At 34.4% G+C, this 66,283-nt stretch overlaps 6 protein-coding genes and 1 long non-coding RNA gene across 18 annotated transcripts; 2 read left to right on the top strand and 5 right to left on the bottom strand.

Annotated features, from left to right (window-relative positions):
* The first annotated feature begins 9,723 nt into the window (after positions 1-9,723).
* Positions 9,724-10,874, top strand: LOC106347498 (classical arabinogalactan protein 9). The gene has a single exon (XM_013787044.3). The coding sequence runs from the start codon at positions 10,141-10,143 to the stop codon at positions 10,651-10,653; it is 513 nt and encodes a 170-aa protein (XP_013642498.2). The 5' UTR covers positions 9,724-10,140; the 3' UTR covers positions 10,654-10,874.
* Positions 10,875-12,041: 1,167 nt separating this feature from the next.
* LOC125575737 lies at positions 12,042-17,667 on the bottom strand. 10 transcript variants are annotated; one of them, XR_007314301.1, is made up of 6 exons: positions 13,592-13,883; positions 13,220-13,477; positions 13,019-13,132; positions 12,837-12,945; positions 12,531-12,732; positions 12,042-12,453 (listed from the first exon to the last, which is right to left on the bottom strand). XR_007314301.1 is itself a non-coding variant. In XM_048734792.1 (6 exons), the coding sequence occupies exons 1-5, from the start codon at positions 13,674-13,676 to the stop codon at positions 12,902-12,904; spliced, it is 402 nt and encodes a 133-aa protein (XP_048590749.1). In that variant the 5' UTR covers positions 13,677-17,667; the 3' UTR covers positions 12,042-12,453; positions 12,531-12,901. The 10 variants fall into 10 exon arrangements, 2 of the variants coding, with proteins under 2 accessions (XP_048590749.1, XP_048590750.1); XR_007314299.1 differs by having other exon boundaries at positions 12,837-13,132; positions 13,213-13,316; positions 13,404-13,477; positions 13,592-13,877; XR_007314297.1 differs by having other exon boundaries at positions 12,876-12,945; positions 13,213-13,477; positions 13,592-13,876.
* Positions 17,668-24,728: 7,061 nt separating this feature from the next.
* On the bottom strand, positions 24,729-26,937 carry LOC106347500 (zinc finger protein BALDIBIS). Of its 3 annotated transcripts, none has more exons than XM_013787055.3 (4): positions 26,588-26,937; positions 26,041-26,440; positions 25,083-25,882; positions 24,729-25,006 (listed from the first exon to the last, which is right to left on the bottom strand). In XM_013787055.3, the coding sequence occupies exons 1-4, from the start codon at positions 26,721-26,723 to the stop codon at positions 24,999-25,001; spliced, it is 1,344 nt and encodes a 447-aa protein (XP_013642509.2). In that variant the 5' UTR covers positions 26,724-26,937; the 3' UTR covers positions 24,729-24,998. The 3 variants fall into 3 exon arrangements, with proteins under 3 accessions (XP_013642509.2, XP_013642507.2, XP_048590748.1); XM_013787053.3 differs by having other exon boundaries at positions 26,579-26,928; XM_048734791.1 differs by lacking the exon at positions 24,729-25,006 and having other exon boundaries at positions 25,069-25,882; positions 26,579-26,934.
* A 10,684-nt stretch (positions 26,938-37,621) lies between these two features.
* Positions 37,622-39,767, bottom strand: LOC106350164 (syntaxin-72). The gene is made up of 9 exons (XM_022688230.2): positions 39,488-39,767; positions 39,236-39,361; positions 38,895-39,054; positions 38,712-38,797; positions 38,566-38,634; positions 38,444-38,488; positions 38,283-38,345; positions 38,105-38,181; positions 37,622-38,013 (listed from the first exon to the last, which is right to left on the bottom strand). Exons 1-9 carry the CDS (start codon positions 39,641-39,643, stop codon positions 38,001-38,003), a joined length of 795 nt encoding a protein of 264 aa, XP_022543951.1. The 5' UTR covers positions 39,644-39,767; the 3' UTR covers positions 37,622-38,000.
* A 1,173-nt stretch (positions 39,768-40,940) lies between these two features.
* Positions 40,941-43,244, top strand: LOC125575736. Its single transcript, XR_007314293.1, has 2 exons — positions 40,941-42,603; positions 42,692-43,244. It is a non-coding gene; the product is annotated as an uncharacterized LOC125575736 (long non-coding RNA).
* Positions 43,245-44,443: 1,199 nt separating this feature from the next.
* On the bottom strand, positions 44,444-47,368 carry LOC106347503 (isovaleryl-CoA dehydrogenase, mitochondrial). The gene is made up of 15 exons (XM_013787057.3): positions 47,129-47,368; positions 46,950-47,033; positions 46,810-46,867; positions 46,611-46,735; positions 46,474-46,518; positions 46,324-46,372; positions 46,117-46,226; positions 45,927-46,003; positions 45,723-45,773; positions 45,556-45,620; positions 45,231-45,385; positions 45,097-45,137; positions 44,973-45,027; positions 44,832-44,888; positions 44,444-44,717 (listed from the first exon to the last, which is right to left on the bottom strand). The coding sequence occupies exons 1-15, from the start codon at positions 47,240-47,242 to the stop codon at positions 44,574-44,576; spliced, it is 1,230 nt and encodes a 409-aa protein (XP_013642511.2). The 5' UTR covers positions 47,243-47,368; the 3' UTR covers positions 44,444-44,573.
* Positions 47,369-47,575: 207 nt separating this feature from the next.
* LOC106347501 (E3 SUMO-protein ligase SIZ1-like) lies at positions 47,576-53,851 on the bottom strand. The gene is made up of 18 exons (XM_048734790.1): positions 53,460-53,851; positions 52,933-53,013; positions 52,651-52,693; positions 52,454-52,526; positions 52,200-52,362; positions 51,942-52,072; positions 51,645-51,713; positions 51,228-51,315; positions 51,067-51,142; positions 50,762-50,835; positions 50,536-50,643; positions 50,145-50,306; positions 49,952-50,056; positions 49,789-49,869; positions 48,520-49,714; positions 48,189-48,360; positions 48,013-48,101; positions 47,576-47,922 (listed from the first exon to the last, which is right to left on the bottom strand). The coding sequence occupies exons 1-16, from the start codon at positions 53,481-53,483 to the stop codon at positions 48,221-48,223; spliced, it is 2,613 nt and encodes an 870-aa protein (XP_048590747.1). The 5' UTR covers positions 53,484-53,851; the 3' UTR covers positions 47,576-47,922; positions 48,013-48,101; positions 48,189-48,220.
* Positions 53,852-66,283: the final 12,432 nt, after the last annotated feature.

Raw genomic sequence — 66,283 nt, 5'->3', positions numbered from 1 at the left:
GTTCCACGCGAATACATTCCTTTCCAAGCGGTTGGACAATTCTTCCACTCCCAATGCATACAGTCGATGCTTCCAACCATTCCGGGAAACCCACGTTGTTCTCCAATATATAATAGTCTTTCCAGATCCTCCGGTGTGGGACGTCTTAGATATTCCTCGCCAAACAATTGGATTATTCCCGCGGCAAAATGGTGCAAACATTTTCGAGCTGTTGTTTCACCAAGCCGGACATATTCGTCAACGGTATCAGACCCACCACCATACGCCAATTGTCTAATTGCTGCGGTACATTTTTGGAGGGGAGAAAGACTAGCCCGTCCGGTGGCATCTTCTCTTGGTTGAAAGTATTCTATTTCATTAGACATACGATGCATAATACGCAAGAACAAAGTCTTGTTCATTCGAAACCGTCTTCGGAATATGTTGTGCGGGTATGTTGGAGTTTCACAAAAGTAATCGTTCCAGAGCTTCGTGTGGCCTTCTTCCCGGTTTCTCTCGATATGTATACGTGGTTTTCTCTTTTTTGGTTCGGGAATGAAATTAGGATTTTCAAATATATCTTCAAACATAGAATCAAATTCATCATCATCATCTTTGTGATAATGATAATGTGAAGAAGAAGCCATTCAAAATTTATAAAAGAGATTGAAATTTCTAAAAGATAATTAAAAGAGAATGTGTTATGAGGAGGAGAAGTAATGCATTGTATGTGAGAAGTATGATCTATATATGCTACATTGTCGGGTATGAAAGCATGACACTTTGATCACGAGCATTACTATGTGCTCACGAGCAGTTCAGTGTGCTCACGGACTCAAGACAGACAAGTGACAGACTCATCATGTCACGAGTTCTTTTGTGTAAGAAAAGTCACGAGATGACTTATAATAAAACTTGAGTTACATGAGATGCCTTATAATAAAACTTGAGTTACATGAGATGACTTATAATAAAACTTAATGTTCCACAGCAAGCAAATACAAATTACAAACAAATAAGCATCTCTAAACTACCACAAGAACCATTGCACCACTCCAACTAAAACTACCACAAGAACCATTACCCCGAGAAAGAACTCAAACCTATAGCTAACCTTAGATTTTTTCTTAGCTAAATCATAGACCATCTTCTCTAGAATGGCTACCTTCTGCTCAGTCTCGTTGTCAGACAAAAGGGCAAGACTGTCGACCTTTTCAGACAGTAGAAGAACTTGTCTATCTCTGTCTCGCAGCTCCTCCATCAATGCATCATCCCACCATTTCCATACGTGACACTCCCCATCATCTACATTCGGACAAGTGTAGTATCGCCTACCTATTTCGTGAGAAGATGTTGCAAGTAGTGGCTGAGCGCCACAGTAGCATCTCTACGGGATGCCGAACTCTACCTCGGGTTCCGGAGGGTACTGCACCGGTGAACCTCTTTGTAAGCGTATCTCCTCTTGGTCACGTCGAATTAAGTCATCCGTCTCGTTGTAGCCACTGTCCACAGAGTTGCAAAATAAGTCCTCCGAGTCCGAAGGTTGACTATAGCTGTAGTCAAGTCCCATGTTCCTCTTATCCTGCAGAAAACGTCAACTGCATATTAGAATCAAGTTTAGCAAGAACATTTGTAGTTGTTTAAAAAGAGACAAAGCAAGCATATTAAAAGAGACGTACTCATTTGATTAAACAAGCATATAAAAAAGACATACATTAAAACAGAGAATCAAAAGGACAAAGAAAAAACTATTAAAAAGACAAATATAAAACATAGAACATGACATCTAATTCTTCAGAAGTACGCAGCTAAGAGCTTATTCTTCACGACTTCTTCTGCCTCAGTTAAGGGCTCCGACTTTTGGAGGAGAGTATCCAGTATAGCCAACTTAGTCAGTCTCTCCTTCATGGCCAAATCCTCCTTCTTCATTTCCCATAGGGTGGTGTACTCAGCAACAGACTTCCCTTGACCAGTGTTCCTTTTCGATTTAGCAGCCTTGATACCTTCAGGCCGGGTCTCATGATCAGCATTCTCGTTGGGTGACGTTTCAGCTGGTGTTTCACCATTTTTCCTCTTTGAGCTCGCTTTTGGAGTGTTGAGGCTGAGCCATTTCTGCTCATACCTCAACACACACCACGCATACTCGAGGTTGAACTTGGTTCTCTGATCAGCGTAGAAGATGTCGTGAGCCCTCTTGAGAACATCAGTGTCACTCTCACCACTGCTAATTTGCCTCTCTGCAGTGGCATAAGCGCCGCAGAACTTGTTAACTTGATCGTTTATCCTAGCCCACCTCTTCTTACAATGAAGATGCTCTCTCTTTTCACCATCCTCTACTCCGTGAGGACTTGCTGTGTAATAGTCAGCAACACGTTGCCAGAAGGTGAGTGACTTCTGCTGATTTCCAACTACGGCATCCTTGGAAGTGTTGAGCCACGCACTGATTAGGACCTCGTCATCAGCCGGGGTCCATCTGCGTCGACCAACACGGTCCACGGGTGTGCCTACTGGTGTGCCTACTGGTGTGCCTACCGGTGTGTCTTCAGATTGGTGAGAACTGAAAGGAGGGTTCTCGGATTCTCCTAAGTGAACATTAGAATGGAAAGGGAAGTAGCTAGAGGACTGCGTATAATGATTTCTTGGATCCATACCGATAAGAAGCGAGAAGAGATTAAGAGGAGGTGGTAGAAGAGATCAACTAGCTACGTATATTTAAGGGGGGCATCAGAAGGGGTTTGATTGGAGGAAGTGAAGAGTAAGTTAGCATTAACTTACCCACTTAATGACTAACCGGCAACAAGATATGTCTTATCTAAAGTTATTACACAAACAAAAAGCTATCAACTATCCTAACAAGATCATTAATATATTGTTGGATTTAGTTTCACACAAACTACCCTTTACAGCCTAACCTATCTAATCAATACGAAGTAACCACGACAATGGCTTTAATAAACACCGAAACATTTACAAAACAAGTGTACCTTCACTAGAAATTTATGGTGTGGTTCATTAAAAATACACAGATTTCAAACTAAAAATACACATTCAAAAATTGCAAATGCAAATCATCTCTAGGAACCGCTTATCAAATCCTATATACGAATATCAAATCATCTATACCAATCGCTTATCAAATCCTCCATACGAATATTAGCTAACCTATATGAATCTATCAATTCATCTCTACGAAACCCTTATCAAATTATCAATCAAATAATCAATACAAGTTTTCCAATTTACATCTATACGAAATCCTAATCCAATTTTCCATCAAATAATAATCTCGAGAAAGAACGGAGATGAAGGACATACCTTTGTATGGTTGGGTCGATTCTCACACGATTGGGGATGCTTGGGAAACTAACCGAACCGACGATTTAGGTCTTCGTCATCGGAGATTTCAGAGTCGCTCTCGCCGTTGGATGTGGATCGCGCTTTCGGTTTCGGAAACAAGTCTTCGCCACCGGAGTCTGATAAATCACCTTCGACGTCGCCTTTTGGAGTCGACTAGAAGAGAAACACGAAGAGAGAAAATGAAAAAAGCGATCCGTCTTCGATATCATCTCCCAATCCGGTGCTGCCACGTACACACGAGGGACGGCACCGGGAAGCCCTTAATCAAGGCCCGTTCGTCTTGTCCTTTGCCTTTTTTATTTTTTTTTAAACCCAAAATTGGTTAAGGGTCGGCCCAAGTCCCTCCGATAACGATGCCCTTAGCTACTTTAGAACACAAGCAATAAGATCAGTTTTGTTGAATGATTCCTATTAAATCACTATAGCAGTTTTATGTTATCAATAATTCATCAAAACCCTAATAAAACCCTAAGTCTAACAGGATGACTATTCATACATAATTAAGCAAGACAAAATCAATGACTGAATAAATTACATAAATAGAATAATGTAGACATAACCATACCATCCAACACACAATTCAACTAATATCGCCTGACATACTCCTCTACTGCCCTCATTTATGCAAATAAACTGTAACCTAAATCTTGAGAATATCGATCACTGAACACATGAACTATTATTTAAGAAAAAATCTGAACACACATGTAGTCTTCTCTGATTTTTTTCCCTCTTTCTTCTCTCTTCTTTCTTCTCTGAATCTTTTTCATTTTCTTTGTTTTTCTCCTATGAAAAATGACCCTGCTACAATGTTCATCAATTTTTCCTTTTTTTATTTTGCATAGTGTAGGTGAATAATGGGGTTAGAGAAAATTTTCATACCTCTCGCTTCCAACAATGTGTGATCATCCCTTTGAATTAGAATAGTGGGGTCAAAGAAAAATTTCCTACTCTTTTGCATCTTAGGAAATCATCTTAATCTTTTTTTTTCTTAGATGCTGAAGAGAGGTGAGAGGGAAACCATAAACACACAATTTTTACCTTCCAGACTTACACGAGAAATCTGATCCAGTGTATACCATGCCCCAAAACAAGCAGTTGTTCTTGATTAAGGTTGGAAGTCAACTTTGGTTCTCTCAGACATTCTCAGCAGTATGGATGTTACTGGCATTTGATCCACTTTAGTGTTTCCATTCAGTACACCATGCAGTCAGTTAATCTAAGCATGATGCTAGAGAATGGTTAGATAATAAGTAAGCTAAAAAGTTTATCATCCCTTTCTTGACTCAATAAAATGATAAAACTAACACTAAAAATAAAAATAAAGCACAATATCAGTAACTACATGTGGATCCTAAGACCCACACTAGATATTTGGTAGTGATTGTTTGTAAAAAGTTAGGAAGAAAATAATGTGGACAACAATATCCTTATAACACAATAATGTAATCAAATTTTCGGTTAAAAAACTGGAATTTATTAATAGAGATTGATCGAATACAATGGTTACAATAAAATGGATTACAATGACTAATAACTAAGATAAGAATGTTGAGAATGAGAGGTCGAGGTCTTGTATGATGTGTATTGTGTTTAGGGTTCCTTTTCTCCCCTCTTTCGAACTTCCTCTCTTTCTTTACATTTACTCTCCTCTGAAGTTGTCTCAACTACCTCCTTTAATCACATGCTCTACATTCACAACGTTAAATTTGCTGTTTACTTCAATGATGGGCTCATTCGTTCTTTGCCATTTTTAGGCCCAACAATTATCTTCAGACCCTTTTGAGTAGAGAATCAAAACAGAAAAGGTGTGATTGCCTCAGCTTTGATTCTTACTCGGCATGCTTCCCTTGATCGTGATTGAGCACATGATCCTCGGCACTTGTCAACATCCGCCCGTTATGACTTAAATTTGCCGCAACTGTCGGGTTTTGATTATGCAGTTTGAGACAACTTTGAAGAGATAATGCTCATTATTATTATTCTCCTAGAGTAGCAGACATGCCGCCTCGGTTGCCTTATACAAATAAATGGCGAGTCTTCATTCTTTTGTTCTCTCATTTTTTACTTCCATTTTTTTATTCTCGGAAACCTTCTGCTTTCTTTCTCTTTTCTTCAGAAATCTGTCCTTGATGGCTATATTCGGCCCTTTTCCCGTCCTTCTCACTGAGAAATCTGACCTGGACAACCTTTATGAGAGCTGTAAGGTCGATTGTGCCGTCAAATTTGAACTCATCTCGCCATTGAGGGTTACTGCGGAGCCTACTCCACTTACTTTGAGGAGTGCAGTTTTTTGTTCCTGATTCCAGAGCCTCTGCTCGAGATTCTAGCGAAGCTGAGTTTGGTGTTTGCCTTGATGTGCCTCAATTTCCTTAGGCACATCTTGATGCTATCGGTTAGGGCTCGCAAAGAGGACTGTTATTCAGTATTGAGGAGCTTCGTAAAATTTTCTTGATAAAACAGAACAATAGGGCTCGAGGGACCTTTCTTATGTCGCCTCCGCCTGGTCGTCAGGTAATAGAGGGGATCCCGTATTGTGATTATAAATGGAGGCAGCACTTCTTAGTCTTCAAAGTCGACCAAGTATTTGTGGGAAATTTGATTTCACAATAATTCCTCGAGATGGAGCGAGGATGTTGGTTATTCCCATCTATCTATCAATTCTTAATTTTCATTTGTTTTGGAAAGAACGATTTTTTTGAAAGTTGCTTATTTTTCTAGTTCTTTCGAGGAGCTCACGTATGACAGAGATCTTTAAGGGCTAAGTGAGGCTCTTCACTGAGGTCAGCCTCATTGACTATCCAGAGTGCGGGCCGCACTGGAATTTCTTCGGGGAGAAGGTTGAGCTCCGACACTTCGAGGTCATGCTAATGCTAGCTCGAGTGGGGCTCAGGTAGCAAGTGAGTCCATTTTTCTTCTGTTTGTTTTGTGGTATATGGTTTTGACTACTTGAAAATTTTCCTTTTCTTTAGAAGTTTGTGCAATCCCGCCAGTCGAGTTGGCTTCCATCGATCGATTGTTCAGAAGGATGTCGAGAATGGTGATGTTTTGAACTACTAATTCAACCCGAGGGACTAACATCACAACAAGCTCATCGTTGGTTACGATCCCTGACTCCCTGGAGGACCAATGGACGGTTTCTTTTGGGAAGAGATCGGCAGTTTCTTTGAACTCGAACTCCAACTCTCCGAGTAGTTTGAATGTGCATAGGCATACTCGAGCTCGAACTGTGAAAGTTACGACATCAGTACCGGTTTTGTTGTTTTTTATGAAGGTGATGGCCCGATATTGGGGATCTGGAGAATCTTGCTCGCCTTGCTTGATGTATGATGCCCCAAGGTTTCCAGCTTCTAGTTTTAAGTGCTTTGATGGAGAAGGATGCTTACATCAAGATGGCAGCTGCAAATGTGAAGGTACTCTTAAATTTGATCGATCATCTTTTCTCCTTTACTTTTGGTTTTCATGGATTGGGATTTGCCGTTATCAGGTTGTGGAGGCTAGCAATGAACTGGTCGCGATGATGGAGGGCCACCTTCTGGATCATCCGAGTAGAGAGGAGGTTGAAGCGGGGAAGATCATAATCAGGGAGCTGAGGTATGAGCTTGAGTCAGCTCATGCTGAGAACAAGAAACTGTCCGGAGAACTAAATGTGGCGAATTAGGATTAAGAGAGCCAGATTTGAGGGTGGTAACGCGGCACATGAGATGGCTGTCCTTGCAGCGAGTAATAAGGGTTTGGAAGCTAGTCGTGATCGGGACATTCGCAAGGCCTCTTGGACTGCTTGCCGCACTCTTCCTGAAAATTACGGAGGCTTTCTGAAGGCTCCAAAGAAGAAGTGGGAGAAGTAAAAGAAGGAGACCCTGCCGGAGTTTCATATTCACGAGGTCGTTGCTAACATCGAGCTGTTGGAGGAGTTCAAAGATGGAGGGCTCGAGCCAAAAGGCGAGCTTGTGAGCTTGAAGGAAATGGGCATGGAGTACGAAGTTATGGTCGAACTTGCTGATGTATCGGACTGGTCCCCCTCTGGTCTCAACCTTCTGCATGTCTCTGAGGATTCCGTCACTCAAGGTCCCATCCCTCCGTCTATGGTTGCCTGGTTGGTGACGAAGCTAGTTCTCGCTTATAAGCCTCTTTTTGTTTCTTTTGTTCGTCGTTGGATCTTGTTGTTTCCTAGGTTTGACATTGTTTTTTTTTGTCAGGATAATTTTCGGAGTACTATATTGTTTATGTTATGAACTCAAGTACTTTAATTTTGCATTGGTTTACTTTTGTTGCTAGACACTTTGTTCATATTGTGAGGCCTCAGATTAATCTAGTTGATACGGATCGACATTATCTTTAACAAGTTTTTGTCGATGCTTTTTTTCGCGTAGAGCGGGATTGACTGTGTCTGAAAGCCTGGCCAGGCCCCAAATTTAACAATAGATCGCGTTTGTTTGACTGTAGACGGCTCTAGTAAAGACTGGAATCATTTTTTTTTGTTACGATTGGCCTTTATTCAGTATAAAAGTATGGAATTGGTCGTAGAAATTGCAAATTTCCTTAAACTTTGGTTTCTTTGATCCTTTCTGGCTACTCGAGAGATCGATGGGAGTGCTCCTCGTAGCTTTTGGTCTTGCTTTTCTTATGTGCATAAATTCAATTCATGAGTAGTTCGTAGAGATTATATGATGATGTAATGTGTGTTACGAGTGTTAAAAAGATTCTCTTTCAAAACTAATTTGGAAAAATCTTATGAATAACATAAAATAATTATCAGAAAACAGCCTACAAAAAAAATTCACAATAGTATTCAATAAACAAAAAAAATCTAATTTATCATAAATTTTAACTTTAATTTCATTTATATATTTTACATAAATTATGTATATACTTTGATAATTGAGAAATTCTCTCAAATAGCCTTTTAAAGTTTTACTAGAAGAGATTCCAAGGAAGAAAATGATCAAAAGATGTTTCATTAACGAGACAAAAAACTCTTATACCCTTGATATATATATAAATATAGTAATTATTTAAATAAATAATAAAACAATAAAAAATATTTTTACATAATTTTTGAATTATATGTTTTCAAATTCTAATTTTTTTTAATTTAATTTTTAAGTTTAAAGTTTTGTTTTCAAACTCTTTCTTTTTTAAATTCGAAAATGCTTTTTGAAACCATTTTTAAACTTTTTATTTTGAAAATTTTATACCACAAATTTACTAAATAAATCTATTAGTTTTACCGTATAACTTTTATCGTAAATTACATCATATTAGACGTCACATTTAGAAGGTTTCATCTCACACAATTTAATTGCTTGATGGTTAAGGTCTAAAAGTTTTTACACCCATGTCAGAGGTTCGAACCTAGACTATGAATTCTTTCAGATTATATGATGGCAAGATAATCGGAAGTTCCAGAGTACTGCATGCAGAGTCGTTCATTGTGGTCATATGTTGTGGAGAGAGTCTATCCATCATGTATGTCACACATGCAATAATTTAGGGAGAACTTCATCGTAAAATTATTATCCGTGGAGATGTTTTATCAATAACGCATATGCTGCGGGTTAATCATCATATGTAATTAAGTTAGAGATTATACGATGATGTAATGTGGTGTCACCAGTGTTAGAAAGTCTCTTTCAAAAGTATTTTGGAAAAATCTTATAAATAACATAAAATAGTATCACAAAACAGCCTAAAAACAAAATTTTCAAAATAGTATTCAATAAACAAAAAAAAATTCTAATTTATCATAAATTTCAAATTTAATTTCATTCCTTAAATAGTAAGCCATAATCACTACATCTTTTAAGACAAATGTAAAAAATAATATAAATTCTGTATATACTTTGATAATTGGCAATTCTCTCAAATATCTATTTTAAAGTTTTTTTCATTACAGCTTCCAAGGACGAAGATGATCAAAATAAGTTTCATTAACGAGGTAAAAGACCCGTGTATCCTTGCTTTATAGATATAAAATATAATGATTATTTAAATAAATAATGAATACTAAAAATTTAAAAAATATTTTTATAGTTTTGGAATTATATATTTTCAAATTCTAACTTTTTATAATTTAAATTTCGAATTTTTTCAGTTTTTTTTGTTTTCAATTTTTTTTTAAAAAAAATCGAAAATACTTTTTGAAACAATTTTCAAAATTTTTATTTTAAAAATTAAATATTTATTTATTTATTTTTTTAAAAAATTAGACTCACTCTCAAAATCTCATCTTCAAATCTAAACCCGAGGAGTAAACGTTTTGGTCAGTTTTATATTTGAAATATATTAATTAATTATATAGTTATAAATGTGTGTAAATTATTTTTTACGCGTTGATAAATGCTATAAATATGTGTATTAGCTTTAGTTAAGAACAATGTAATTCTAGTTTAATTATATAAACTCAACCAAGATAACGTGAGGGTCAGCTATTCACGTGAAACCCACGTGCAGATTTCACGCATCAGGTCTCGCACGGTTCACATGAGAGCCCACCACCGTATTTTCGAATCTAAAGTGGAAAACTAACTAACCATGACAGAATCCAGTGTTTCGCACAGTTCTGTGTTAGTATACATCTCCTACGTGGCGTAATCTAATTAGTTGTAACTTGAAGGAAAACTACCATAACTAGATCCAGTGCTTCACTGCGTTCTCTGTCTACATACGTGGCACGATCTTGTTAGTCGTACGCTTTTCGTAGCCGCAAATCTAGCGATAGTAAGTATTTCTCCAGATCTCGCCTTATTCGTTGGCCTATCGAGATCTTTGAGAGAAACATCGTTGAAACTTGAGATTTTGAAAATGAAGCTCGGAATCATCATTGCGGCTCTTCTAATGCTGCTGGTTCTCGTCTCCGGCGAGATTTCGACTAAATCCTCACCTGCTCCAGCACCGGATCTACCCGCCGACGCTGTAGATTCACCTCCGATTCACGCACCTACTCCGGAACTTGGATCTCCTCCGTCTGTTAACTCGCCTTCACCGGCGGAATCTCCGATTAACTACTCTTCTCCACCGGAACCTGAACACTCTCCGTCAACCTCTCCGCCGATGCCCGATGATCATTCAGCTCCCTCCTCTCCGTCTCCGTCTCCGTCTCCCGAAGCTAGCGATGTAAACCACAGCGACATTACTGGAGTCGAAGAGAAGAAATCATCCGGAGGCGGCGGAATGAGCGGCGGGACGAAGGCTGGGGTGGCGTTTGGGACGATAGCGGCGGTGTGTGTAGTTGGATTAGCAGGATTTGTGTACAAGAAACGGCAGGATAACATCCGCAGATCTCGCTACGGTTACGCTGCCAGAGATATTCTTTAAACTCTGAGGGAAAGATCCAGCAGCCAGGCTTGGCTTGATTTTATTATCTTTCTATCACTTTCGAATTCAAATCATTTATTGATATACTATCTTTGAACAACTACGTATAATCCATCCTTTCAAGTTGATTAGTTAATTGAATTCATTAGTGATATAGCTTCTACATTTATGTTACAGATGTCTACGGTATTAAATAGCAAAGTTTTTAAATTGTTTTATTACTGAAAGTGAGTAATTTATACTACTAGCGTAAACCCGCCCTACAGGCAGGCAAATAATAAAATAATAATATATATTTACTTTTAACCAAAAATCCCAATAAGATTCATAATCTTTTTTTTCAAAAAACTTATCTATGTATTTCAAAATTCATATTGGCAATTATAAGATTGTCTAATTATAATATTTATTAAAAACAGAATTATTTAATTTCTCTTAATTTTTATTTTAGGTTAATGATATCAATAAGACACATAGATTTTTAAATTACTAAACACTATGAAACATTAATATTTTTTTTAAATTTATGTTTATTATTAATTTTTTACTGTATATCATTTTAAATGTTGTTTCTTTTATTTTTCTTATTATGTTTATCGACTGTTATGGTTAAAATTGTTTGATGTTTGATTTTTCGTTACGGTTAATTAAATTTCATAATATAATGTTAAAATTTAATGGGATGTTTTTTTTTTGTCGGTGTAAATATTTTGATATGTTTTGTTTTGAGTATTTAGTTTGATTTCTACTATTATTGTCGTTGTCATATTTCACAATTTTTTTTGTTTATCCTAGGGGTTGACCTACGCAAGGAAATTTTATCTTGGTTAAATTTAATGTTTAACAACTGCTTCTATTTCTATAGCTTTTCCAAAAAAAATACATTTGTTTCTATTTTGATGTGTTTCTTCTATGTTTTGTATCAAAAGATTTGTTGTTTCTATTTTGATGGGTTTCTTCTATTTTGATGTGTTTCTTTTTTGATTAATCACTTACATATTCACCTATTTCAGCAAGTTTTTTTCCACCATAGCTAGAGAAAGAGATGGATGGATCTTGATCCAGGAAAATGTTTTTAATTTAATTGTTACGAAATTTTGACAGTGTTATGAAGCTTGGGTCTATTCTTACGTAACCACTCAATGACTAATGGTATTTCTGATGAAGTTTAATTTGCACTTATAAGAGCAAATGTAGTTGCCTTACAGTGTACGAAAATTATTAAAATATCCAGTAGCACTTATAGGAACCGATATATATATATAAGAGAGTAGAAAAACTGAAATCACATTGACACTTTTAAGAAAAGCACATAGTTTGCCTGGCAACGTACAAAAGTTTTTTTAAAAAATAAAAGCACTTATAAGCACTGAAGTATCAGATATATATGTGTAGAAAATCAGAGATCCCATGGCCATTTCTAAAAAAGAGCAAACGTAGTTGCCGTACAAACGTAGTTGCCTTGCTGTGTACAAAAAATCGAGAAGGAAAAAGAATCAGAAGCAATAATTAGCATGACCGAAAGAGGTAGAATACTTTTGTCTAGAGGATTCTTTTAAAAAGTGGTAGTAGAGCATCAACTAAAGTCCACAACAGTGTTTAAAACTCCTATACTCTTGAAGATTAACCATTACATGGTTTTCACTAACTTATACTATGTAATAATAGCAATAGTACCGATGCCAACGATGTTCAGAGCGACACAACTGTTCACACTTTATGTCTTTACACCATCAGTGGTGTAAGTTTTTTAACAGCTCCAGAACCTGGCATATCATTGCCCGAGTTGTCATTACCTACCTGCGAATGAGTTTGTGTGAAGATCAGTTTGACATGTTAAGAGGAAGAGCACGTCAGTTGTAAGTGAGTACGCTTACCTGTCCATCAAAAGTAGGAATTGGCGTTGGTTCTGATCTAATATCAGGGCTAGGGTGAATGATTTATGGTTTGATGAAAAGTCTGAACTTAGAGAGCTTGGCATGAAAGGTTAAGGTTATTTGGTTTGCCATCCCTGCGTCTTATATGTCAAATAGGTTTAAGTACAAAGGGAATTAGTATCTGCAACCATCGCTTGAGAAACTGCAGCAGTAGAAAGGCTTTGTCAGTTTGTTCATCTCACCATTAATACCCACACACCCAATAACTTGTTATAACGTATGGGAATGAGATTGGCTTTAAATTACTTAGAGAGAGTGAATGGAAATGTGTTCAACATGGACTACCTTACAATCCCAACAGTGTTACATCATTACATGATGCACTGGTGGAAGATGAGAACCTGCGTTGAAACTTCTGGAAGCACTTGGAACATGAGATATAAGACCAGTCATTACATGAGATATTTTAACATGCAAAAGAGATTAACCTTGCTCTGCAGAGAAGGAGGTGTTCATTTCACACGAATCTCCTTCCACTTGTCCAAACACTCTTCCAGTGGGTATACATTTCTTCCATCCCCATGTATAAACTTCATGGCTCTCTATATCCAAACCAAAAAAATCAAGTTAACAAACTTTTACGCAAATGTGGTCAAAGCTAACTAAACATCAAGAAAGTCACCTCTTACCGCCACACAATGATCCCATCCAGCTTCAGCTTTCTGTACACAAACCTCCGGAGGCAGAGGAAACGGCTCGGGAGTCTCCTATGAAAGAGTAACTCGACTAAAACTCATAATCATAGAACAATATCAAATTAGAACACTGTGTTCTGAACACAATCATACGAAGAAAGGTTAGTGAAAAGCTTACACAGTGCTTCCCTGATGTGACATAGATCTGACCTAGATCATCCGTCGAGCCGCATGTGATCAGCTTCCCGGATTCTGATTAACACTCGAGTAAACAAATACAAAACCATCTCACTATGATTCCGATTGAACTATCGATTGTAAATTGATGAATCGTTCTATGAAACCTAGAGAAGAGTTAGGACGAACCTGAGGTAGCCATTGCGAAACCGCAGCCTCCACCGGAGACATCTTTCCAGGAGCTTTCGACTGCCGGCAGAATCTTCACCACCATTCGGAGAAGTGAGATACAAACCTATTTATACATGAAATCGTCGACTGAACAACGCAACTGAAGCTAGCATAGTGGGCGTCTGGTTTAATGAGATTAAAGACACTAAGATTAAAGGCGCAGAAATCACAACGCCCCGTTACGGAACTGGAAGGTCATCGCTATCGATGAGAAAAGCAGAACACAAATGTCCGAGATGATAGAGAAAAGAAGAAACGATGTGTTTCATTAAAGAGGACACGTGTCGCCCTCAAAATTTTCTAATTGATGACGTGTCCGCCTATGTGGATGGCCTAGGAGGGATCCAAAGCTTACTTTATATATATAGATATAAGTCACTTTAATGCACTTTCTTTTCATAAATAAGTACTTTCTCATACTAGAACAATTTTGTACTCATTTCCATAATAGTTGAGTTCACATTGCATATTCCCTTAACAATTCACTAAAGCATTTAGATTTTTTCTAGTCTCCTTATTATATTTTACAAATAATTTTTTATTCTAAAATTCACCATCACCGAAGCCCTCTTTCTTTCTCAACATCACCGAAGCACTTTCGACAATGATTCCGATGAGATACATTGGCTTGCATTTGGACACTGGCTTGTTTCTCCTCAATTTCAAACAATGCTTGTTGATGTTCTTCCATCCGAGGAGAGCAACATTAGGTAATTATAATTCCTGCAAATTGTTTGTTTTTTTTTATTAGGATGGAGATTACAGAAATCAATCGGTTACCGTAGAGGTGAAAGAAATATGAAAAAAAAAGACAAAACGATTGAGTTTTACTGATGACTTTATTTTGGTTGGGAAATTATAAAAGAAAGAAAAAAGTTTGCGTCTGTAACTATGGAGGAAAGAGCTTTAAATGGTAAACTACCATGCGCTTTAGACCTTCCATCTGAACTATGTCGATGAGCCAAGAAAGGTTCGACGAGGTTTGGTTAATGTCTTATGAACATTACATTGCGACTGGACCCTGGCTTGTTTCTCCTCAATTTCAAACAATGCTTGTTGATGTTTTTCCATCTTAGCCACAATGCCGACAATAAAAGCAGAGGAGAGCAACATTAGGTAATTAGAATTTCTGTAATTTTTGTTTTTTTTTAGATTAGGATGGAGATTTCAGAAGCCAATCAGTTACAGTACAGGGGAAGGAAATATGAAAAAGAGACAAAAGGATTGAGTTTTACTGATGATTTTATTTTAGTTGGAAAATTATAAAAGAAAGAAAAAAGTTTGCATTTGTAACTATGGAGGAAAGAGCTTTAAATTGTAAACTTAGTCTATGCGCTTTAGACCTTGCATCTGAACTATGTCGATGAGCCAAGAAAGGTTTGACGAGGTTTGGTTAATGTCTTATGCATATTGCATGCTGGAGCATAGATATATTTTGGGTTCAGGTTATGGATGATTTACAATATGTACAATGTAATATTGGCTAAAATCACCCGAGAATTGAACGAAGATATGTAGAAAAAATTCCGTACATTTCTTCCTCAGAAAAAAGATAAAGAGATTTTTAACTAAACAAGAATTATTCAGAAAAACTTTCTCTGAGGAGGTTTTTACGACAATATCATAATTTTACGAGACAATTTTCCGCAAAACAAACTTCGAAAAGTTTCTAAGGAAAAACATTCGTAAAACACACAAAACAAATTTTATGAAATAATCTTTCGTAAAACAAACTTGGAAAAGTTTATAGATAAAACTTTCATGAAACTAGCAAAACAGTTCCAAACTAAACGAAAACATCAACAGAGAACGGAAGAGACGAGCCAAGGCAAGAGGATGGCCTCATATCCATTAACTATCCCTCATCGCCTCTCTCTCGTCGCCCTCATTTTCTCTCCCTCACTCATCGCCTCTCTCTAGCCTCTCTCCTCTCCCCATCGCCTCTCTTCTCCTCTCTCCTCTCCCTCCATCGTCTCTCTGTCTCCTCCTCATCGCCAACTCTATTTCTCACTCTCCTTCATCGCCCGCTCCTCATAGCCCATTCCTCATCGCCAACTCCTCTCTCGCTCTTTCTCATTGCCCATTCTACGTCCCCCGTAACTCCTCGAGACTCCAAATCGCCCGTTGAACAATGTACATCATCCGTTGAACAAGTGCATATCGCCTTTTGGCTCTCTATCTCTTTCCACATTGCCCATTATGCCTTGTCATCTCCCATTAAATTGTCCATTATGCCTTGTTATCACACATTGGTTTATAGTTAATTACTAAACGTGGTACTCTACATTCCCTTTCAGCTTGGTTAATACGTAAAAGGGCGAATAACTCCACGGGGATTTGAGTGGCCTTATTACGTTTTCATTTAGTAGATATTTTATTTCATTTTTACAATGTTGTAAAAATTCTTTATTCATTTGTATTGGTCGTGTTTTTTTTTAACGTCTGATTAATTATGTTATTACAACGCTGAAAAATATTACAGAGACGATTCTACAGCCGACAATTCTACAACCATATGAGAATACACGTCTGACTGCGTCACTTCGAGCCGCCCTATGAGATCCATATTCGATGATACGTTCTGCACAATGCTGAAGACTTCTTGTAACCTTTTTTCTCCATAATCTGCATAATTTGCGTTTTTCTGAGATTTGAACCCCAAACCTCCTTGTGTAGAAGCATTAATGAACCCTTAGTCAAACCACTGGACTAAGGGAGCTTCCATTATTGGTCGTGCTTTAGTTGGTATATTTTTTTCATTGAATTATTTTATATATAGGAGTTTTTTTTGTCTGGTTAATTATGCTATTATAAATTATGAGAAACATTATATAGATGATATTACAGCAGACAATTCTACCTGCCTTATGAGGATTCACGTCTGACTGCATCACCCAGAATAGCCCTATGAGATCCATTCCTGACGGTACTCCTTGCGCCATGCTGAAGATCTCTTAAAAGCATTTTCTCTAATTTTCTGCATAATTCGCCTTCTCCGGGAAAGGAAACCTAGACCTCTTCCTGTAAAAATTGCGTTGTCTAGGGTTTGAACCCTAGATCTGGATGTAGAAGCCTTTAAACCTTGACCACTAGGCCACAGTGCTTCCACCTATATATAAGAGTTCAACCATATGTTGTTTTCTTTTCCAAAAAGCGTTTGGTAAATCAGAACATACTTGGTTTAATAAATCATTTTCTATAGATTTTACTTTATTTATTATATACTGTGTTTTAAGTTGTTCCTCTATTTTTTATGTGATATCTCATCTTGTAAATATTGAATAATATTTTGCTTTCCTTTTTTATCAAATTGATTGTTTTTTTAATCGTATTTTGCTGTAGATTTAATTTTTTTTTTAGTTTTCATTGGTGATAAGAATCCAAATAATAATTTTGTTCCTACAAATTTAGTGGTTATTCATATTTCTATTATTTTAAATGATGGATATATATGAGTAAAAAATAGAGTTCCTAATAGAGTTAATTGGTGCAATAGCCAATTTTGGAGACAAAATTAAAGATATATCATTGATTTTGACATAATTAGATTTCATAGCTGTTGTTTCTTTTTCTTCCGGTTATATCCTTCTTTTATACAAGTTACCGGTAAATAAATGATGTTGAAGTGTATAAAAGATGACAGTGATTATAAAGGAACGTGTGTGATAAAAGATAGATAAAATGGAACATGCTAATTTGTAATAAACGAAATAACATAATATATATTGTATAAATTTTGAAATGTCTATGATTGCAGGAAAAGATGTAATGCTCACCCCAACGTCAACCCAAATATTCCATAAACTAAACCCAAAACCCTAATTACTAAAGGGAAAGAGGTAATGTTAAGCTCGAAGCATCTTGATCCTTTAAACTCTAAGGTGGAGACAAAGATTGATAGGAGAATTTTGAAGGTAAAAGAATTTCAAGTTTACAAGGTTAACAACTTCAGATCGCCTATGCGGAATGCATTAATCCAATAGCAGTTCTAGAGTCTGAATGGATTTTCCAGCTGAGGTTAAACTTACTAAGGTTTTACCACTAAAGACAAGAAAGAGTGTTGGTCGAACCAATAATGAGAAGGTATGAATCAGTAGAAGACAAGATAAAATCTTCTCAAGGATCAAGAAAGAATAAAAAGCACAAGTGCAGCCGTTGTGGTACCGAAGAACACAAGAAAGGAACATGCAATTTACCCATCTAGTTTGTTCAGTGTGTTCTTATGTCTCTGTTTTTTTTTTCTTATTGCTCTTGAAACAAATTGATCTTCTGTTTAGGAACATATTTGACAATTTGGTATTTGCTAAACTCTTGAGATAAATTGATCTATGTTAGTGAAGACCATCACCAAATAAATTGAGGCATCACATGAACATCATGCATAGGTAAGATACATGAAGACCATCACCAAACAACACACAAACAAAGATTTTATGATCCTCAATTCCCTAATGCATTATGTGATCTTTTCTTCATAATGTGTAATTACATCTTCCATCTCTTCAATTATATTCTCATGGTGTTTCATCATGGCATCACCAGCTCTCTTTGATTTCTGAAACTCGGAATTGTCAACGGGCAGCACGTCAAACATGTCCTAGAAGTCTTCAATTTCTTCAACAACTGACTTATCAATCCATTTGAACAGGTGGATTTTGTCCTTCATCATTAACATCCATTAAACAGTTAGATTGAAACAGGTTTTGTCCTTCATCATTAACATCCAATAAACAGTTAGATTGAAACATGTTTTGTCCTTCATCATTAACATCCAACCAAATGATCTCCTCATATGACACATTTGCAGCTTCCATCCAGTTTGTGTATCTAGGACTGTTCTTAAAACCTTTCTCCGGTTTTTTTTCACAAAGCTTCTCAATCTTTGGTACAACTTCTATTTCCCAAATCTGCAAGGCGTAAGAGAATTCATCTAACACATAACTAGTAGTCTTATCCTTCAGTTTGTCACGATTTTTAGCTATTGACTTGCAGAGAAGGTCATAAGCAGCAACTCCCCAAGAATATTTTCGAACTTTCTCAAGATCCATGACCATCGTGATGTATTTGAGGGGGATATTAGCTTTCTCATCTCTCGCTAAAACCACTCAAAGAATGTTGACCAGGTAGATCAGGCGTATGTGATCTGCATTCCTACACTTCTTAACAGCTTCCTTGTCCTTATTCCACATGTTGAAGAGTGTAATTATTCCATCTTTTCTCCTCAACACATTTTTCCACAAACCATCATCATATTTCCAATCTTCGAACTCCTTAAGTGAGATACGAGTATTGCACTCAAACCTGATTACTGCATGGAACTCTTGTAATGAAAATCGAAGTGGTGTCCTCGCAAAAACAAACCAAAGCTCGTGCAATTTGTAAGTCACCAGCTCCCTACACAAGAAGCTGTGTATCACTCTTGCGGAGTACTCAAGACTATTCTCCTGGAGCTTAATAATCTGGGAAAAAACCCAGATCTTTCTTCACAACATCCAACACCTTTGGCAGCCACGTTTCAAACTTTCACATAATGTAGTCGATCCTGCAATTGTTATTGATCTGAGTCACTGGAGGCTCCTCGCCCTTCTTAAAAATCCTCTTTGGTAACTCCTCAAACATATCTAGAAGCCATGAAAAAATTGTTAGTTCAACATGTTAAAGTATCAATATCATCACAAAAATAATGAGAGCAAAATAAAGCAGATTTTACATTTACATTCTACCTATCCTATAATATGTATTCCGCCTAGTTCTAATTTCAAAAAGAACAACAATTTGTTCAATCGATCAATCAACAACAATCATGTCTAGAATCAAAGAAAAAAGCAATTGGAGCGAGAGAAAAAACTATGAAAGTACATATTTTAGAACACATGTTCCAATCGGACAACAACTACTCTAAGAGCATAAACACAATTGAAGAACAACTAGCCTACATTACAATCGGACAAAATCTACTCTACATGAAAACATACACAATCGGACAACAACTAGTATAAGATTTTAAGAACCAAATTTTCTCCCTTTCCAAAAGCCTTAATCGATATTCTTCAAATACAAATATGAAACATTTAACATGCAAAGACTTAATCGTGATGTATAAGATGTTTAACCGACCCGTGAAACGAATTTACTTTAAGAAACATGACAAATTGTTTTTTTAAAAATCTAATGGAAGAACACTTCGATTTCGTTTTAGATGAGAATTAATAGAAGTAATCGCATACCTTGTGTGAAGAAATGTGAGATTTTGACGAAATTGATGGAAGAACACTTCGTAATTTGATTTGACCTGTCCGATGAAGAGGAAGAACACTTGGATTTCGTTGTATCTTCAATGAGATCGAAGAGGAGGAGGTCGAAGACGATATTAGAGACTACATGCAGATGAAACACCGACGAATAACAAGGCTTCTCTCCGTTGAACCCTAAATCACCATGGAAGAGCCACAACTCTAGGCGGAGAAGAGAAGAAGAAAAATAAATTAGGGTATCGGGATGGCCGCATCTCCCTTTTTGTTTATTTTAAATTTTTGTTATTTTTTAATTTTTTAATATTTTAACATTTAAAATCAATCACGAAAATTATAATTTATAATAATAATTCAACTTAATTGATAAATTAAGGGTAGTATGGTATTTACATGAATTAAAATCATATTTTCCTAAAACATGTTCTACAAATCCTATTATGACAAATCAAAGTTTAAAGTCTCTTTTTCCCAATTTTTCCCTAAGATAACCCACGTACACACTTGCCTTCTCTTTTTTGAGTCTATCAAAATTAAAATCACGACATTGACAAAAAAAAGGAGTTTTTCAAAACCAACCCATCTTTTCAAGTCAAACCCAAAACCAACCTCTTTTTTTTTGTCATTACTATTCATCAATAAATCTTCTATATTATCCCCTATGTTTTTGAATTATTTACAAAATTGCCATTATTATTTAATTTTTTTTATTAATTTCGCAATTCACAAAAAAAGAAATACACCCACATCCTTTCTTCTTATTTACAATAATGTCATTATCATCAATATTACCAACTATCATGAACCACCATTTTTTAGCTCTTAAAGCTCTAGAATTCAGTTTTCAACCACTTTATTTCTCATTCGAAACCAACAAATCTTCATTTCCTATCATTTCTTCTACCTTTCCATCTAAAAAACTCTCATAACATTCATTTTCATAAACACAAACTTCATATTTTTGAGTTTTTTCATTAGTGAATCGTTAAAGGCGGTTCTTTTTGTTCATATTTGGAGTTTGGACGGTTGAGAAGGTTGGAAACGAACTTTACACCAGAAAAAGATTACTATTTACATGGTTTTCATCATTTTTCAGATCTGTGTCAAGATAGTAGACTGTTTTGTATGTCTACGCATATATGCAGACTTACGATACAGTCTACTTGCCAACGCACATGTTAGTTTTACATTTGATTAAACGAATTTTTTTTGTACCGCAGACTTCCCCGGCAGTCTTCGCCTTTATATTTGACAACAAAAACAAAAATTTAGGTAGACTTACTAAGACGTCTATTTAGACTTCAACGGAAGTCACGAAGTGTAGACTGCCTGAGAAGTTTGCAAAATGTCAGTTTTGTATTTGACCAAAACTTTGACTTTCTTGAATATGTTAGTTTTGTGTTTGACTAAAAAGTTTAAAAATTTAATTAAAATTTTATTAAACCATAGACTTCATATGCAGTCTTCTTAACTTAGAAAAAAAAAGTAGACTACATGTGAAGTCTACTATTTTATTTTGGTCAAATGCAAAACTAACCCGTCGATTTTTAGAGTAGACTTCAAACGAAGTATAAAAATATGTAGATGTTCGTTTCCATTTACTCGTAGAAAGTCAAATTTGGTCAATTGTAAAACTAACCTCTTTATAAAAAAATCAAAAATGTAGACCGCAAATGAAGTCTACTTCCGAAAGTCAAATTATGGGTGAATTTTGGTCATTTGAAAAAAAACTAACTATTTTGAAGTGTAGATTGAAATGAAAGTCTACATGTATAAAATCACAACTTTTTTTCAAATATAGAAATTAACCCGTAAAATTTTCAATTTCAAAAACTAACCCAAAGAGTAGACCTATTTGATAGTCTACACTAGTAAACTATAAAGAACGTCTACATCTTCGTAGATTGAATATGGAATCTACATAAAAAATTATATTAATAGTGAATTTTTATATTATTCATTAAGTTTTTAAGGATTTTTTCTGTTTGACAGTGTGTATTAGTTAATCATAATGGGTTCGAGTGATTTTGAAAAGAAAATCTGTTATAATTATCAAAGTATAATACTTTTGATTTGACTATGTTGTTAGCTAATAATTGTAGATGTATTTGTAAGTCTACCTATATAGTTCTATGAAACATAAAATATTTCTCTGCTAATTATGTAAACTGTATTTTTTTCTGAAAATGGCTATGTTACCTGTTGTATACGGAGAATGGGTGGTGAAAGACTCTTTGTGGGAGTTTGTGATCAATAATCGGAAATGATGAAGAATGTTCCTTGTGCATGATAGTTGTACACATGGTGAACTTCTTGAAATAGCACAAGAATATTATGATCTGGACAAGAAAATCGAGAAGATGGTGCTAACATATTCCTTACTTGACATCATTTTACAACAAATGACTTCAAATAGGCAAATACTCCTCTTATGCATGTAACAAAATATCAACAAGTACGGAACTTGATCGAGTTATCTAAGACACACTTTGTATGCCTTTGTGTCTCAAGCCAGCTCCAAGTACACTAGAAATTTTTGGATTGACTATATGTTAGATAATAAGTGTAGACGTCTTTGTAAATCTACAAATGTAGACTGCAGCTGAAGTCTACGTCTTAAATTCTATTAAAAGTGCATTTGTGTATTATTCATCATATTTTTTCATGATTTAATTATTTTACAATGTATGTTAGTAAACTTTTAGTGGTCTTGGATAAATTTCAAAAGTTAATGTGTTAATAACTATATACTTGAAACTTATTGCAAAATTTTTTGATTAGTTTTACTCTTGAAACTTTTTGAAAAAATTTTGTATAGATTTTCTTCTTCTCACATGTGTGTTAGTTATTATTTTAGCTTATGGTGGTTTTACTTGTTTGGTTGGTTAGATCTTGTGAAAAAAATTGATATCTAACAAAAAATTAATAATATCATACAAGTGAAACACAACTAAAAATGAATACAATGTTTATACATTATGCATTAAAAAATTATTTAAAATTAATATATTATTATGAAAATTATTACAGAGCAATATATTAAAAAGTATTCTTGAGTATGTTTGATTTTTCATAATCTTGATGACTCAAATAAAGTATTGAAAAAAATACCTGCAAAATAAGATAGAGTTATGAGAAAAACATAAGATAAAAAAATAAATCATATTTTAGTAGACTTTTTATTAACTCTACGTAAAGTTATTGTTTAGTAGACTTTAGTTGAAGTCTACACTATTGGAAAGTTTTCATATCTAAAAGTGTACATTTAGAAAATTTGAAAATACTTTGTTCTGGAAAATATTTCAAAACTAGTTTTTCATCATCCTTGTAACAAAGCAAAAAGATAAAGTATGAATCTATAAATTTAGTTCATTATAAACACAAAATATCTTATAATGAACATATGTAAAGCTTACATTTTGGGAAGATGATTTGAAAACTTTGGAAGAGAATACCTGCAAAATAAAATAAAACTATGAAAAATAAGATAAAAATTAAAATCATATGTGAGTAAACTTCTAATGAAATATGCTTAAAAGTCAAGGCTAGTATACTTCACTTGAAGTCTACCATCCCTAACTTTTAAGTACTCTATCAAAAAAAATTAGATCTGAAAAATATATACATTAAAAATATGAAATAAGTTTAAATCTATAAAAAATTTAAAAATATAATTTAATAGACAAAATAGTAATAAATTAAAGATATAGAATTTTAATATGTAACTTTATTTAAATATAAATACTAGAGCACATATTTAAAATCTATAGATGTAAACCTTACATTTTTGGGAGGAGAAGAGAACAACTATGGAAGAGAGAGAGTTTTAAAAACTTGTGCAGCCACTTTAGAGAGAGACTGTATAAATTTTGTTTATATAGGGAGACAAAAATGTAACTAGGTTAAAATTTATGACATTGTAGACTTCTTTTAGAGTCTACTAAAATTATAATTTTAGAGTAGATTTACTGTAACATAGTTGACCTTTTTGGAAGTCTACTATAATAATTTTATTATTGTTGTTTTTTCTTTATTATTTTAATAATTTTAATGTATGATTTATTTAAAAAAATTATTTTTTAATAGTTATAGTATATGATTTCACTTTTTTATTCTCAAGAAACTTAACTTAGTTTAAATATAATGATTTTTTGTAAAACAAATTGAAAAATATAGACTGAAAAATACGTCTTCAGATAAATAGACTTTATTGTAGGTCTACGAAACCCTAAATCACAAATCTCAAACCCTAAATGTTTTGCTTGATAATCAAAAAGTCTCAATTATACAAAATACAAACTACTAAACATTAATATGCAGATTTAAGTTAATAAAACAAAAAAAAACAAAATCTAAAATCTAACCCTATGAAATCAACCACTAAAAGACATAACATGTTAGAACATTTTGTTTCTAAACTATGAACATTGTCTAACACACGATAACCAAATTAGTATATATTCTTCAAAATTGTTCAATTGTATGAAATTTTAATTTATTTATTTCATATTATCTATTATATTGATGATTAGTTAAAAAAATATCACAATAATTATTTTTTTACATTTTCAAAGTTAAATTATTAGATCAAATTAGAGTGTAGACTACAAAATAAGTCTATAAGGTAGACTTCGTAGGAAGTCTATATATATGTAGACTTCTTTAATTACATGTAGACTTTCGAAGGATACAAACGTAAAATATATTTATGTATTTTTGTTTGGTCATAAGGATTAAGTAATACTTTCACTACTCCATTAGGTTGGTTTTGCATTTGACTGAAAATGGAGTACACTTTTAGGTTTGACTTTTTAAGTTGGTTTTAGCTAATGTCCCAAAAAAAAAAGGGAAGAATAATAAAAGAAATAGCGTGTGTTCAAAAATGAAAGAAAGGACATAGTGTATGGTTTGTTGGGCATGCAGGGTCAGAGGTTTCGCCATGCATGCAGGCGGGGACCCAATTAGCTATCTTTCTCAAGCGAGAGGACCCAGTGTTCAGGACCGAGTTGACTCAGAGATTCTCTCCGAGTTCCGAGTCAGAATAGCATCTTTCACAATTTTCTTCATTATGTGCTGCCAGGCTTAATGTATCCACTCGTCACGTTGATTATAGTTTATGTTTCTGCATTTAAAAAATATACTTAACCAGAGGATTCTTGCCTTTTCTTTTTATTTATAAAGAAATTAATATAACATACTGTGATTCATGTAGGTGGTTGGTGTGCCGTCGTTTGTGGTTGGAAGATTATGGTTGACCATCAATATTGGCCGATGACGGTTTTGACTTCCCACACCAAGAAAGTCTCTTGTGAAGCCTCTTTCATCGAATTCCTTTGTTTTGATTTTATTCTCCATTTCTTTATTGTTGAAGATGGAGGAAGTCACTAGACCAAAAGCCATGCCATTGTTGGAGCTTGATGACGATCTCTTTGAGCCTATTTGAACCGCCATCTGCAGCAATGTCGTGGCTGACATCGAGGCTATTTCCTGTCCACCGTTTTGGTTGTAACTGGTGCGTGCTTCCGAAGAAAACGAAGAACCATTAATTACTAGTTCCCTTCTTATAGTGTCATGATCTTCTTGATTATTGGGCATTCCACTTTGTATAATATTGTTATTGTTTTTGTTGAGTAGCCACTGCTGATATGATTGTCCTTGTAATTGCCATAGATTTTGAAGCAAAGCAGATGCACTATGAGGTGATGGCGATGATGAAGATGCGAAAACATTGGCTGCTAAAGGAAGCTGGTTGGTGGAGGATTGTCCCATGAAGCCATTTATGTTGTTGCGATTGACATTGAAACCATGTCGATCCAGTTGAGAAGATGTAAGATCAAGTAGTCGTTGTTGATGATTTGGTTTGCTGTTTCCAAGATTGACTTCTGCATCCGAGGAATTGTTCAAATATGCAGCTGCGGCTGGTGGAACTGAGGCAAATCGAGCACTTTCTTCGGCTAAAGCGTCACAAAATGCTCTATGTGTGATGAAACTATCTTTTCTGTTCCATTTTATTCATCAAAGAAACTATATCAATAATGTTATACATGTGACAAGAGATCCTGATCAGTCGAAACTAAAATTAATCATTAGGTATGTATATAGTTATTAGTGAGGCGGCCAGAGTTTGATACTTCGAAAAACGTGTTCCAAAATTACCTGGAAAAGAGGGTACCGCAGTCACATTTGTACTCTCTGGTGCCACAAATCTTGCTATGAGCTTTCCAATCCGACACGACAGCATATTTTTTGGAACATTTGTCGCATTTCCACTTCTTCTCTCCATGTTTTCTGCTGAAATGCTTCTTGATTCCAGTTAAGTCCCCGAGGGCTCGACCCGGGTCGTGGTGTACACAGGTCTTCTCAGGGCAGATGTACACTTTCTTCTTCACTTGCTCCTTGTCCGTCCTTTGCTTTAGCTTCCATGGAAGATTATGGCCTCTCCGGTGAAGCTGAAGGTTTTGGTCTCTCTTAAATCCTTTGTTGCAGATCTCGCATATGAATCTGTTCGTCGTCATGAGCGAGTTTGGCGATAGAGCGATGACTTCTGCATCTGGATCTGTTTTTTGTTTTTGTTTTTGTATGTTTAAAATACCAAATTAATACTAGAAATGAAAAAGAGGAAATAATTATACTGTTCAAGAAACCGCATATATTGGAATATGCAAAGTCCAAGATTTGAATTGACTGTACATGCCTGGATTACCCGGGAGATTTCTTTTCCTTTTGTTTGAGTTTGAGGCGGTAGGATTAGGGTTAGGGTTAGGATTCGGGGTGATGTGTTCTTGGTGAAGGACGTAGCTGGGGAATGAGAGGTGATGATGATCATCTGGTATTATCATGTTGGTTTAGCTGAGAGAGAAAGAGGTAAAGAGAGTTTCGAAGTAAGAAGGCAAAACAGTTGGACAGAGAAATATACGGAAACACGAACTCGTCTCACAGTTCTCTACTAAATCAAGTAAAAAAATCTGAAAGCAAGATGACGGAGAGAGTTACCAAAAAAAATAAAAACTCTGATGAATAACCAAATTCACAAAAATATATAATAAATATCTTAATTTGTAGCTTGAAAAAATAAATGTATAATTTTGCAAGCAGATGAATATATATATATATATATATATATATTTGTAGCTTATACAATAAGCATATAAGAAATATGTTCTTCATATAATAGTAATTCCTTTGTTTATATCTAGAAACGTTATTTCAAAATGACGAACGTTTTACACTAGTTTTATTAATATAAACCCCACAAGACTTTACGCAAAAATACAAGAAGATATTTCATTTGTTTGATGGACTGAAAAATGGGATGTCCATTTTTTTCCAAGAAAGATTCAAAAAGGTTTTTGCTAAATAAATAAATGTCAAAAAGGTTTTGTTATACATAAAAAAAAGGTTTTTTTTTGGGGGAGGGGTTGGCTGTCGGTACAGTTTAATAGATGAAATTTGTTCTTATTATTTTGGTAGTAAGCTTTTGGGCTGTTGCAAAGAGACCGATAGGATAAGACCAAAAAGAAAGCTGGCGACAAGGGAATCTCTCTCTTCTTACTTCGAAACTCTCTTTTGAGACTATATAATCTGTTATATATATAACAGATATCGGATTAGATAATGGTTTTTTAAAATATTAGTTATTGTGATTTGTTTCGTAAAATCACAAATATCCGGATTTTTATCGGATTAAATTTTACGGATACTTTTATTCCTACTTGTCGTGTACGCATGGATGTGTATCTTTATATTTCATAAAAAAAATTGTTTGTTGTAGTAAAACAATGTGAAAGTAACCTGTGTGCATTAGCAAATCTGTTTCATAGATTTTACTTTCCATGTGAGTTGATTAATCTAGCATTAGGATTAGACCTGCGCCTTGCACATAACAAATTAATATGAAAATTATTTAAAAAATATCGTATATAAAAATAAAACTTATGTTCTTGATCGAAGATGAGCTGATCCTATTTTAAAAATAATTTAGGTCAGAAAATCATTTATCGCCTAAGAACCTAACGTTTAGGCCGAAGAATCTCAAGCCTACTATTTGGTTACAATGAAAATATGAGAGCTTGGTTTTACATCATGATTTAGCAATTTAAAAATTAATTATGGTTATGAGAAGTTTACGTTCACGTGCCAATCCTAAATATCTTCAATATTTTTCTCATTTTTGTGTCGCTTTTTTCATTTTGGTTATTGCTCGATATAAATATTGATTTTTGAGTTTATTCTCATTTTGTTATTTTGTTTTGGCTTGATATTTAGAAAATGTTTAAGATTTAAAAGTATTAAAGAGATATATACTTAGGTTAAAATCTGTGCCTTGAACAGAATAAATATTTTATATTTATTACTTATTTTATGTTTTTCTGCATATTATGAAATAATAAAATAATGATTATATATTAAATAACTAAGAAATCAGTTACCATTATATAATAAATTGGCGTGCGCATATAAATCAAACGACCGCTCTTGTTTATTCGCAATCATTTTAGGGTAAATAAATCAAAACAATCAATCTTATCTATCGTATATTATATATAATTAAATTTAAATGATATTAACATAGATATATAGTATACTTTTAATATGGATATTTATTAAATGAGGGTTGTACTCATATGATTTTATGATTATTTGCATATTTGTGTAACACAATTTTACACCAACGATTTTTTTTAATGTGAAATGTTTAGTGGTTTTAATAATTTATAATTATTTTAGAAAACAATGAAGATTTCAAAACCAAAATATTAACTTTTCAATATATGTTCAACGGAGATATCAAAATAATATAAGTATGTGTATTCATATGAGGTATATAGTTTAATTTAAACTATATGAAATATATATATATATATATTAACATAATACCTATTAAAATAAAATTATTTATTCATATGATTTTAAAATCATTGTATCTTATTATAGAAAAAAATTTAAACCTTGATCGTAAAAGTTTATGTGAGACTTTTAACAGTTTTAGTAATCTATACTCGTTTTGAAAAATTCAAAATACAACATATACAAAAAAATCTAAATTTTTAATATATGATTAATGTAATTATGTAATTTATTTTAATAATAAATAATTTAAAAAAAATTGATAGAAAGTATACAGATTGTTAGCAAATCTTTAGTATTTAAAATCATTAATTGTCATATATATATTAATCACATTATGTAATTCCGTAGATTTTATTTAAGGAAAGAATTCAATTTGATAAATGAATGGTCCATAATGAATATAATATATAATATAACATTCCCTAGTAATTTAATTTTAGACTAACAAAATTCTCAATTGATTCTCAAACCGTCATGTAATCAAAATTAGCATTCTAATTACGTGACAACTCAGCATGATATTTTTTTAAATAATACAAACTACAGATTATAACTTTTTAAATATTTTCTTTCAATATATAGGGGATATATAGGGGATTTAACATGAGATGGCAAATTCTTGGATCCTCTAATATTGAATGTTTTTATTAGGCCTAAGACTTTTATCTGAGATCCGGATTCGATCCGAGATTCGATTCGGATCCGATCCAAAAATCCGGAGGGGTCCAATCCGGATCTGTATAATAAAATGTTAGATCCTGATATCATAATTTTTTAATCCGGATATCCGGATCCATCCAAAAATTTTATTAATAATTATTTCAAAAATAGTAATATCTATATATAAAAATTAATTTTATTTTATAATATTTTCATTTTTTATAATAGTATATACAAATTTTATGTAAATTTTGTAATATTATACATAGAGATAATTAAAAACATTTTATTTATTTTTTATTTTTAAATTATTTTTAATATTTTACATATATTAATATTATTTTTTATTTATATTAAAGATCCAAATCTGGATTTGGATATCCGCCGGATATTACAATTTTTACAAGGATATCTGATATCGGGATATCTGAGAACTCCGGATCCGGATAAAGATAATAAAATTATGGTCCACCGGATCCGGATACCTTAAAATTGTCCGGATACCCAATCCGTCCCAGGCCTAGTTTTTATGCCTCCTAGTTGGTTTGATTCCCGCTTGGGAGGAAGACATTTTTTTCGGTTTGATCCAAAATTCTTCGCTTGATTTTATTTTAAAAAGAATATCGCAGGGCATATCTGATTCTATGTAAAAGCTGTTTGGATATTTTTTTTAATCGCACTTTATCCAGTGAATTCATCTATATAAACCAGTGTCCACTTAATTAATGGTCTATTTCAACTTCAAAAATGTAGTGCGTATATAAACAATTTACTTGAAAATATTAACATAAACCAAAATTAATAATGATAAATGTTGTTAAACTGCATATAATAGGGTGTTAGTGAGAGTAAGATTTATATAGAATTTGTTGATTTTAAACGTTGATAGATTTGTTAAATTTAGAAAGAGTTAGAGAAAATTTGTATATTGTATAAATTCAAGAAAATAAATCAGTATAATGATTTTAAGAATCTAATGGATATATGTAGTATTTTCAAAAAAAATTTTACAAGTTAAATGGTCAAGAGTAAAATTTTCAATAACACTAACTTTAATAGATATAAAAATCATTAAAATTTATATTTTTTGAATAACAAAATATTTTATATAGAATTATAAAATCACCATACCAATAACACTAGATTTTAGTGTGAATACGAAAATCTATAAACAAATAACATTAAACTCTTTAAATTATTACAATCATCATAAATATAACTCCCACTAACAACTCCAATATATATAGCTTTTTTTTTATTTAGGTGCCATTTTTCTAGTTTATGATGAATCAGCTATTACATATCATTTTTTTTTCTGTTATAATCTAATAGAATAATATTTAATTTAGTTTTTATTGTATTTTTATTTTTAATATACTACGATAACAATTTATAAATATATACCTTCCTAAATAATCTTATAAATATTTATCCACTATTTTCTTCAAAAGCAAATGAAATGTTATATATATACATATATGTATGTATATATATATGTATATATATATATATATATATTGTACATATCATTTTCCTAGTTTTATTCTTTAATGTTAAAATTATATTCAATCAATACAATTTTCACGTATAAATCATCATTTTTATGAAATGTTAACTTTATTGATCAAGTTGTAAAAAAATTATATGTACAAAGAATGTCAATGTGTTCGTATAGAGATGCTGCTAAAAAGAAACTGGAAAGAAACTTAAACCATCAGTGGACGCTAAACCATCTACGCATCAGACCTTGGGGTTTTGGCTTCAAATTATACTTTAAATATGTGATTTTGTTCTTCACCGTCTTATCAATCACCCAAGCAAGCTGATCTACTGACTTTTCTCTACCATTTTGTCTCTGATCATTGCGTTCCCGCCATATAGAATAAATAGTGATCTGTAAGACCAGTCTCAGAAAAATTAATGTAAGTGTGTCAAAAGTTCCAGTCATCAAGCGCATGAGAGTTGTGTCCATGTCCGGATCGGGGTCAATGCCACATAGATTGCCCACCACTCGTAGCCAAAGCGTGAAGGTAAAAGGACAAGCAAGGAAAAGGTAATCTCGCGTCTAATCCAGTTCACCACAGTGCGTCTGACCCCATTGTCGAGTACGATGACCTTTTGCAAGTCTGTCTCTTACCGCCAGCCACGTAATGAAAGCATAACGAGGTAAGATCAGAGAAAACCAGACTAACTTATGCCATTGAACCTCGTCCTTATGCTCTCAGATCTGATGCCATGTTTGAGCTGCCACAAACCTGTCACAATATTCCTCTTCTCCACACGTCTAAGACAACCCGTCAGCTTCAGCCACAGCCAGAGAAAGGGGGAACCGAACAATATCATGAATCACACCTTTGATTTGTTGGTCATGATAGTTGCGAAACCTCCACTCACCATCAATTAAGACATCACACACCCTTGCATCTCTCCCTATACCGAGTTTCTGCATTCTAATTTCACCAGTGAGCTCAATCAATTTGCCTTTTGGGTGCCACACATCCATGTAGAATCTCACGGTACAACTGTCTCTGATATCATCCTTATAGACTACTTAGCTAATAGTATAAGCCTTAGTAACTTTTTCCAAACCTAAGAGCCGTGTTATGTATCCTTTGCATCCCAAAAAGTCTCACCCCGAAATAAATATTGTCGCGCCCACTCACCTCACAGAGATGTAGAGTAAGAAAACAAGGCGGCAAATGAGCTTCAACATAAACATTGTACTCACCTCTTTCACACGCCGAATGCCTAGCCCACCTTCCAGAAACGGGTAACACTGCACACATTCTCTCACACAAAATTAGCCTTGGAAGCGTCATTCGGATTCCATAAGAACGCAGAGCACATGTTCTCAATCTCATCAATACATGATTGTGGAATGCAAAACACGGGACAATAGAAATTTATTATACTTGCAATGACTGACTTTATGAGTAGTAAGCGTCCTGCATAGGAGAGAGCCTTACTCAAACAAGAGAAAAAACGGTTCCTAGTTTTTGAAACCAAAGGCTCATAGTCACTCATCGACATTATCTTCGAAGTAAGAGGCAAACCAAGATATTTAATGGACAGTACAGAAATGGACAGGCCAGCTACTGCTGCTTTATTTTCAAGTAAATCTTTCCCTCTCCCCCCAGAAAAGACCATAGATTTTACAATATTGATTCTGAGGCCTGACATGTATACAGATTCCTCAAACACAAATCAAAGTATTATGTAGTGACACTGGAGTCACATTAGTGAAGATAACGATGTCATAGGCAAAGCTCGGGTGAGAGGGACTTACCTCCTTACATTGAGGATGATATCCAATAAGCCCATTAATATCTGTCTTACTGAGTAGTTTACATAGGACATTACTTATTATGACATATATACTTAGAGGCATAAATCCATATATAAATAAGGACTGCACAGTGTAACAAAGTTCTTCTCAATCATCGACCAAGCATCCTTGTAAAAAACCATAGTGAATCCATAAGGTCCCGGTGCTTTATTACATGGCAAAGAGAAAATAACCTCCTTGATCTCAGCAGCCTGCACGGGCCTCATAAACTGCATCTTCGCTGGAGCATTGGTGGTCAATAAGCTCAGAAAGCACCTCCTGAGAAATATGTGGGACACTATGTTGAGATCCATTCGGGAAAGTCTCAAAATGAGTAGCTGCCTCTCGCTTGATGTCAGTGAGAGAGGTGAGGATCCTGCCATCTGACATAACAACTCTCCAAATAGTATTACTCACATTCATGCTTTAAGTGACCCAGTGAAAGAACCTCGAGTTTCTGTTTCCAAGTCCCAACCACTGGACCCTTGAATTGTGGTAGTAAAACTGCTCCTCAACCCCAGAGATATATTGCCAATGTTCTCAGGCATTTGAAGCAGCTTCAAAAGAAAAAGTCTGCGGATTCTGCATTGCTTTGGTTTGATTTGTACACATGTCCTCATAAGCTGCTTTATCACGCCCTGGAAAGTCACCAAACATATCACCATTATGACTTCTCATTTCAGATTTGAGGGACTTCAACTTCTCATGGAATCTTCTAAGTGCTGATCGTGAATGAAACAGAGGTTCAATGTCATTCCAAACCCGAGACACAACTTCCAGGAACCGAAGATGTGAGGCAACATGGTTGAAAAACTTAAAAGACTTTATATTACCATGAGGGACTTCTCGAAGCTGTGTGTGCATAAGCATGTGGTCCGATACACCACCAGATTCAAACGTTGTATACGAGTGTGGAGAAGCATTTATCCAACATATATTAACCATAACCCGGTCAATCTTTTTACTTATCAGATTGTCATCTTGACAGTTTTTCCAGGTGAAGGAAGGTCCAACACTAGCTAAATCCATCATATCACACTTCTGAACTTCTGAAACTCCTGGATTGCAATGTGATCATAACTTGAAATAACCAAACCAGCTTAGAAATTTTAAGAAAAGTTTATTTAATATATTTTAATTATGTCGGTCATCTCTTGTGTCATTAGCTTTTATGTTGCCAATGGATTGTTTGGATGAAATTGAAAGTCTTTGTAATGCTTTTTTGTGGTCTGGCTTGCCGAATGTTCATCATAAGGCAAAGATCTCCTGGAATGATCTCTGTTTAGCTAAGTGTGAAGGCCGGTTAGGGATTCGAAAGCTTAGAGAAACATCAAAGGTTTTGCTTTGGGTCTTATCTGGCAGTTGTTCACTTTGTCAGGATATCTATGGGTTTCTTGGGTTGCAGCTGAACTTTTGGGTGGAGGATCATTTTGGAATACAAAAGACTCAAATAAGGGTTCTTAGCTTTGGCGTAAATTGCTTAAACTCCGACCAGAGGCCTCGAGGTTTATGTGATGTGAAGTTAGAAGTGGCGAGTCGGCCTTCTTTTGGTTTGATGATTGGTTAGGTACTGGAAGTATTATTGAAGCTATACATGAGATTCTTGTTTGAGATACCTTGGGATTCCTCGCCAAGCTCGAGTTGCTGAAGCGTGTACAAATGGGGTTCGGGCGATGAGGAGTCGAGGTCTGAGAGTTTTTGGTGCGGTGTATACTCAGTTGAGAGTGCTTAGAAACCGAATGCAACTATGGAAAGTTTATATGATGGCGACAAAATGAGGAGGATTACAAGGACCACTTTTCAACTGCGAGAACGTGGGATCAGATTAGAATCAGAGGTCATGAGGTCTCATGGCATCAAATCATTTAGCATGCACAAGAAGTTCCACGTCATGCTTTCATTGTGTGGTTGGCATTCAAGGATAGACTGTCCAAATGTGTTCGTATGCAGAATTGGGGGATTACACAAGTTTGTATGTTCTGGAGAGAGAGAGAGAGAGAGAGAGAGAGAGAGAGAGAGAGAGAGAGAGAGAGAGAGAGAGAGAGAGAGAGAGAGAGAGAGAGAGAGAGAGAGACCACCTTTTTCGCTTTTCCTATCACATTTACCATATGGACTACTCTAACGGTTAATCTTATGGGCATTTATGTATCTCCGAACTGGACTACTACTGTGACATCTCTACTACTGTGACATCTCTGCAAGGACTGGACTATTCAGTGTCTTTTCATTAACTTGGAAAACTTACATATTAATTTTTAGAAAAGGAATAGAGACTACATAATTATCGGAAATTTTGGTGTTTTGAAATTAGGAATTTTTTTTTGAATTATTCCTTTAAAACAGTAATTAATTTTTATTTTGATTTCAAATTTTTACTTTATCTCTCTTTTATTTTTGTGATTTTACTTAATTTAGTTTTTTTCCTATAAAAAATTAGTTGTGTTTCTCCAAAACTTATATATTTAAATTAAGAAATGTTTCATAAGATTTCCAGATCATTAGGTTTTAGTAAATTCTAAAATTTTTGGTCAAACAAAAAATATATAAGTAGGTAAAATCATTTTCCAGTCATAACTTTTCAACTATAAAATAAAAAAATTTTCCACCTTTTTCGCTTTTCCTATCACATTTACCATATGGACTACTCTAACGGTAAATCTTATGGGCATTCTATATCTCCGAACTCGACTACTACTGTGACATCTCCACTACTGTGACATCTCTGCAAGGACTGGACTATTCAGTGTCTTTTCATTAACTTGGAAAACTTACATATTAATTTTTAGAAAAGGAATAGAGACTACATAATTATAGGAAATTTTGGTGTTTTGAAATTAGGAATACTTTTTTAATTTTTTCCTTTAAAGCAGTAATTCATTTTTATTTTTATTTCAAATTTTTACTTTATCACTCTTTTATTTCTGTGATTTTACTTAATTTAGTTTTTTTTCCTATAAAAAAATAGTTGTGTTTCTCCAAAACTTATATATTTAAATTAAGAAATGTTTCATAAGATTTCCAGATCATTAGGTTTTAGTAAATTCTAAATTTTTTGGTCAAACAAAAAAGCTATAAGTAGGTAAAATTATTTTCCAGTCATAACTTTTCAACTATAAAAAAGACAACTTTTCCACCTTTTTCGCTTTTCCTATCACATTTACCATATGAACTACTCTAACGGTAAATCTTATGGGCATTTCTATATCTCCGAACTGGACTACTACTGTGACATCTCTGCAAGGACTGGACTATTCAGTGTCTTTTCATTAACTTGGAAAACTTACATATTAATTTTTAGAAAAGGAATAGAGACTACATAACTATCGAAAATTTTGGTGTTTTGAAATTAGGAATTTTTTTTTGAATTATTCCTTTGAAACAGTAATTAATTTTATTTTGATTTCAAATTTTTACTTTATCTCTCTTTTATTTTTGTGATTTTACTTAATTTAGTTTTTTTTCCTATAAAAAATTAGTTGTGTTTCTCCAAAACTTATATATTTAAATTAAGAAATGTTTCATAAGATTGCCAGATCATTAGGTTTTAGTAAATTCTAAAATTTTTGGTCAAACAAAAAAACTATAAGTAGGTAAAATAATTTTCCAGTCAAAACTTTTCAACTATAAAATAAAAAACTTTTCCACCTTTTTCGCTTTTCCTATCACATTTACCATATGGACTATTCTAATGGTAAATCTTATGGGCATTTCTATATCTCCGAACTGGACTACTACTGTGACATCTCTACTATTGTGACATCTCTGCAAGGACTGGACTATTCAGTGTCTTTTCATTAACTTGGAAAACTTACATATTAATTTTTAGAAAATGAATAGAGACTACATAATTATCGGAAATTTTGGTGTTTTGAAATTAAGAATTTTTTTTTTGAATTATTCCTTTAAAACAGTAATTAATTTTTATTTTGATTTCAAATTTTTACTTTATCTCTCTTTTATTTTTGTGATTTTACTTAATTTAGTTTTTTTCCTATAAAAAATTAGTTGTGTTTCTCCAAAACTTATATATTTAAATTAAGAAATGTTTCATAAGATTTCCAGATCATTAGGTTTTAGTAAATTCTAAAATTTTTGGTCAAACAAAAAATATATAAGTAGGTAAAATCATTTTCCAGTCATAACTTTTCAACTATAAAATAAAAAACTTTTCCACCTTTTTCGCTCTTCCTATCACATTTACCATATGGACTACTCTAATGGTAAATCTTATGGGCATTTCTATATCTCCGAACTGGACTACTACTGTGACATCTCTACTACTTTGACATCTCTGCAAAGACTAGACTATTCAGTGTCTTTTCATTAACTTGGAAAACTTACATATTAATTTTTAGAAAAGGAATAGAGACTACATAATTATCGAAAATTTTGGTGTTTTGAAATTAGGAATTTTTTTTTGAATTATTCCTTTAAAACAGTAATTCATTTTTATTTAGATTTCAAATTTTTACTTTATCTCTCTTTTATTTTTGTGCTTTTACTTAATTTAGTTTTTTTTCCTATAAAAAATTAGTTGTGTTTCTCCAAAACTTATATATTTAAATTAAGAAATGTTTCATAAGGTTTCCAGATCATTAGGTTTTAGTAAATTCTAAATTTTTTGGTCAAACAAAAAAGCTATAAGTAGGTAAAATCATTTTCCAGTCATAACTTTTCAACTATAAAAAAAAAACTTTTCCACTATGCAATGTCCACAAATGTATACTTCCATTCTCTTAGACCATCTTCAATGTAATTTGTCATTTTCACCTCTAAATAGAGGAACTCTATAATAGAGGTGAGATATATATACTCCAATGTATTTTCCTAAAATAACAATCTCTAAATATAGAATAAAGAATAGAGTAATGTTATTTATTCCTCTATAAATAGAGGAAAAAATAGAGATCTCTATTATAGATGAAGAAATAGAGGTGGGTTGAAGCAATTTCACATTTAAATGCTATTATAATGGTGTAAATAACAATGAGTTGGAGATGCTCTTACAAATTCATGACACTTGGAAAAGCTAAAACATTCTGATTCAACAAAAATAAATCGCCCAACAAAACAAGCACAATTACAACAGCGAACTTGTGTAAATATATATTTATTTATTTTTTGCCAAGAATAATTCCTTAAAACTGTATACATATGGTAAAAGCTTGTGAAAAAATCTTGTTTGCTTGCTCTCCAAGAAATGACTATTATTACTTTGGTTAAGAAGTTACCAGAGGCTTCACAATGGCAATGAGAATGTCGGTAGATGCCGTCACCAACTTTAGTTCAGAGCACTGCGATGAACAACGTAAATGATCCACTTGTTAGAGAAACAATTTTGGAGGTGAAGAAAAGGTAGAGAGTGGAATTGAAACATTGGCTTACTTATAGATGTAAGAGATGATTCCAAGGACCACACAGAGAAGAATAATGTCGATGCAGAAGTTGCGGCTCGATCTCATCTGAAATTCCCAACCAATTTTAGCAAATGGTTTCTTATGATCAATGACAATACGTTGATTTACTAATTAAACAAATTATTGGTTGGTTTTCTTTTGTTTACCTTTACAAGCTGTTGCTTGAGCCGAACATTGGTGTTCTTCAAATCCGAAGTTGCTCCATCAACCTAAGACAACCATGCATAAATTACATGTCATGCTAGCATTTTCTTCAACTGACTAATGAGGGTCGAAAAATGATGATATATAGGAAAACGAATCTCACCTTTGTTTCCATTTCATCCATCAATGGGACTTGCTTGTCAAGTTCCTGAAACAAAAATAAATGTAAATATCCACCGGATAAAAAAAAACTATATTATTTGGACAGATGAGGAAACAACAAACCTCGTTCATGTCACGTGCTAAGTTCTTCAGTGCGTCCAAACCTTCTGATATAACATCAAGGCCCTCGTCCTGAAGAAAAATCATACGTTAAATCTGTAACCTCATTGTCAAAATAAAAAAAAGTTAGATCGATGTATTTTAGATGCCTGCTTCTTTCTTCTCATTTCATATTCTTGTCGAAACTGGCTGGATTCTTCAGTTTGCTGGAAGAACCCATCATCCATGTCTTCCTCTGATGGTTAACAAGAAGAAATAGAAAAGCAAATCTTATTTATATTTTAGTATTTACAGTATCTTGAGTTAAGGAGAAAACAGGAAAGCCGAAGTACCAGATATATCAAACTTGATGTTCTTGTTGGGGGCAGAAGCACCTCCCCATTCACTATTAGCTTGTCTTTCATGTCCGTCAGGTATCACTTGAATCCTATCGGCTAGCGCGATAACTAGATCACATCGGGACTCTCGTTCCTCTTTTGTAAGCCCTTTCACCTGTATATATATATGTATGCACTCCAAAGTTTGAACACAACCAATTGATATTCATCCGGCTTCACTCATTCAGTGAATTAAAACGGTAATATATATATATATATATATATTTTTTTTCTTTTCGAAACAATTAAAACGGTTAAAAATGAATTAAAACGGTAATATGTAATTAATTTTTAACCTTTTTAACGGCCAGTTTCTGCAGTTTAACAACATCTTCAGCTAAACGCGCTTTCGTCCTTCGAACCTCAGCATTCAAGGCCACAGCTGCAGCTCTATTGGTCTCTGTTGATGCCAACTCCGCTTTCTACATATTACGTTACAAAATATAAAACTCAATAACGTTACGTTACTAGCAAGAATCTATTCTAGGACTTATCAAAAAAAAAAAATCTATAATAGGGTTTCAAAAGAGAGAAGGAGAGAGACGAACATGTACAACCGATTCAATATCGGTATCAATGGAGTTGAAGAGGCGGGAGAAGGCATCGTCGCCGGACGCGCCGAGCTCGCGCTGCTTGTCGACGTCGTACTTGTCGTACTTCTTGCAAATTTCTTCGACTCTGAAGATAATATTAATGACCGTCATCTCTCCGTGATTCGTTTTCTTCTTCTATAATGTCTATGATTATCTTTCCTGTTGTTTGTCACCCTCTCAACCTCTTCTTTCACCATTTTTGGACCCTATTTTCACTCCAGAAATGAGACGTGGAGCGTAAAAGGCGGCATGGAATATTAATAGTTGGAAGTGAATTTTGCTTTTTTGGTACACTTTTTAAAAAATCTAAATATAGTATACATTGTATGTCAATTACTTTTCGCCCCCTAATAACCACTTCTCGTGATTCTGACAGATTGGTTTTTCATCATGTTTGCTCTGAACAGTAGTTCATATAGTCATATTTTCCGTTGTTATTGCCACAATTATATTAAAACCATAAGTGAGTATAGGGGTGAACCAAAAAAAACAGACCTAAACTGAGCCAAGAAACAAAATTTTATAATGAAATCATTCGGTTAAATTTTAGGGATAATTTGCGGAAAACCAATAAAAGATATTGATACTAGGAAAATGCTAAAAACAGTGAAAAATTAGATGTTATTGTGGTGTCAGAACATACAAAATGACCTCCAAAGCCCTCGTGAAGGTTTCTTCTGATTTAAGATTGTAGGTTTGTAGCTAGCATGAAGATCTGTCAAAGATTCTGTGAAGATTTTGTAACGCCCCGACCCGTCCACGGCTAATGGGCCACCCACGCCCGCTCTCTCGGCCCGTGGGCCCCATCCCGTCTGACGGTCGGTCAGTTAATTTTTCAAGAGCTCGAAATCATTGTTTACTGACCCTGCAATCACCACCCGACTTTTTTCCCATGCTTTGGCCTCACTCGCATGCTATCGCGAATCACTTCCCGATAGGTCACCCATCCTTCCACTACTCCAACTCAAGCACGCTTAACTCTGGAGTTCTTTTAGGATGTGCTCCAGAAAAGGTAAGTCAACTTTGGTGACATAGGTAGCCAAATCAATTCTCTTAAGCCTTTTTTCACATATCACAACTCGGGATGTTACAATTCACCCCCTCTCAAAGAACGCAACGTCCTCGTTGCGCCCCCGACAGGTCTCAAGACGCCTCTCAGGTCGGAACTGAGATGGCTAACCAGCTCTGATACCACTTGTAACGCCCAGACCCGTCCACGGCTAATGGGCCACCCACGCCCGCTCTCTCGGCCCGTGGGCCCCATCCCGTCTGACGGTCGGTCCGTTAATTTTTCAAGAACTCGAAATCATTGTTTACTGACCCTGCAATCACCACACGACCTTTTTCCCATGCTTTGGCCTCACTTGCATGCTATCGCGAATCACTTCCCGATAGGTCACCCATCCTTCCACTACTCCAACTCAAGCACGCTTAACTCTGGAGTTCTTTCAGGATGTGCTCCGGAAAAGGTAAGTCAACTTTGGTGACATAGGTAGCCAAATCAATTCTCTTAAGCCTTTTTCACATATCACAACTCGGGATGTTACAGATTTTGTCATAGCAAATTCAGCCATTCGATTTATAAATTTAAGAAAATTTTATATTTCTTTCTCTCTCATTAGCGTTGGTTTCCATCTCCACTTTCTTCTTCTGTTTCTTTTTTACTTTGCCAACGAATCTAAACAAAATCAGGGAAGATATGAGTTCCAAACAAACTCATGAGCTCATAAGTTTTTGTACTTTTTCTCTGTTTCCTTTCTTTACCTAATCACTTGATCATACCCAACCACTCATCACCACAATCCCAAACAACTGACGTAACCACTTTTTACAAGCCAACAAGCTTATAGTCGCCACCACCGCATCAGTACCAACAAAACTCAGCCGACTGCTTGAACATGAACATGGAAATGAGCGGGTGAAAAAGAGAAGAGGTAGATCGAGGAAATACAAACAGAGATCATGTAAAAAACAGTGGCTAATACCAAAACGTTGACAGCTAGTTTTATATTTATACTGCTAACACATTATTTACTTGTTATTGGAAAAATAGACAGCTAATTTCATATTTATATTGCTAACACATATTTACTTGTTATTCTGATTAACTATATGAAATATAAAAGTTGCATATCAATATAAAATTACGTACACGACTTAATATATTACATAATGGTTACATGTTAGTTATATGAAATTTAACCTCCAAATGAGAAATATCATCTGTAGATAATGTAAATAATTATGTATAAATTCATAATCGGCTAAAAAGTACATGTCCTTTTAAATATATTATTATCTTCAACAAAATTAATATATTTATTTTTAAATTTTATTATCCGGTTAAAACTTTCAAAGAACAGTTAAACATAATGTTAGCTATCAAAGAGAAATGTTAGATGTGTACAAATATTATTAGTTGGACAACAATTCTGTTAAACCAGTTACAATTTATAATACTCGGACAATGGTTTTGACAATCTGGTCGTGCATGTAAATAATTACGTTTTTATACATAATTGGCTAAAAAATACATGTCCTTTTAAGAATATATTATCTTCAACAAAACTAAAATATATATATTTTTAAAGTATTATCATCCAGTTAAAACTTTCAAACTCAGCTAAAAGTAATGTTAGCTATCAATGAAAAATGTTAGATATGTAAAATATAATATTAGTTGGACAACAATTTTGTTAAGCCAATTACAAAATATATTAGTTGGACAATAGTTTTAACAATCTGATTGTGCATGTGGTTCTCATTGTTTATCCAACTAAGCAAAATATTGTATTTTTAGTTGCGGATGATGTCCATTTTTGTAGAAGGTTACGAAAACTTTTAGCATGGATTCAAATAGTTTTTGGACTGAGATATTTTTGTAATTGTCGAGTCACTTGTAAATATTTTTTTCTAATTTTTTGGTTCCACTTTATTATTTGGAGTTTTGACTTCGTCAGCGTCGGTGGCACTGAGGATCTGCCTGACTGCGAAAGGTTTGTTGTACGGCATCACTCTAACACCGATAGGCTCATCAACGAGAGAGAAGAAACTCTCCAGGATCAGACAAGGTGAGCTTTCTGAGTTGTTATTCTCCATCTACAGCTCTGTTCTTTAGGTAGACGATTCGATCTCAGAACTGGTCTATGTTCTAAACAGATAAGAACAAAGTGATTTAAGGGAGAGAGAGTTTGGTACCCTCACTCTGATTCGTTCTTCACGAACGGCAAAAATTCTCTCCGGAATGAGAAGTTGTGAAGCTCAGTGTTCATCGTCTTCCATTTGGTCTCAAGTTAAAAAATTTTGGGTTTGTCATAGATTGGAGGTGTTTCTGAGAGGAAAGAGGATGGGGGAGGAGGGATGTTGAGAGATCTTCAGAATTAGTGAAGATACTATGGAAGAAAGAGAAAAATTGCAATATAGAATCATAAACATGTTAAGAGTTGTAATTTTGGACTGACAATTCCTGTGAAAAATCTTGTGATATCTTTTAGATAGTTTTTTCCTAGGTACGCCAGATATGAAGTTATAGGGGTATCAGTGTCCTCCGAAATTGTCATAGTGTCGAAAAGGTGCCCTTTTGGCAGTATGCAAAATAGCGTAGAAATGGTTGGTAAACGTCCTAATTTCTCTAAATTTTATAATTAAATCATTCGGTTTAAAACCGAACCAATAGTCTTGTGTGTTTGTTTAATTAATTATATTGATTACATTAATAATGATAACATATTTCAAACATTTATCAAAAATTCACTATAACTTTGAATTCACATCATTTTGAAACCAAATATTATAATACTAATATAAATATATTAGTTTCATGGTAATTAATTAATAATTATTAACTTAATTAGTTTATATATGACTTATAAATTAATTCTGATTTAATGATATTTTGTTATGATATGATATATAAAATATTGCGATATGACAATGTTCCATTATTCATTGTTTTAAGTTAGCTTGGTTTTAGTAATGATAACAGATTTTTTTTGGTTTTCTAAAAATTGTGTCTAAGTTTTTACTTTTACATTTTTATTACTATGTTTATAGAGAAAATCATTTTCTTTTCTTTATAAGTTGATTTTTAACTAAACTAAAATTAAATTAACTAACATAAATCAAATAAAACATGAACTAAGCTTAGAGATTTATTAGAACCAATACAACCAAATCCAAAATTTAACTGAAGTGCCCACCCCTACCGAGCAACATCTCATTAGGCTCAAATCCAGACACTTCTAAAATAACGATGTTATGTTGTAATTTTTTATGGTTGTGACATTAGAAAATAATCTCTACTTTTTAAAAAAAAAAAAGCAGAGGAAAAAAAATGGAAGTCAAAGACTTGAGATCTTTGAAAAATTATAAACAAAAGTGTGGCTGGTTAAATTATTGACTTAGAAACCTTAAATCAATTTTAAATCCTTAAAGACTTACAAGTTTAATCTCCAATCACAACCTACCTGTCAAAATGCAGAGCTCACTCAAATGTAGCAACGGTCATTTTAAGTGTATCCGAAAGAGAACGAAGGAAAAGACGCTCCTCCAAAACATATAGCAAATGCGTTAAGGTAATGGTGTGGTAGGTTAAGAGTCAACAGGATATGAAACCAAACGCTGGAAACAACGGTGATATCGATTCTGGCAAGAGCAAGATTCATCCAGTAGTTGTTTTTGATTTCAGGTATACACTAATACACACCCACCGATATTACAAGAGATATCATTACAAACAAAACAGGAAGGTGAGAGGGTTAAAGGAAAATGAGGAATAAACTATTGGTACTGAAATGAATGTAGAGTTTTTACCAAAAAAAAAAAAAGAATGGAGAGTTACATTAGAAGTTTAGAGCTTGTGTTATAATATTGATTAGGGAGTGAAAAGCATATGTTGGTATCTAAAAAGAATTGTTTGAAGCCATCTTTTTATTGTGCGGCTACTGAGGACATTGTAAATTATACACTTATACAGAATAACAAAATGTCACGTTGTTACCATCTTTGGCAAAGATGAAAAGAGACTAGTAAGTTATCTCTATTATTCTTTGAAAAGCTCGCGACCAATGACCATCCTTCTGATCTCGCTTGTACCAGCACCGATTTCATATAGCTTTGCATCTCTAAGAAGGCGTCCCGTTGCATATTCGTTGATGTATCCATTTCCGCCTAAACATTGTATCGCCTGCAACCTCAAACCAAATCTCTTAAATAAGTCTTACAAGAAAGGTAAACATATACTTAACGTTCAAGAAGGATGACAGGTAGAAAACAAAGCAAGAGAGTAAGAGTGATTGACCTGCAAAGCAACCTGTGTTGCTCTTTCTGCTGCACAAAGAATAGTTCCGGCACAATCCTAGAAGAATAAAACACAAGTAGGATGTCAGAATACATACTGAGGATTTTTTTTTTAAAGTAGAAAACGAGAAGATCAGTTCACCTTTGGGTCAACTTTCCCATTGTCACACTCCCTCGCAACAGAGTAGACGTATGACCTGAGATGCCAAGGCAAAAGCTAAAGCTTCGGCTCTCTATGGACAAAAATGAAGATACAAGGCATGTACCTTGAAGACTGTAATGCAGTGTACATGTCAGCAACTTTACCCTGATATTATCCAACAGAACTACTTTAAGAATCTTATGACCAAACTTGGAGATATTCACATAAAATGTTTAATATGATAAAGTAAAGATCAACCTGTATAAACTGGAACTCCCCAACTGGACGACCAAACTGTTCTCTCTGGCGAATATAAGGAAGTACGATGTCGAGGCATGCCTGCATGATCCCTAAGGGCCCAGCTGCTAAAACAAGTCTCTCCAAATCAAGACCTGACATCAAAACATACACTCCTGCACGTACAAGACAATATCTACATCAGACCAAGTATAAAGACTAAAAGGCTTTGTAGCCTCCACCACTTAAAGGAACTTACAAAGTGTGTATATATTTTTCGAATCAGATATTAGATCATCACATCACTATAAAAAAAAAAGAGAGATGAAATGGTAGCAATCAAAACCTTTTCCTTCCTTGCCAAGAATGTTTTCTTCTGGAACAAAGCAATTCTCAAAAACAAGCTCACACCTGCTCAGAAGAGACACAGACATATAAGAGAACAAAAAGAGGCAAAGAGAAAAGACTTTAAATTTAAACGGAGGGGATCCTCCTGAGAAAGAGGGGATTTACGTGTCGCTTCCCCGCATTCCCAGCTTGTCCAATTTCTGAGCAGTACTGAATCTGCAAAGCCAGAGAAATAGATTTTCTTTTTTAAAAAAAGAAGAACACTCTCTCAACTCCTTTCTCTTTTCTTTACGAAAGATCACAGAAAGGCGCAGTTTCAACTTTATTAAACAAGACTGAGTTTATAAAAAAAAAAGAAAGAGAACATACCCGGCCATTCCCTTCTCTATAACGAAAGCTGTGATTCCTTTAGAGCCTGCTTTTGTATCAGTTTTGGCGTACACAATCTGATTGAACCAAAAAACAAAAAAAAAAAAAAAAAAAGTAGAAAAATGTAACAGAAATTATGTATGCTATTAAACAAAAAAAAAGGATGAAAAATTCAGAAGTAAAGGAGAACCAGTGTTTGAGCAGAGGGACCATTAGTGCACCACATCTTGTTGCCATTTATTAAAAAGCCACCATCAACTTTATCAGCCTTGCATTTCATGCTGACAACATCCGAACCGGCTGTAACCAAAATCAGAACAAAGCGTTTAGGAATATGGGTGTTTGCGCTCTCTCTAACATCTTCATCCAAAGGATAATATTAGTATATTATTATTACCATTGGGTTCACTCATCGCAAGAGCCCCAACATGCTCTCCACTGATCAGCTATATAACAACAAAAGCATTAGATTAGTTAAATGAGAAACATGGAAAAACAGTTGAGGAATCAAACTATTCAAAGCAGCAGTGACCAGATGAAACCGTACCTTGGGCAAATATTTGTGCTTTTGTGAAGTATTTCCATTCCGCACCTGTACAAGTAGTGAATAAATGTTTGTGAATAAGACCTCAGATTATTATTGCAAAAGTAGTTTAGTTTAGTTTAGGGAGCAAATGTAGAGACCAATTGATTGATGCAAAGGTTGGAATGGGCACCGTAAGAGAGAGCAACTGAGCCCGAGGCCCGACTTATTTCCTCCATTGCTATACAATGATACAAGTAACCGAGACCAAGACCTCCGTATTCCTCTGCAGGATTTTAAAACATGATTGAGCTTAATATGATCAGTGCCAGTGGTGGACAGAGAGTGACATGTTGTTACCTGGCGCTGTGATTCCATGGAGATTGAACTCACCCATTAGCTTCCATAAGTTTACATCCTTTTTTTCACCAAAAATAAAATAAAAAACAGATTAGATTTTGGGAGGTGAAAATGGTAAGAAAGAGGGAATGAAAAAAGACCTTTGGAAATGAATTTGTTTTATCTATTCTTTCGGCATGAGGCGCGATAACATCTTGTGCAAACTTGGACACACTTTCTTTAAACTGCAGTTCACAAAAGGAGAGAGGAGTACAATCACTATTAATTAATAAATTTAAAAAAAAAGAACAATTTTATTCCACCAAACGCAGGAAGGAACCTGAAGCTGAGTTTCGTCGAAGAGGAGAGAAGAAGAGAGAGACGACAAGTGCTGCCTCCTCCGCGTCTTGACGGCGTTACCAAGAACCGATCTCGCTGCGAAAAGCCTCTGCATCTTCGATATTTCTGCGGCTCGGTGAAGAAGAATGAATGATCCAACGTTAAAAAGTTTTTTTTTTTTGTATAATGAATCTCACAATGCTTTACGGCTTTTTTATTACAAGAAGAATGGGGACGCTCCAATTGAAATTAAAATAATGACACACAAGGAGAAGAAATGGTGATAAGGATGGAATTACAAAGAGAAGAGATGTGAGCAATGAGTCATCGTCCATAAGGTTCCGTGATCCCCTTTGTTTCGCTGTCTTTTTTTTGTGGGTTGTTTTCTCTCACTACAGCTTAAATTAACTTGTCAAAGTTGGAACACTGAGCAGAGCAGGCATTACTATTACCATGGGTTAACCACATTACATCTCTTACGACCAACAAATCAAGTTACAAATCACCATCTCGTATTATATATAATCTTTGCCCTTTTCCAAAATGACCAATAGCTTACATTTTTTCCCTATATTAAACAAATAATTTGGAAGCCATACATTTTTACATATACTGTTTCTCATTTTGGCCAATATCATTTTACAACAGCTTTCGCCTAACTGTTAACCCCAAAAAGAAAAAGAAAAAGAAAAAAAAAACGAGAAACCCTTTCGAAAATACATACACCCCATCACAAGTCTCCTTCAAATTTTCACCAACTTATGTAAACCTGTCTTCTCCTTTCCAAATAACAACCTGCAACCACACAGAAACTTCAGATTCTGACAAGCTAATTATTTCACTAGGTTTGGAGATGTCAACAACTTAGATTGGCTTCTTTTCTACCTTGCATGAGAGCCTCAAGGTTCCAAGCACAGAGGAGAGAATTAAGCAAATATTCCCAAACTCTGGCTGTCATGATCCATCTGATTGTTCTGTGCATATGCGTATATCAAAAAGAATCATAGGACACCAAATCATATCCCCAAAAAAAAACAGAAACAAGTCGAGGCTATAGATACAGTGGTACTCTCATCCAAACAGACGAATCACATCACTCTGAGTCTGAGTCAATCGACAGAAACAGCCGAGGTCTTACTGAACGCTTCTGGCGAGGAAATGAAAACGGACTCTCTGATCGTTGTCTACTTGCCTTCTCTTGTTTGTTGTCATTCATCCCCAGAAGCAACGATGCTGCAAGTAAGCAATTAATACAGTCAGTAACAAATACCCATTGATACAATATCTTTCCTATTAATGCAACAGTACAAATTCGGCATAAGCACAACAAGCAGTACTAAGGACGTATAAGAAAAAAAAAAGAGAAAATCAGTTTCTGTCGGGGGAACGAACCAGTCTCTGACAAAGTATCCAAAGCACCTTCTCTCGTTGATACTAGATTGCTTTCGTTAAGCCCATTTGCACCTACCGTCTCACCATGATCACCAAGCCTCAGAGAGATCCAATCATCATTGTTGACTCCGTTTGACATCCCAGCCTCATTTCTAAAATCCGACTGAGCTGATGTCTCTGGTCTTGTTGGCAGAAATATCTGAAGCGAGGGGTCGTCTCTACTAAATGCCATAGGATTCTCGAATAGTCCATCGTTTGCATCTGCTTCGGATCTTCCAACCGACTCTGGAACCATAGGAGTAGACGTACCTGGAGCCATCGAGTAACCACTATTTATTGCAGGGTCACAGTTCAGTGGACCAGGCTGCAAACCGGCTAAGCCATCTGATACATCAGCATCAGATCCAAATAGTTGGAACCCCGGGCCTCCGTGGGCATCTGAAGACAACTGCCATAGGCGCATATCATAATCATCATCATCATCGTTTGTGAAAAGACCCAAGCCGGAATTGCCTGCAGCAGCTACCTGGTGATCTTCATTATAGGAGTTAGTGATACCAACCGGGTGCAATGGGAAACTTACCCCGCAATCAGCCTGATTCTCATTGTAGGCAGGTCCTGCGGTGATTACAACATCATCTTCTTCGTCGGAATCACTTAGAACGATAACGTCGTTATTACTAGCTGGTGGTGGTTGATGATTACTGTCAGGAAATTTATAGCCTGAATCTACATTCATGGAGAGAGAGTCAAGTTCCATCCCGTTGTTTCCAAAATCAAAGCTTCCTACAGCATCCTGGTTTACACTAGGGTCATCACCATCTTTACCACTTCCGGTGGCACTACTGCTCATTGGTATAACATTTAACTCCTGGTACCCAAGCTTCTCTTGCCTATTACTAGAAGATAAACCATTATTATTAGGTTTGCTGACTTCCCAAATGCCATTGCGATTCTTTCTTATTCCAAGTTTGAAAGGGGCTGGCCCATCTGAGTAACCTTCTTGTTTAACTGTTGTTTGCATTTCCATCTTGGGTTTAATCTCATCAACCATGGGGAAGAGGCTACCATCAGGTTTGTGCCATTGTGAGAGTGCCCCTAAATCCCTGCGCTCACTCTCATTTTTGAACTTCCCACGCCAAGAACCATCAGGTTTCATTTCAATCTCAGTCAACTCTTCATCAAGATGTCTCATCTGCCAAGGAAGACGTCTTTATAAATTTGCTAATAATATAAGAATCAAGAATTCTAATATCGATGAAAATGTACCTTTGATGTGATTCGGTTAAAATAAGGGTCCACAATTATATGCTCCAGAGAATAATTCTTCAGACAAATAGGACACTGCCACTGCATTTTCAAACCACATAACAAATAAAATCAGTAAAAAATATGAACAACCTAATTATGTAGACTATGATAAAATACCTGCCTTTCTGGAACGTTGATTCAGCTCCACAAACACCTCAAGGTCAAAACATCCCATGTGTAGACAGGGTTTGAATCTCCCAGCAACTTTCATCCTAGAACCGCTCATCTAATGACAATCAGAAATGAGTTAATAAGGTAAACAACAAACTAAGCGATTACAACAGCCTATTGAAAATGAGCTACAAATTACTTACAGGACACCGAAGATTAACACCAAAGAAATCAGCAACGACCTCAATATCACTATCACTGTCGGCATTATCATTTCCAGCTGCACCTCCAATGCATCTACGTACTCGCGCAAGAGCAACTTCAAAAGGTTCGCCTTTAGCCTCCTCTGGAATCATATTTAGGACCTAAATGAAAAATAAGATAGAATTTAAAGGACAAGCACAAATAGCTAATGTTCTGAGCATTGAGAAACGATAGATATGGTAATGGATAAAAACTTCAGCACATTTTCCTTTGGAAAACAATTCTCTGATTTCTACCAACAAGGTGTCATTTTTGAATTAAGTAATGGCTTTATTTTTTAGTTAATTGGATTTTTTTTTCATTTTATTTATGCAGTAAATATAAGTGTACCTGTTGCAGACTCCTTCGCTTCACAAGTCTTACACCCAAACAAAACCTGCGGGAGTCACATCCACTCAGGGAAATCTTGTTAATTCCATCCCTAATACAAGGTGTAATCTGCGCAAAATAATACGATGTGAGCGTAGTAGATTACGAATAGCAAGAGTCTAATCTTTAAGATAGCATAGTCATATATAAAAATAAAGAAATGTTGCTCATCAGGATGAAAACTTACAATAGGTCCATCATCACGGCCATTGGCCCCAAGAAGCTGTGACCCAGGTCGGTTAATAGCACGAAAAGGTACACCTATAGGATGGCAACGATTTAACATGAACCCATATCAGCTAGCATAGAACATATATACCGAGTTTTACAACACCAGGAAAGTTAATAGATTTTGTAAATAAAATTTATCCCAGTGATTAATATACATGTACGATTGTGTTTGAAACCCATGTTACTCATTTTATTAAGAAGATGCTGATAAGACACAATTAGTTTACATTCAAATCTGAACTGTGAGTTAAACTTGCATACCATTGACTTGCAGATCAGCGTATTGAGGCCATTGCATCCTAAACAGAACTTTGTCATTCAAAAGCATACACCAAGCCTACAAACAAGGCAGAATGCACTGCCAATTAGAAAATACGCATTTATAAAGTTAAAATATCTAACCTACTAGTAAAGCCAATAACCTGAACATCGTACTCCTGTTTCACCAATAAGTCCCTGTCTGTTCTAGTTATTTGAAATGTCCTGTCCACACTCTGCATTGGGTTCGTACTGAAAAAATTGCAGAGTATTAAGAGAAAGAACAAACATCAACATAAAGTTTAAGCAGGGGTTGTGAATTTGTCTAGGAGACAGCTATGATTCATTTTTTTCTAAATATTAGGAAGAAGATAAGTTCATCTCAAAAGCTAAGTAACTAGGTTTCGCCCCATCCCTCAATTGAAATCTAACGCTTGATTCCTAGACAGGAAAAAAAATACGACACATGCAGAAGTTCCTCAGCTTTCCATGCTAAGAAGTGCTACCAATTGTACTTTTAAGAACGGTTGAAAGTACATAATCTATTTAACAAGCATGAATATAAAGTTTGGTATACTTACCCGTCAGTTGGGATGTTCGTAGCAGTCAATCTCACTGGGAACAATGGATGTGCCACCGTGAGCCAAAACCTGCACATTATAGACCATGTAAAACAGACACAAATAAACTAATAAATCATAATCTGGTTAACCTATAGATCACATTCCAATTTTGCAACAAAGTTAGCATTTTCTTCAGTGGTGGACACATGAACAAAGAAAAAGAGGAAAATCTAGCAAGCTGGACAGAATTGTATGTATCAAAGCGATATACAAATAAAGAGTCAGGAGAGAAGGGAATGTTCGGGAGCATCTTACGGGTCAGCTCGGGTAAGTCTGCATATTTCACAGTAAAATGAATCAGGAAGCGGTGGATTTCCTCCCATAGGCTTCTCCGGGATAATAACACACCCAACATGCTCCCAGACATGGCATCTCGGATCCTCGCACTGAAAATTACAAACCATAATTTAATCCACATGGTATCACCAAATTTTTTTTACTGAATCATAAAACACCAAGAGCTACTGCTAACTCAACAAAGAGTTCGACTAAACATTTGTGTCATAGACTTACCTGTATCATTGACTCTGTCTCCAGTGAGCTTCCGCAAATACACCGAACTTTAACATCTGGTTGAAAGGAATCTTCGAGCTCTCCCTTAGCTTTCACATTACTGATGTCTGAACTTACTTGTCCTTTTGATGGCGAGTCACCTTCCCCAGATGCTTGCATTCTCCTGTGGAAACACAACGGTGGAAAGAAAATTCTAAAACTGTGCACAAGGGAAAAATTGCAATAAGAGATCCATGGCTAAAGCAAGCACTCACCTGTATGCATCGTTCACTAGTTTTGCAACTTTTTCCCTTGCCACGGCCTCCTTTTTAGACCCCAACCTGGCGGCTGTCAGTAAACAGTAAGTAATGGAACCAAATGCTTATCAGAAGATGGTGGGCGTGGGCCAGCACTGAACTTTATCTTGGTCACAGTTAGGAATGAACAAATAAACAATGGGCACCCAAAATACCTTTCTCATCGGAAAGAATGGCGAAGATCCTCTCAACAAGGTCCTGCACAAGCCAAATGCCAAACAAATCAGAACAACGACAATCCAAATTAGAACCCCAGTTAAGCTTATGAGGCCATGAAGATAATCCTCTTTTTTACGTAGATGGATACGCTAGGAATTAACTATCAACAACTCTGTCACAATTTATAACACTCAAATTGAGACAAGTATAACTATACACCCAAAACATAGATAATAAATTCCGACCATTGCAAGATTGACAGAAAAGTTTATATATACCTGCTTTTTCCCCTGTTTAGAAAGTCCCAGCTTAGTGAGCACATCCTTGAGCTCTTTTATTCGGAAATAAGCAAGTTTCTCCTGAAAACATATCAGATATATATTAAAAAAAAAAAGACTGAGCTCAACTAAACAAAGATGAAAACAAAACATTGACTGCAAAAGCCATGAACAAGGTTGTCCCTGCAAAGTCATCTAAACAGACTCTGAGATTGACTAAGACACATAGACAGACAAACACTGGATCTTAATCTCCGCATGTTATGCAAACGAGACTGCGCCGATACAATAACCATCAGTGGAATCAGCACTAGCATGTGAACCACCCATCATCAACTCAACTCACCACGGCACCATAAATAAACAAAGAACAAATCATATAACCAAAGTAGAGCTTATAAAAGCAGCAATTTCTACTCAGTATCATGGCAAAATAAATCAATCAATATCCACGCCGATCACACTACTAAAACAAAAGCTCGTTGAAGCCTCTGCTCGAGCAATAAGCAAACATATCGAACCAATACCTTGCAACTAGCAACCAAATCCATATCTTAAAACGAGAAGCAGCAGCTCAGCTCAAATCACACAGCCCGAAAACAAAGAATCAAAGCCGAAGATTTTCACCAGCATAGAGTCTCCATTCCATACAGCAGCCGATCTAAACAACAACATGAAATCATTCAAATCGAAATCGGTTTCCCCTCAGCAAAATACCCAGGGATCGGATACTGCCTTCTATCAAATTTCCATAAATCGATTGGAACCGGACCGACTGCCAATTATCAAATCCGGTTTAGTTTTCTGCAATATGTCCGGGTTAAGTTCCGGTGTGCTCACGTACACGACGACGAACCAAAGACCCCGCCTAACTTCCGTCTTCTCTCCGAGAATCGTATTGTTGTTACTTTCTAGTATCGTCTCGTTTTATTCAGATCTTGCCACGTGAAACTATTTGGATCATCGAGTCGGTTTATATTCATTACCCACTTTACCTGAAATCATTTAAGTATGTCGTCTCCTTTTTCGTGCAAATTTATATGTCTTTTATTAAATCAAAGTAATCAAAACTCAATTTGTTCTTCTCAAACATATACAGTACTTGATGTAGATATTCTTAGCATGTGATTGTATAGACCTTTTAGAGTAAAATTAATAGAGTAAAAGTGTTTTTATTTTTTACATCAAGTAAAAATGTTTTACTCTCATTTACTCTATTTTTAACCAATCAGATTAAAAAAAGAAAAAAAGTTGTTACTCCACTTTACTCCTATTTTTTTTGTCTTTTTATGGTTTGGGAGTAAAACTTTCAACCTTCTTATTTGAAGTTGAACTTGGAGTAAATAATAAAAATAAATAAATGTATTTAATTCTTTCTTGTTGTGAATTAGACGAGATAAAAAAATATTTATGTGTATTTTTATAAGTATTTATATATTAGTATATTATTCTTTGTGTGTTTGGAAAGTAACGAAAGAAATGTGAGATAATGAACACAATGACTTTGATCTCTTACTCTTATTATTATCATCACTTACAACAACAAATGAACTCCTATTTATAGGAGTAGCAAGTCGGTGGACTTAACCGACATAAGAAGAAAACAAATATTTATATAGTAAGCTAATGGATAATCACAATCCAAAATCAACTTTATCTTTTTGGATCATTATCTTTAACACTCCTCCTTGATTATCCATTTTTATATTACATAATGCCTCGTTAAAAACCTAATCATGAAAAAATCCATAGGGACAAAAACCATGACAAAGAAAAAAGAGTACACTGCCGTAGTCTCCTCCTGAGAATAGTGGACCTAGCTTCCTTGTCACATGTCATGCAAATGCCGCATTCCGATACCATAAACGTGTTTTCAGAATGTTATAGTGGGAAGGGCTTTTGTGAACAAGTCAGCCGGATTGTCGCATGACCATACATATTCGATGTCCACTTATTTATTTTTCTCGAGCTCCCTTATGTACGAGGAAAATATTGGAGAGATATGCTTTGTTATGTCGTTTTTGATGTAGCCTTCTTTGAATTGAGCGACACACGCCGAATTTTCTTAAATGTTTTTGTCGGCTCTTTCTCGTTGACTATTCCATTTGCTTCTTGTATCTGTTGACTCATTGATCGAAGCCACACATATTCTCGACATGCTTCGTGAAGCGCAATAGTTTCTGCATGATTTGAAGATATCGCAACCAGAGTTTGTTTTTGGGACCGCCAAGAGATCGCGGTTCCACCAATTGTAAAACCATATCCGATTCACGTTTGACTTTATAAATGGCATGTATCTGCAAAACCATACCAAACTCGGGGTTTTCTAGAATAAATCAACCCTAATTTAAAACATACCTTGGAGAGAACGAATATATTCTCGACGCCGTTCTAATTTCCATAAATAGGAAATGAGCTGTATCTTGTAAAGACATTAGTGTCTAAACTATATTTTATCAAATACAACTTGCAAGACATATAAGCTCACAAATGCTTTATTACCATTAGCATCCCCAAAGTACTTATTTATATAAGATCTTACCTGGATCTTTTAAAATAACATCTCTTTTAACATCGAGAGATCTATTTACCATTGGAGTACTCAAAAGAGTCGCTTTATTCATACAAAAGCGTTTCAATAACCTTTTCGTATGATTTGATTGATGCACAATTATTCTTTCTCGGAGATGCTCTATCTGGAGCCCAAGACAAAACTTTGTCTTGCCGAGATCTTTCATTTCGAACTCCTCTTTCATATGAGTTCGAGCATCATCAACCTCCTTTTGAGTTCTAATTATGTTCAGGTCATCTACATATACAGCAATGATCACAAATCGAGATGACGATTTCTTTATAAAAACGCATGGACATATCGCATTATTAACATATCCTTTTTTCAAGATATATTCACTTAAGCGATTGTACCACATGCGTCCGGATTGCTTTAATCCTTATAGTGATCGCTGTAACTTGACCGAACAAATCTCCCTGGATTTTTCTTTCAATGCCCCTTGCATTTTCAATCCCTCAGGGAGTTTCATATATATCGTTATCCAACGATCTATACAAATATGCAGTCACAACGTCCATGAGATGCATCTCAAGATTTTTAGACGCCGTTAAGCTCATCAAAAATCCAAATGTAATTGCATCCATTTCCTCAAAATCAATTCCCGGTCTCTGAGAAAATCTTTGGGCAACTAATCAGGTTTTTTATCGTGTTACTTTTCTCACGAATACCCACTTATACCCAACAAGATTTATATTCTCAGGCGTTATGACTATAGGTCCAAAGACATTCCTTTTATTTAGGGAGAATAATTCAATTCGAATGGCCTTCTGCCACTCCTCCCAATCATGTCTTTTTAACATTCCAAAATGGACCTTGGATCGGGAACATCATTTTTATGATCGATCTCTTTGGACACAGAAAAGGAGAACATTCCATCAACATCTTTTATCTTATTTCTGATCCATAATTTTTCATCTCGAGCATAGTTGATGGAAATCTCATACTTTTATGTTCCCTTCTCGTCATCTGGATCATCTTTATCTATGCCTTCTTTCAGACATTTTTGAGTATCAGGTTCTTCTGGAACCTTTCTATTTATGTCTTCTTTCAGACATCTTTCAATATCAGGTTCATTTGGAACCTTTCCACTTATGCCTTCTTTCAGACATCTTTCACTATCAGGTTCTCTTTGAACCTTTCAACCAATTTCTTTCGGGTATTTATATCTCTAGAACCCGCTAGTCTCCCCCTCTTTAACGGTCTCTGAGAAATTCTTTGGGCAACTAATCAGGTTTTATATCGTGTTACTTTTCTCACGAATACCCACTTATACCCAACAAGATTTATATTCTCAGGCGTTATGACTATAGGTCCAAAGACATTCCTTTTATTTAGGGAGAATAATTCAATTCGAATGGCCTTCTGCCACTCCTCCCAATCATGTCTTTTTAACATTCCAAAATGGACTTTGGATCGGGATCATCATTTTTATGATCGATCTCTTTGGACACAAAAAAGGAGAATATTCCATCAACATCTTTTATCTTATTTCTGATCCATAATTTTTCATCTCGAGCGTAGTTGATGGAAATCTCATACTTTTATGTTCCCTTCTCGTCATCTGGATCATCTTTATCTATGCCTTCTTTCAGACATCTTTCAGTATCATGTTCATTTGGAACCTTTCCACTTATGCCTTCTTTCAGACATCTTTCACTACCAGGTTCTCTTTGAACCTTTCAACCAATTTCTTTCGGGTATTTATATCTCTAGAATCCGCTAGTCTCCCTCTCTTTAACTGAGCCCTAGGTTCATTTATTTTGTTACCATCACTTTGTTCTTTATGAACATTAACTCTTGATGGAACATTTTCAGCGGGTATTTCATGTCATATCTGTGAATACATTTGGTAACTGGTTTGCCAAATTATGCAAGTGCACAATTTTTTGAAATTCCAGCTCTCTTTGATTTGTAGGGGGACCAAAGTGTAACAACGAATGTGTACACCATGTAATTTATTTAGGAATTTCTCAAATTCCTCCCCCTAACGCTGGAATTCATTCTCATTAAAATGACAATCGGCAAATCGTGCCGTAAACATATTACCAGTTACTGGTTCAAGATACCTTATATACGGCTTGCTCTAACTCTTTTAGAGTTTTATACATTCCCGAGAGCATCTTTAACTCTCCAGGGACTACTAAATATCAAGAGGCAACTCAAGTCGTACTTGTCCTGCCAGACATATCAATATATTGTATCTATTTTAATTTTTTTCCAGTGACCTCGGAACAAGCCATTTTTCATACCTCAAGGTCATCTTTCATTTCATTCTCTGGAGAACTATACCTTGGACTTTTGGTCCAAAATCTCTCGTTTTTCTAACGAGTTTTATATCGAATTGATGGCCAATCAATTCACTTCACCCTCATACATAGAGGTAGATTCATAATCATTATTTATATAGCGCTTTTTTATTTTATTGTCGACAATCTATTTTCTCTTTGGTTCCATCTTTTTATCCGTACTGATATGGTTAATCGAGATCTCTTTATCATCATCGATGATTTACCCAGGTACCTGACTGTTACATTAACCATATCAACGGTCTCATCATGAGATTCATCCTCTATTTATATTTTTGCTCCTTTTCGAGGACTCTTTAGAACCAAAGTGGTCTATCACGTATCCAGCGTGTTATAGACTCATATATCATCTTTTTAGGACACATTTTCTTATTGGAGCATTTTCAGCTGGAATATGAGATATCATTATTTCATCAAAATGTCTGGCAGGCATTTTAGAAATGGATTACCTACTTTTCATTGTAATCCATTTCACATATCTCACTCCATCAGCTTATCATATGCATCTAGCAAACTTGCGAGCATATTTCTTAGTATCCATATACTTTATCCCTTTGGATTGTATATGTCTTTATTACATGCACAACTGCATGTTTACAACCGATCATGGGGATCATCTTACTTGAATTTACTTTATCAAGTTCTTTTTCAAGTGCGAACATAATTTTTCAATGTTCCACTCACTAGGATTCTTTAATTCTCCCCCTCGAGATGATGACACTCCATGTCTAAAATCTCGTATTGAATCCCACTCTAGAACCAATAACATATTCAGTTTTCCTATTTGGGATGAATTATGTTTCAAATCCTTTAGAGTGAGATCTTAATTTGGGATCTGCTTAAAGAAATCACATATTGTGAACTTGTTTGATGATTCATCACCCATGATGGTTTCCTTTATTTTCTTGACATGCTATATGTAAAAAACTTTTGGTTTTTCAACATTTCACAATAATGTCGATAACATTATTGGAGATGACTATATATCAATAAACTCCAGGTTTACCACTCATTTATAATTTTTCCATCCTTTTCTTATGCATGTCTTTTCATCATAAGCTCCTCTAGAACTAATAGTATCTTTTATAGTAATAGATATTATACTTACTTATTTTGAGAGAGGAGAAATATTTGTTACTTTTAATAGTCATGTACGATGACCTAATATCTACCAGATATATCTATCTCCATCATGAATCTCAAAATCGTCTTCAGGAAAAAAATTCTCATATCACATCGATATTTTATTTTCATTTTCTGGACCAACCAGAAAATCTGAATCATCAAGATGAGTATTCAAGCTATGAAATATGGTTCGGGTTAATAAGAGACGAAGTTTAATATACTTCTTTTCTCTTTTTCTTTTTGATTTTCGATATAGATCGGCTAAATATTGGCGTACGACAGCTACGTACCCAATTTTCTTTCTGGTCGTATCTATAGCAAACTTTTTGTTTGCCTTTTATCACCTGACCATTTTATTTTTCGTGGAAGTTTCCATTATTCTCATAGAGACGGAATTTTCTTCCTCGTCCTCTTCCACGACCACGATAGCGATTTCAGCCGCATCCACACCCTCGTCCTTTTCTAATAGGACTGATTTGATGGTTTAGTATCATGATTTCATTTTTTTTTAAGTTTTCAAGGATGATTTACATCAACTCCAACTATTTATTGAATCCTTTTTTTCAAGGATTTAATTATTCAAAGATCTTCTAGATCTTTTCTCATGATACACTTTATCTTATAAACCATCATCAAGAGGGTGTAAAATATCATGGCTTTTCTTTTTCTCATCCGATATAGTTTTCAACTTATCGATGATTTCTCAAAGCTCATTTTCTCTCAGGTGCATCTTTGCACCCATTGCCCAAGTTTTATAATTATTTCTCGTAATAGCCAGGGCATTAATTTCGAGCTTTGTCAAAATTCACATGATAACATTATTCATAGAATAATAATATAATAAAGACGAGAATTTAAACGCAGAAATTAAAGGCATAAAATAAATGCATAAATTAAATTGCATAAATTCAAATAGCAAAAATAAAATCGGGAGGCTCAGCCTACCACATGATCCGAGGAGTCATAGACTACCATATTGATCATTTTTCAAAGTCCGAGGAGACATGGTCTACCATTTTGAATTTTACTTATTTCAAGGTCCGAGGAGACTTAGTCTATCATTTTTGACCTTTTCTTTTTATTTACGGAGGCAAAACCTTCCACGTAACTTTTTTTTTTCAATTCACGGAGGCAAAGCCTACCACGTGTTTCTCTGATCGTGAAGGCATAGCCTACCATAACGATCAGTCGGGAAAGGCAAAGCCTATCATCCCGGAAAATAAACGGAGAAGGCCTAGCCTCTCACTCCAGAGCAATAACAAATTTAGATAAATTAAATATATTGAAATACATAAATTAAAACTTATCTCGACTGGTTTAAGAACTTGCGGATTGATAAACCTCAGTTGGTCAGAGCTTCGTGCTGATAACGTGTTGTGAATTAGACGAGATAAAGAAATACTTATGTGTATTTTTATAAGTGTTTATATATTAGTATATTATTCTTTGTGTGTTTGGAAAGTAACGAAAAAAATGTGAGATAATGAGCACAATGACTTTGATCTCTTACTCTTATTATTATCACTTACATCAACAAATGAACTCCTATTTATAGGAATAGCAAGTCGGTGGACTTAACCGACATATGAAGAAAACAAATATTTATATAGTAAGCTAATGGATAATCACAATCCAAAATCAACCTTATCTTTTTGGATCATTATCTTTAACACTTCTCATTTACTCGACTTTCTATTTTTTATTTTCCTCTCTTTTACTCTATTTGTTTTCCACCTAGTTACTCTAAAGTGTTTCCAATCGCACTCTTAGAATTGTTCGGTATTTTTTCTTGGTTCGTGTTATGTATTAATAGAACATTAGGTTTTAATCCGCAATGTGCGCAGGATTGATTATCTGCATTATTTTGATGCTTTATGTTTTTAACATTTTATGATTAGATGATTTTTTATAAACTTTGATGTATAATTTTATTGTTTTTGAGAAGATTATATTATTTACATGAGTTTTGAACCATTTTTGATAATGTAAAGTTATAATTTTAGAGAATTTGCCAAAACTAACTCCCAACTTGATTTTAACCCTAAATTTATACCCAAACTTGAATCAAATGCAAAACTAACCTAAAAGCCTTGTGAAATTATAGCCCAGCCTCTTGTGACCAAACAAAAAAACAGAAGCTATTTTTACGAATATAGCCCTAGTAAGTCGTCTGAGTCGTCTGAGATGTTGGAAGTCGTCTGGACAACTTTAAAGTAAGTCTTCTGATGTAGCTGATCTTAAAAATAATTTTTAAATTTTTAAAAAAATATTTTGATAAGCGAAAAATTAAAATCATGTAATTATAAACAGTTTTAAGTGATATAAATTAAAATATAACAAAATTGAATTGTTTTCAATATAAATGAGTGTAGGTAGTGAATCATGGTATTCTTTGGTCTAGGGTTTGTCAACATATGTTGTAGTATTGTATGTATTCTTAGGGTTAGATTTTAGAAAGCTTGAATGTTTTTTTGAAAAATTATTTTTTTACCTATACGTGTTTATTTTTGTGTATAGTAAACACTTTTGAAGTTTAATTTGATTTTATGAAGTGTTTAGTTAGTTAATTAAGTTTAGGGGTTATGTTTAGGGTCTAGACGACTTACATTTCAGTCGTCTGGTGAAGAAATTAAAACAGACGACTTACATGTAAGTCGTCCAAATATTTCCGCCTAAATTTTTTTAAAAAAGTTATTTTCCTGCTTAAATAATTTAAACTAGACGACTTACTTGTAAGTCGTCTGGAAAGTCTTCTATTTTAGTTTTCCGCTAAAAATATTTTAATTTCCCGCTAAAAATATTAAACTCTTCTGGACGACTTACAAGTAAGTCGTCTAGGAAGTCGTCTGAATCAAATATATTTAACCTAATTGGATTTTTTGTCTCCCTATATAAAGAAAAATGTACACATTCTCTCTCCTCCTCTCAAATGGCTGCAACAAAAATGTAATGTTCATCATTCTAAAACTCTTCAACCTCTCTCTAATCTCTTTGACTTGAAAACACTAAACTTTATATGAATTTTTCAGTTTTGTCTCATGTCTTTCTTACTAATCTATCTTTTTTTGCAGGTTTTTAATCAGATGGTACTCATCTTCCACTCATTTAAAGGTAGATCTATTAATTTTAGATATGTATTTTTGTGTGTTCTATAAAGGTAGATTTATCTAATCTTCCACTCATTTTTTCTGTTTTTAAGTCATTTGAACGTTTTTGGATATGCATGTTTTTCAGATCTGGATTTAATATGCATGTTTTTCAGATCTGGAAGACTTCTGGGACGACTTACCTGTTAGTCGTCTAAAATATAATGCACTAGACGACTTCCAGGAAGTCTTCCAGACTACTTCCACTTCAGTCGTCTGGACTTCTTGAAAGTCGTCTGGACTTCCTGGAAGTCGTCTGGACTTCCTGGAAGTCGTCTGGACTTCCTGGAAGTCGTCTGGACTTCCTGGAAGTCGTCTGGACTTCCTGGAAGTCGTCTGGACTTCCTAAAAGTCGTCTGGACTTCTTGGAAGTCTTCTGACAAAGTCTTCTTCCATATCAAGTGGAGTCCAAGCTTGTCTTTGTAGAGGAATGATCTATAATAGTTTTGTTTTTGGTCTGTTTTGTGAATTGCATGTCTACTCTTTTAGTTGTGAATTTTTTGTAAAATCAGTAATAATGTTTCCCAAAATGTAATACATGTGCTAACAATGTGTTTACACATTTACAAATCAATGAAATAATAGATTTCAGTAGCCTTTTTCTTATCTTTGGATCTCTTATATGCAATAATAAACTCCAATTGCCTTTTTTCTCATCTTAATAAACAAGAATGTTGGTAGCTTCATATTGATACAACATTTTAAGAAGCATTTTAACCATTCTTCCAACTCATAACAATAATCATCATTATTGTCTATAACAATAATTCTTAAGAGATGGAAACAAACAATAGTAACTAGTCAAAGCATATCATATTTTTTATAAGTTTGCGTTGAAAAACTTAGTCAAATTTAGTAAGACTAAGGGAGAGAACATTTTTTGTAAATATGAGTTTTATATATCTTGAAGTTACTTATCATTCTTAAAAATACAAGTTATTCAAAAACTAACGTAAAAGACTTAAAAACTAGAAGTCTTCTCGGATCAGTTAGAAACTTTAATTAACGTGAATGTTGGTAACCTCATAAATATCACCAAAGAAGTTATAAATTTCATTCAGTAGCCCAAATATTCATTAATAAACATGAATTAACAAGAAAATGTTAAAAGGTCTTTATAGTTTTAGAGAAAATGCAAGTTTATTAAACATTGACGCAGACGACATCCATGGAGGTCATCTAGTAAACTTCCAGAGAGTCTTCCATTTAGGTCGACGCGGACGACTTCAATCTAAGTATTCCGGATGACTAAAATATAAGTCGTCTGGTCAACGCAGAGATTATTTTTGCAATTGATTTTGAAATCTGTTATTTGAGACGACTGAAAAATAAGTCGTTTACTTTTGACTGGTTAAAAAAAAAACTCCAAAAAAGTTAGACGACTTACATTTCAGTCGTCATAGGTTAGTTTTGCATTTGACTGGATTATTTCAGAAGTTTGACTTTCCTGGACGACTTACATTTCAGTCGTCTCGTGAAAATTAAAATATCAATATTTTTTTAAAACTAGACAACTTACAATTAAGTCGTCATAGGTTAGTTTTGCAATTGAAAAAAAAAATTCAACATTTAATTATATATAGACGACTTACAATTCAGTCGTCCGTCAGACGACTTACTTGTAAGTCGTCCAGGATTTACGAGGTTTGACCAGAATCTCTGAATAAAATCATGGACGACTTACATGTAAGTCGTCAGGCGGATGACTGAATTGTAAGTCGCCTGGGTATAATTAAATATTGAATTTTTTTTTTCAATTGCAAAACTAACCTATAACGACTTAATTGTAAGTCGTATAGTGTTAATAAAATATTGATATTTCTATTTTCACCAGACGACTGAAATTTAAGTCATCCGGGAAAGTCAAACTTCTGAAATAATCGAGTCAAATGCAAAACTAACCTATGACCACTGAAATGTAAGTTGTCTAGGTTCTTTGGAGATTTTTTTGTAACCAAACAAAATCAGACGACTTAACTTTCAGTCGTCTCAGAAAACAGATTTCAAAGTCAATTGCAAAAATAACCTCTGCGTTGACCAGACGACTTCCAGGTAGGTCGTCTACTACCAGACGACTTCCCATGTAAGTTGTCTGACGAACAGATCTGTAAAAAAATTCGATTTCATACCTTAAATTGGTGAGATAACTTCCTTAGCACACATAAGGCTTCTCCAAGCACACAGAATCTCAAACGAAAGTGACCCACCCATAATCGTTAGCTTCTATGACTTAATGAACCATAAAAATGTAAAATAAAAATCTTGTGTTTTTTTAGCTCAATGTGGAGAGAAAGTGAGAGATATGTTGTGTTTAGTTCATAAGAATGGAAAAAGAAGAAGGGTAACTCGATTTTGGGAGCATTAAGAGCTTCAAATTGGTTGTTCATGGTGGTTCGGGTATTGATGACAATGGCAATCTTGTAATTACTTGACAACTCTCGGAAAGCTCTTGACAACACTGAGTCCTATCTTCTTCATGGATATCCGGATTGGTGGATTGAACAAAAGAATACAACATCATGAGTGGTTCTTGTTATGGTTCACCTCAACGAGGAAGAGGAGGCCGGTCCTCTAGCTCTAGTAATCGTGGTCGTGGACGTTCAACAACACCACGACATCCAACTCTATGAATGCTGATCCTATTGCCCATATTATTCAACTTCTCCAGCAACTACAGAACACTAAATCAACAATATCAACCGAAAAAATCTTTGGTAAACCAACTATTGCAGATGTCATTATTGACATTGGCGCATCTCATCACATGACGGGAAACTTATCTCTTCTTAGTGATGTTACCGGTATAGTGTCTTCTTAGGTCAAATTTCTTAATGGACGGTTCTTCCAAGCAGGGAAAACATGCACGCTTGTTTTAAGCAAAGATTACTATTTATCAAATGTTCTATATGTGCCTGAATTTAAGTGCCCACTGATCTCACTGTCGTGTTTACTCAAACAAATTGGCTGCATTGCTAATTGATGGCTAATAACATTTCTTTTGGTCATTTTTCTCATTGATGGCTAATTTTTTTATAAAATTTTTAAAAAACTATCTTAGGTAATTTCTCTATATTGTATATTTATTTATTCTAATTTTTTTTTTACATCAAATGGTAATATTAGGATAGATGTTTAATGTAATATTTTTATTTCTTATATTGTATATCTGCTTATTCTTTATTTAACTATACCTTTTTCGATATAACTATACATTTTTCAGATAGATATTTAATTTAGTTTTTATTTTATGTTTTATATTGTATATTTATTTACTGTTTATCTTTTCTTATTTTTTATATTTACTTATTCTAAATTTCTTGCTTTTATTTCAATGATAATATTACGATATATAGTTAATGTAATATTTTTATTTCTTATATACTATATTTACTTATTATTTATTTTTTCTTATATTTTATCATATATAATATTTCTATTTCTTATATTATATATTTACTATTATATCAAATCGTAATATTACTTATATTATATATTTACTTAATGTTTAGTTTTTCTTATATTGTATATTTATTTATACTTATATTATGGCAAATGTTTAATGTAATAGAGGGAATTTCATGTTTACCACTTTTATGGTACCCTTTTCATCTTTACCACTACTAAAGGATCATTTTCAAAAATACATTTTTTATTAAGTGGCAAAAGACTCTTATACAATTGTTCTCTATATATCTAATAAATCATTATTTAAATAAAATAAATAATAGATAATTTTTTATGTTTTTAAATTATACTTTTTTAAATTCGAACTTTTTTATAAAAAAATTTTTGAACTTGTTTTTAGATTTTATTTTTTCAAAATATCTTTTTGAAAATCAAAAATTATGTTTGAAACTATATTTTTATATTTTTAAATATTTTTTATATATTTAATAGAATCCTTAATTTCACATTTCAAAAACCATACCCCACCCCTCAACTCTAAACCCTTAGTCTATATTAGTTAACCGTAGGGGTATAAATGTCATTTACACTTTATCAAAAGTGAAGATAAAAGTGGTTAGTATAAACATGAAAAGTGGTATTATGAATGTGATATTTCTGAGAATTTCCCAATATAATATTTATATTTCTTATATTGTATATTAACTTATTTATTTTACTATATATATTTTAGAGAGATGTTTAATTTTTTTTCATTTCTTAATTTTATATTTACTTATTGTTTATTTTTTCTTATA

Source organism: Brassica napus, chromosome A6 (assembly GCF_020379485.1).
Source record: "Brassica napus cultivar Da-Ae chromosome A6, Da-Ae, whole genome shotgun sequence".
In the NCBI taxonomy this organism is placed as follows: domain Eukaryota; kingdom Viridiplantae; phylum Streptophyta; class Magnoliopsida; order Brassicales; family Brassicaceae; genus Brassica; species Brassica napus.
This window is presented reverse-complemented; position numbering and strand designations above follow the sequence as displayed.

Excerpts from the sequence above, each read along its gene's own strand:
- LOC106347498 (XM_013787044.3), top strand. The coding sequence starts at position 10,141 with ATGAAGCTCGGAATCATCATTGCGGCTCTTCTAATGCTGCTGGTTCTC.
- LOC106347500 (XM_048734791.1), bottom strand. The coding sequence starts at position 26,723 with ATGATAATACCAGATGATCATCATCACCTCTCATTCCCCAGCTACGTC. Across the intron at positions 26,441-26,578 it reads AAATCTCCCGGGTAATCCAG|ATCCAGATGCAGAAGTCATC; the intron begins GCATGTACAGTC and ends AACAAAAAACAG. Across the intron at positions 25,883-26,040 it reads TGCGGTACCCTCTTTTCCAG|AAAAGATAGTTTCATCACAC; the intron begins GTAATTTTGGAA and ends AAAATGGAACAG.
- LOC106350164 (XM_022688230.2), bottom strand. The coding sequence starts at position 39,643 with ATGACGGTCATTAATATTATCTTCAGAGTCGAAGAAATTTGCAAGAAG. Across the intron at positions 39,362-39,487 it reads ATATTGAATCGGTTGTACAT|AAAGCGGAGTTGGCATCAAC; the intron begins GTTCGTCTCTCT and ends CGTAATATGTAG. Across the intron at positions 38,346-38,443 it reads TGGATGAAATGGAAACAAAG|GTTGATGGAGCAACTTCGGA; the intron begins GTGAGATTCGTT and ends TGGTTGTCTTAG.
- LOC125575737 (XM_048734792.1), bottom strand. The coding sequence starts at position 13,676 with ATGGTGGTGAAGATTCTGCCGGCAGTCGAAAGCTCCTGGAAAGATGTC. Across the intron at positions 13,298-13,403 it reads TCACATCAGGGAAGCACTGT|GAGACTCCCGAGCCGTTTCC; the intron begins GTAAGCTTTTCA and ends ACTCTTTCATAG. Across the intron at positions 12,946-13,018 it reads CTCCTTCTCTGCAGAGCAAG|AAGTTTCAACGCAGGTTCTC; the intron begins GTTAATCTCTTT and ends AAGTGCTTCCAG.
- LOC106347503 (XM_013787057.3), bottom strand. The coding sequence starts at position 47,242 with ATGCAGAGGCTTTTCGCAGCGAGATCGGTTCTTGGTAACGCCGTCAAG. Across the intron at positions 47,034-47,128 it reads TCGACGAAACTCAGCTTCAG|TTTAAAGAAAGTGTGTCCAA; the intron begins GTTCCTTCCTGC and ends TGTGAACTGCAG. Across the intron at positions 46,373-46,473 it reads AGCACAAATATTTGCCCAAG|CTGATCAGTGGAGAGCATGT; the intron begins GTACGGTTTCAT and ends GTTGTTATATAG.
- LOC106347501 (XM_048734790.1), bottom strand. The coding sequence starts at position 53,483 with ATGGATTTGGTTGCTAGTTGCAAG. Across the intron at positions 52,694-52,932 it reads CTAAACAGGGGAAAAAGCAG|GACCTTGTTGAGAGGATCTT; the intron begins GTATATATAAAC and ends TGGCTTGTGCAG. Across the intron at positions 50,836-51,066 it reads CGCTGATCTGCAAGTCAATG|GTGTACCTTTTCGTGCTATT; the intron begins GTATGCAAGTTT and ends GCCATCCTATAG.